This window comes from Trachurus japonicus, chromosome 20 (genome assembly GCF_045865225.1).
Source record: "Trachurus japonicus isolate A0001 chromosome 20, Traja_1.0".
Classification (NCBI taxonomy): Eukaryota; Metazoa; Chordata; class Actinopteri; order Carangiformes; family Carangidae; genus Trachurus; species Trachurus japonicus.
In genome coordinates this window covers 2483022-2554525 of record NC_140926.1, presented here as the reverse complement: position 1 = coordinate 2554525, position 71504 = coordinate 2483022, and the positions used below count along the sequence as shown (strand labels likewise).

General features: G+C 42.5%; 1 protein-coding gene and 6 non-coding genes across 10 annotated transcripts; 4 read left to right on the top strand and 3 right to left on the bottom strand.

Annotated features, from left to right (window-relative positions):
- The first annotated feature begins 22692 nt into the window (after nucleotides 1-22692).
- On the top strand, nucleotides 22693-35804 carry LOC146966177 (holocytochrome c-type synthase-like). 4 transcript variants are annotated; one of them, XM_085763457.1, is made up of 8 exons: nucleotides 22693-22801; nucleotides 24682-24804; nucleotides 25404-25451; nucleotides 26390-26517; nucleotides 27583-27734; nucleotides 29966-30085; nucleotides 30837-30923; nucleotides 34348-35804. In XM_085763457.1, exons 2-8 carry the CDS (start codon nucleotides 24696-24698, stop codon nucleotides 34544-34546), a joined length of 843 nt encoding a protein of 280 aa, XP_085619583.1. In that variant the 5' UTR covers nucleotides 22693-22801; nucleotides 24682-24695; the 3' UTR covers nucleotides 34547-35804. The 4 variants fall into 4 exon arrangements, with proteins under 4 accessions (XP_085619583.1, XP_085619586.1, XP_085619585.1 ...); XM_085763460.1 differs by having other exon boundaries at nucleotides 22696-22807; nucleotides 24686-24804; XM_085763459.1 differs by having other exon boundaries at nucleotides 22697-22811; nucleotides 24686-24804.
- A 12810-nt stretch (nucleotides 35805-48614) lies between these two features.
- Nucleotides 48615-48686, bottom strand: trnaa-cgc (transfer RNA alanine (anticodon CGC)). The gene has a single exon. It is a non-coding gene; the product is annotated as a tRNA-Ala (tRNA).
- A 2204-nt stretch (nucleotides 48687-50890) lies between these two features.
- On the top strand, nucleotides 50891-50972 carry trnas-aga (transfer RNA serine (anticodon AGA)). The gene has a single exon. It is a non-coding gene; the product is annotated as a tRNA-Ser (tRNA).
- A 128-nt stretch (nucleotides 50973-51100) lies between these two features.
- Nucleotides 51101-51172, top strand: trnaa-ugc (transfer RNA alanine (anticodon UGC)). Its single transcript has one exon. It is a non-coding gene; the product is annotated as a tRNA-Ala (tRNA).
- Nucleotides 51173-51647: 475 nt separating this feature from the next.
- Nucleotides 51648-51729, bottom strand: trnas-aga (transfer RNA serine (anticodon AGA)). The gene has a single exon. It is a non-coding gene; the product is annotated as a tRNA-Ser (tRNA).
- Nucleotides 51730-53968: 2239 nt separating this feature from the next.
- On the bottom strand, nucleotides 53969-54040 carry trnag-ucc (transfer RNA glycine (anticodon UCC)). Its single transcript has one exon. It is a non-coding gene; the product is annotated as a tRNA-Gly (tRNA).
- A 91-nt stretch (nucleotides 54041-54131) lies between these two features.
- trnaa-cgc (transfer RNA alanine (anticodon CGC)) lies at nucleotides 54132-54203 on the top strand. Its single transcript has one exon. It is a non-coding gene; the product is annotated as a tRNA-Ala (tRNA).
- Nucleotides 54204-71504: the final 17301 nt, after the last annotated feature.

Below are 71504 nucleotides of genomic sequence, written 5' to 3'. Positions count from 1 at the left end.
GAAAGAAAGAAAGAAAGAGGGTGGAAAACGACCTGTTTGGACAACTGGTTTGAACAACTTGCATAAAGACACTAGAGCTGCAACAGTTAATCGATGAATCAAACAATAATCGATTATTAAATTAATCGTCAACTATTTTGATAATCTAATAACCAGTTTCAGTAGTTTTTAAAGAAAAAAAAAGTCCAGATTCTCTGATTCCAGCTTCTTCAATGTGAATATTTCTGGTTTCTTTGTTCCTTTATGACAATAAACTGAGTCTCTCTTTGGTTTGTGGACAAAACAAGACATTTGAGGACGATGTCGTCTGGTGGTTTGAGAAACACTGGTTGATGTTTTTCAACTTTTTAAAAACATTTTATTGACCAAACAACTAATTGATGATGAAAATAATCGTCAGTTGCAGCCCTAAAAGACACAAATACACAATAAGACAGATAAGGTAGAATAAATAAATAGAATGCCAAGGAATACAGTGGAATCAAGGATCAATAATCAATAAATAGAATGAATAAATAGATGCATTACAATGTTTATCACTTGTTATTAGATTTAATAAAGAAATAATGAATACACTGCAAAAACTCAAAATCTTTCCAAGAATATTTGTCTCATAGTCAAAACTAATCTCTTTCCACTTAAAATGAGACTCTTTACCTAAAAATGAACTTGTTTTCAGATCATTTTCACTTGTTTCAAACTAATTTTCACTTGAAATAAGTAGAAAAATCTGCCAGTTTTTCTTTCTTATTACAAGCACAAACAACTTACTTTCACTGGCAGATTTTTCTACTTATTTCAAGTGAAAATGTGTTTGAAACAAGTGAAAATGATCTAAAAACAAGTTCATTTTTAGGTGATGAGTCTTATTTAAAGTGGAAAGAGTTTAGTTTTGACTAGAAATGAGACATTTTGACAAGAAATAAGACAAATATTCTTGGTAAGATTTAGAGTTTTTGCAGTGTAATATAAGTTAATTTACTGTTTTCTGAATGTTGGATGTTTTCTGAATGAAATAAAAACCTGTAATGTGATGGTTTTGTGTGTTTGAGTGGGTCAGATGTTTCTAACTCAGCATGAAGACATGACTCATCCATTCATCCCTTCACCGTCGACAGACAGCGTGATGGAGCTGCACACACGGGGCCAAAGTGCTGACGCCGCCGGCCCCCCACATCCTCCACCCCCCCCCCCCCCCCTGACCTCTGACCCCTCTCTAAAGGGGGCGTGTCCCTGAACACAGATCTCCTGCTGTTCGCCGGCCGGCCGCACAAAAAGCCGCCCGGGCCTGTTGACACGGGAATTAACGGGGACAAAGAGGGACAAAGAGGGACAGACTGGAGCAGCACTTCCTGTCAGAGGGACGGCTTCATTGGAGAAAAAAAAAAAAACGCTATCTGTCTTTTCTGGACAGTTTTTGACTCGTGGTGAAACAGCGGTTCTACTTGTTGTTATTTAAAGTGACGGTTCTGACTCTCCTCTGAAATAAAACTATATCTGAAGGTCACAGCTACGGTGGCCCAGAGGGCTCACCTCATTGCACACAGACACACAACCAGCTACAGATTCAGAAACAGCTTCAACATCAGATTGATAAAAACCATAGATAGCCTATATAGGGTGACATCAGGTAAATTGGGCCATCAGGTAAAATGAGCCAGTTAAGGTTTGAGCCTCCTAGCTTTTTAAGTTTTAACAGGCAATGGCTGTAAATGATTTCAAATTGTTGCTACAACTGTACTTGAAAAAAAACAATAGATTTGAGTCTCTGGTTGCTGTTGTGAGTGGGACAATGCTTTATATCCAGCCTGCTGAGGAGACGTGTGCGAAAAGTGGCCTGGCAAACAAATTTCACTTGAAACTGATAAGGTTGATAACTCCGTAAAAAAACAGATCTACAATAAAAAATGTGATTTATAATACACATTGTGATTCCCCCCATTGGATAGAATGCAAAATTCTTGCTAAGCTTAGGCCTACTTATTTTTAATTTAAATGCATTTTTTGTGGGTGGCTCAATTTACCTTAATGCATCATGGTAAATTGAGCCATGCATTTCAGCTAAAATGGGCCACATACAAAACACAGTCTTACACTGAAGTTACACAGAAATTGAAGGTGCAAAACATGTTCAAAGTTAGATATATATCCAAGGTTGGTCAGTGCCACTCATGGTGCCATTAGCACTGTGGGGGAAAAAATGGCATCTATAATGCCACACACACACATACACACACAGTAAAAGAGCCTATAACATAGTCAGCTAACAAAGAGCATAGCAACAACATGATCATGTAATTTTAAAATGCATTTTAAGATTAAAAAATGTCTTCAACCTCTTATGTATTCACTGTTAATGTTAAGTTTAGTGTTGTAGTTTAGTAGTAGTGTCAATTAATTATTAAAATTTAAATGATTTCTGCTAAAATGACTGTGTTGTTCTCTCTTGGCCCAATTTAACTGAACGGCTGGCCCATTTTACCTGAACCTTCATCGTACCTCGAGAGGGAATATCCCGATACTTTAACTCTCATAATTCCAAAATAATTATACTTTTTAATTTTTTTTTCACACAGAAACATTTAAGAGACCTATATCGATTTTTAAAAATATCAGTGGATTTCATGCATAGCGTTTTTGATGGTCTTATTAATCGTTTACTAAAAAGTGGCCCATTTTACCTGACTTCACCCTACACGTAGATGCCGCATTCGGGCTTGTCAGGCCCGTCGTCGCGGCTGCCATCTTGGGAGGGAGTTCCTTGTATATATCTATGGTAAAAACGCAGATGACATCATGCATGTCACGAACAGCAGTATGAGGTAAAACAAAACATAACAAAACACACACTTCCACCCCCTCAAGATGGCGGTGGCGGCGACGTTCCGTTCCAATGGGCAGCAGCGTCAGAGGCGCCATCTACGTGTATATATCTATGTATAAAAACTCTAACAGCAACAGGAGGTGTTTCTTGAGGACACAGTAGTAGTCCAGTAATTTTAGGCCAAAAAAGGGGTCAACGTTAAACAAATTGCAACAGAAGAAAACTCAACTGATTTTGTATCCTCAACATCTCCTGAGTGAGGGAAAAAAAGCCCCGAAGAATCCCATTAGGGGAAAGTTTAGAAAAACACCCAAACATATCCCATTTATACGCATATAAAAAAAATTTTTCACGTGAATAGGGTAACATTTGTAACCTTTAGATATCTCCATGAAAATTACTGAGTTGATTACTTACATTAAGACAAACAAAAAATGTAGTTTTTTTTGAAGTTTTTTGAAATTCTTTGTTAACATGAGCAAATTTGCATAAATCTGCATAAATTTGCATAAATTCCACCGTTTTGATGGCACATGTATATATGAAGTTGCTGTGGTGGTACCGGCATGAAAATTGGAATGAGTTGACTCCATCGGTCAACCGACAAGTTGACCACTTTAAATTTCAAGATGACTGCAATTTTTCAAGACAGCCACATCCTTAGTAGAGCAGGTATGACATGCTCCGTCTCTATTAATGCTCATGGGTAGCCTTTGGTTCCATTCCTTTTTTAACTGTAATATGTTAACAAGATTGAACAAGACATTTTCACCTGCTCTACCCAATGTTTAGATCAGGTGTTGTGTGTATGCAAATTAGCCATACGTAATGTCATACCTGCTCTACTAAGGATGTGGCTGTCTTGAAAAATCAACCAAAACCCGGCCATAGCAGCGTATTTCAGTTTGTGCGAATCAGGGGATTTTACAGTCATCTTGAAATTTAAAGTGGTCAACTTGTCGGTTGACCGATGGAGTCAACTCATTCCAGTTTTCATGCCGGTACCACCACAGCACCTTCATATATACATGTGCCGTCAAAACGGTGCAATTTATGCACATTTATACACATTTATGCACATTTGCTCACGTTAACAAAGAATTTCAAAAAACTTGTAATACATTTTTTGTTTGTCTTAATGCAAGTAATCAACTCAGTAATTTTCATGGAGATATCTAAAGGTTAGAAATTTTACCCTATTCATGTGAAAAAAATGTTTTATATGCGTATAAATGGGATACGTTTGGGTGTTTTTCTAAACTTTCCCCTAATGGGATTCTTCGGGGCTTTTTTTCCCTCATTCAGGACATGTTGAGGATACAAAATCAGTTGAGTTTGCTTCTGTTGCAATTTGTTTAACCTTTTCTCATAAAATGACTGGACTATAGGTGAGGGACCGGTCCATCTCTTTATCCTGTCCCTGGACCGGTCCCTCAATTTATTGACCGGTCCCTCACTTAAATCAGAAGTCAGGTGAATGTTTGTGTTAATCTAAGTCTTAAATAGTTGTATCTTCCGACAGCAATCACTTCTATAGAGTGTTTGGTCTGAAACACGGGTCTGTCAGTCACTCTGCTCTGCTCTGAGCCCAGGAGAAAACTTTCCTTGTATCCTACAACCTTTATCCAATGAGGAGAGAGAACGGCATAAAGGGGCAGTCCTCTCTGTGTGTGCAGCCAAGGGATGCGCCTGAATGTGGTGACGTAGGGACGAGGGCGGGGACTGCTAACTCCATCTGCTGACAGGAAGTTAGACAAAACCACCGGATCGCTCACTGATAGCTTTAACTGTGTCCCCAGACCAGTCTGCCACAAGTCAGTGTGATGTCACAATACACTTTTTTTAGCAGTAACTTATGAGAATTACGACAAAATTTCCCACAGATATTTAATTTGAGATAAACAGGAAGTGACTGGAACTAGTTTCAGCGGCGGAGGGATACGTTACAGAGAGACACCAGACAGATCACAGCACCGTGAGCAGCAGCTGGTGACAGGAAGAGGCCGACAGTGGAACCAGACTCACAATGTGTGTGTGTGTGTGTGTGTCACTAGAAACAGTAGTAGTAAGCACACACACACACACACACACACACACACATGTCCAGAGCAGTGTGTGTGTGTGTGTGTGTAGAAGACAGAGGCTGTTGTTCGGTCGACGCCCCGAGGCTCCTCGCTCTCTGACAGATGTAACTGTGATGAATTCACTGTTGTTGTTTTCTATTAGTGCCGTCGCTGCTGCAGCAGATGTTACACAACTCACTTATTACTACACAGGCTCACAGCTGTGTGTGTGTGTCTGTGTGTGTGTGTGTGTGTGTGTGTGTCTGTGTGTGTGTGTGTGTGTGTGTGTGTGTGTGTGTGTGGGCCGCCCTGTCAGTGTTAATGTTATGAACTGTTGTGTATACGTTGGACAATAGGATTTTTTGGGGTTCAGATAAGTTCTTCCTCTTCCTCCTCCTCGTTGGACTCATCTCCGTTGTCATGGTAACGACACAACAACAGCAGCACGGTTTCACACGATGGGAATCGAACACTAACCAACCAACTCCGTCCACCGCCATCTGCTCCCGTCGCCATCACTACGACCACTAGGTGTCGCCTGAAAACTAAATCTGACTACAAGCCAGAACAACACAGAGGAAGTAGTGAAACTTTTACTTAATAATTTCATATTTTAACGTTAGAATTAAAAATAAAAGATGTTAAAAGAATTAATTAATAATAAAAATCAACTGTTAAAGGACAATTACATGCTTTTCCACAGTTGAATTTCCTTTGTTCATAAAACAAAGGATGATCGAGAGTAGACTTTGTATTCCAGCTCCGTTTACCAACATGTCGTCTTTCTAGATGTGAACAAACCCCTCAGTGTCTGTTTGAAGACATCTGACGTTGTCTGTTTTATGGGATGTAAGCAGCCTAAACAGCCTAAACAGCCTAAGATCTGTCTGCTCCCATTCATCGCTGCCGTGGCGATACAGCGACAGACAGAAGTACTGCAGGACAGGAGAAAATCTAAACATTCATTCTGTTAGAGCTGAAATATTAGTAACCAGAGCCCAAGTTGAATTTGAGAGGAATTGTCCTTTAACTTATAAAAGGTGATTAACAAAAACGTTTTGAATCTCATTAAATTAACATTAAATGGAGCTTCCTTTGCTCTTGTCATCATGACTATGACCTTTAGATGTTGAAACCAGAGCTCAAATAAAAGACAAATGTTTCTTTTCTTTTCTTTACTTTTCTTTACTTTTCTTTACTTTTTCTTTCTTTTCCTTTCTTACAGTTTGATAATTAGTGATAATTAGAGGTTTTTGAACTCTGGAAAATTATTCATAATTCATAATTTTGGATGTTGACTGGATGTGGAAACCAGAGCTTAAATAAAAGACAAATGTTTCTTTTCTTTCTTTTCTTTTCTTTTCTTTCTGTTATTTTCTTTCTTTTCTTTACTTTTCTTTTCTTTTCCTTTCTTTTCTTTTCTTACAGTTTGATAATTAGTGATAATTAGAGGTTTTTGAACTGTGGATAATTCATAATTTTGGTGTAAAGACTGAATTCATTGAAGCTGAGGTTAAAAAGAACAAGTTTAAACTCAACACACACACACACACACACACACACACCCACCCACACACACACACACACACACACACACACACACACACACACACACACACACACACACACACACACACACACACACACACACACACAGCGTCCCTTCATGAAACAGTCAGTCTTGTGATTTGGTTCATCAGGCTTTTAATTTGGCGGGACTCGTCCTCCTTCATGTGACACGTTGGGGGGGCGGAGCTTCAACTCCAGGTGACAGAGAGCACAGCTGTGTGTGTGTGTGTGTGTGTGTGTGTGTGTCAGTGTCGTTTCAGGCAGCGCATGGCTTTTCACCACCTGTCAGTTAAACACACACACACAGACACACACACCGTAAAGGTGTGAATGGAAACCCAAAGCAAACAACATCTGTCAAGTTCACACTGGCTGCTGAGGTAGATGTTTGTATTGTAAAGCTCCTTCAGAATAAAGGTAGATGTTTGTATTAAAGCTCCTTCAAAATAAAGGTAGATGTTTGCGTTACAGCTCCTTCAGAATAAAGGTAGATGTTTGTGTTAAAGCTCCTTCAAAATAAAGGTAGACTTTGCATTAAAGCTCCTTCAAAATAAAGGTAGATGTTTGTATTAAAGCTCCTTCAAAATAAAGGTAGATGTTTGTATTAAAGCTCCTTCAAAATAAAGGTAGACTTTGCATTAAAGCTCCTTCAAAATAAAGGTAGATGTTTGTATTAAAGCTCCTTCAAAATAAAGGTAGATGTTTGTATTAAAGCTCCTTCAAAATAAAGGTAGACTTTGCATTAAAGCTCCTTCAAAATAAAGGTAGATGTTTGTATTAAAGCTCCTTCAGAATAAAGGTAGATGTTTGTGTTAATGCTCCTTTAAAATAAAGGTAGATGTTTGTATTAAAGCTCCTTCAGAATAAAGGTAGACGTTTGTGTTAAAGCTCCTTCAGAATAAAGGTAGATGTTTGTGTTAAAGCTCCTTCAAAATAAAGGTAGATGTCTGTGTTAAAGCTCCTTCAGAATAAAGGTAGATGTTTGTGTTAAAGCTCCTTCAGAATAAAGGTAGATGTTTGTGTTAAAACTCCTTCAGAATAAAGGTAGATGTTTGTATTAAAGCTCCTTCAAAATAAAGGTAGACTTTGCATTAAAGCTCCTTCAAAATAAAGGTAGATGTTTGCGTTAAAGCTCCTTTAAAATAAAGGTAGATGTTTGTGTTAATGCTCCTTCAGAATAAAGGTAGATGTTTGTGTTAAAGCTCCTTCAAAATAAAGGTAGATGTTTGTATTGTAAAGCTCCTTCAAAATAAAGGTAGATGTTTGTGTTAATGCTCCTTTAAAATAAAGGTAGATGTTTGTGTTAAAGCTCCTTCAAAATAAAGGTAGATGTTTGCGTTAAAGCTCCTTCAGAATAAAGGCAGATGTTTGCGTTAAAGCTCCTTCAGAATAAAGGTAGATGTTTGCGTTGAAGCTCCTTCAGAATAAAGGTAGATGTTTGTGTTAAAGCTCCTTCAGAATAAAGGGAGATGTTTGTGTTAAAGCTCCTTCAGAATAAAGGTAGATGTTTGTATTAAAGCTCCTTCAGAATAAAGGTAGATGTTTGTATTAAAGCTCCTTCAAAATAAAGGTAGACTTTGCATTAAAGCTCCTTCAAAATAAAGGTAGATGTTTGCGTTAAAGCTCCTTTAAAATAAAGGTAGATGTTTGCGTTAAAGCTCCTTCAGAATAAAGGTAGATGTTTGTGTTAAAGCTCCTTCAAAATAAAGGTAGACGTTTGTTTTAAAGCTCCTTCAAAATAAAGGTAGCCATTTGTATTACATAAAGCTCCTTCAAAATAAAGGTAGACATTTGTATTACATAAAGCTCCTTCAGAATAAAGGTAGATGTTTGTATTACATAAAGCTCCTTCAAAATAAAGGTAGATGTTTGTATTAAGCCCCTTCAAAATAAATGTAGATGTTTGTGTTAAAGCTCCATATGGTATATAGTAAATGTTCCAGGAAGCGTCTCGGCTCTGAACATGATGTCGACTCTTGTGAAGTCCACATCTGCTCGCATGTGTGTGTGCGTGATGTGTGTATGCGTGTGTGTGTATGCGTGTGTGTGTGTGTGTGTGTGTGTATGCGTGTGTGTGTGTGTGTGTGTGGTATGCATGTTTAATAAATACCTTCTTATATGTGTGTGTGCAGCACAGATGTATATACACATGGCTTCATTTGGGATCACAGAGAGAAAACTGTGTTTGATTCTCAGCTGTTACACAACAACAGAACTGAGGCTGCAGCTCCATAGTAGGATATTATATATATGTTACATGTGTGTGATGTATGGATTTATTTCCCATATATGACTTCTACACCAACTCAAACCAAACTCCAAACCAGACTGGACCTGGACCAGGCGGACCACTAACCACCGAGCCGCCGAGCCGCTGGTGCAACACACAGTCTGAAATACACAGTCACAAATAAACAACAGTAAAAATAAAATCATGTTAAAATAGAAAATGTTTTTCATATGTGGTGCACAGAGCGGTGGAGTCGGTCTACGGTGGCCCCGAGGGCTCAACATCTAGTTTTATGGTCGTACAGTCATGTAAAGGTCTCAGATAAAGACTTTATGTTACAATCAGTCCCAGAACAGAGAGTTGGAGGGAGATGAAGATAAAATAAAGATGAATAAAGAGAAATAACAACATGGATATTCACATAAATAGAATGAATGAACCCGTTACTACAGGAACTGGTTGTGTGAATGAATGTTTGAGTTTTTAAATTTGAGCTTTAAGACTGAAACACAAGTTTAAGGTGTTGCAATCTTATAAAAGGTATTTGGCAGCTCCAGGCTCCCGTAGTTCGGTCACAGCCAAAACTAACAGGACAGTGAGAACTGGTCTGGTCCAAAACCTGGTCCAGTATCTAGTCCATTATCTACTCCACTATCTAGTCCATTATCTACTCCATTATCTAGTCTATTAGTCCATTATCTAGCCCATTATCTGGTCCAGTATCTAGTCCACTATCTGGTCCAGTATCTAGTCCAATATCTAGTCCAGTATCTGATCCATTATCTGGTCCAGTATCTAGTCCATTATCTAGTCCACTATCGAGTCCACTATCTGGTCCAGTATCTGGTCCAGTATCTAGTCCATTATCTAGTATATTATGTAGTCCCTTGTCCGGTCCAATATCCATTATCTGGTCCATTGTCTAGTCCACTATCTAGTCCATTATCTGGTCCATTATCTGGTCCAGTATCTAGTCCATTATCTGGTCCATTGTCTAGTCCATTATCTGGTCCATTATCTAGTCCATTATCTAGTCCATTATCTGGTCCAGTATCTAGTCCATTATCTAGTCCACTATCTAGTCCACTATCTGGTCCAGTATCTGGTCCAGTATCTAGTCCAGTATCTAGTCCATTATCTAGTCCATTATCTAGTATATTATGTAGTCCCTTGTCCGGTCCAATATCCATTATCTGGTCCATTTTCTAGTCCAGTATCTAGTCCATTATCTGGTCCATTGTCTAGTCCACTATCTAGTCCATTATCTGGTCCATTGTCTAGTCCATTATCTGGTCCAGTATCTGGTCCAATATCCATTATCTAGTCCACTATCTAGCCCATTATCTGGTCCATTGTCTAGTCCACTATCTAGCCCATTATCTGGTCCATTGTCTAGTCCACTATCTAGCCCATTATCTGGTCCAGTATCTGGTCCACTATCTAGTCCATTATCTGGTCCATTATCTGGTCCAGTATCTAGTCCATTATCTAGTCCAGTATCTAGTCCATTATCTAGTCCATTATCTAGTCCATTATCTAGTCCAGTATCTAGTCCATTATCTAGTCCATTATCTAGTCCATTATCTAGTCCATTATCTGGTCCATTATCTAGTCCAGTATCTAGTCCAGTATCTAGTCCATTATCTGGTCCATTATCTAGTCCAGTATCTAGTCCATTGTCTAGTCCATTATCTGGTCCATTATCTAGTCCAGTATCTAGTCCAGTATCTAGTCCATTATCTGGTCCATTATCTAGTCCAGTATCTAGTCCATTATCTAGTCCATTATCTGGTCCATTATCTAGTCCAGTATCTGGTCCAGTATCTGGTCAATTATCTGGTCCAGTATCTGGTCCATTATCTAGTCCAGTATCTAGTCCATTATCTAGTCCATTATCTAGTCCAATATCTAGTCCATTATCTAGTCCAATATCTAGTCCAGTATCTAGTCCATTATCTAGTCCATTATCTAGTCCAATATCAAGTCCATTATCTAGTCCATTATCTGGTCCAGTATCTAGTCCATTATCTAGTCCATTATCTGGTCCATTATCTAGTCCAGTATCTAGTCCAGTCCCCCTGCTGGGTGTGTGTACCTGTCTGCCAACACCTTTACAGTGTGTCTGTGCTCTGCTGCCCCCCAGTGGAATAGATAACATAAATAGACCTATATAATCTATAATCTATACATTACATTACAACACTATGTAAATCAGTCTTATTGATTTGAGTCGAGGTTCGATTCCTCAGAGTGAAGCAGCTGTATCGTCCAGATGTTTCCACCTCTGTCTCTGCTGTATGTAACTACCTACTGTATCTGCTGCTGCTGCTGCTGCTCTGTTTGGAAAACATCTATAAAAAGAGACTTAAAGCCACAATTACCAGTTCTCTCTCTCTCTCTCTCTGTGTGTGTGTGTGTGTGTGTGTGTGTGTGTCTATATTTAACCCACTGCTGTATAAATATGGTGGATCCAGCTGCTGCTGGGAAACATCCAGACTCAATGAGTGTGTGTTTATCTGCTGCTGCTGCTGCTGCTGTGATGACAAACTGTTGTTATTTACCAACACACACACACACACACACACACACACACACACACACACACACACACACACACACACACACACACACACACACACACACACAAACCAGCTACAAAACTATCGCCACAGAGCTGTTTAAACTTTTTGTTTTATTGAAAATGAATCATTTACAGAATATGAAGGCATACAAACGTCTCTCAGCACAGCACATTTAAGGGTTAAAACTAAAATTATGTAACCAATATATATAAATAATATAATAAAATAACATAAATAATGAAGAAAAAATAGATTAATAAAAAAAGAAAGATAAAATAGAGAAGAAATAATACTGACTCCGCCCACTAACTCCCTGCTAATCCAAATATGGTCAAAGAGGAAACTGATAGTTTTAGCTGCAGACACCCAGCTGTCAGTCAAAGAGGCTCCGCCCCCTCAGTCCTCCTGTGTGTGTGTGTGTGTCTGTGTGTGTGGTTTGAGGGCGTCTCGTTGTGTTTTCTTCTGTATCAACAGTAATAAACGTCGGCGTGGTGTCGTTGTTGGAACGTGACGCTGCAGCGGCGGCTCAGGCTGTAATTACCTGCTGCTAAAACTGTTCAACCTCAGAGGAGAACAGTGTGTGTGTGTGTGTGTGTGTGTGTGTGTGTGTGTGTGTGTGTGTGTGGTGTGGTCCAGACCTCAGACCAGAAATAACCAGAGACTCCATTTATACAAATGGGTTTGTTTCCTGCTTTGTTTTGTGTGTTGGGGTATATATACAGTACAGTATATATATATAAAGGGACATCTATACTATGTTACCTCTCTTATTATATTTCCCAACATGTCTTAATAGTAAATAGTTCAGTTTAATTCTGTTGTTGCTTCTTTCTTTTCTGTTTCTGTTTCTGCTTGTTTTTTTTGTTTTTTTTTACCTTTGTTCATATTCTGACTTCCTGTTTACTATTTTGAACCAAACACAAAAACCACAATTCCTCATTCTGTGAAAATCTCCACAGTAGGCTAATTATATCAAATCTGATTCTGAAAACTACTTCCTGTTTGTTTTCTCAGAGGTTTTGTGTGAAGAAGCTGCAACAGTGAAGCTCAGTCACATCAGATAGACACGTTAAGTCCCACAGTTATTCATTAAAAAAACACTTTATGTATAATAATATATAAGTTTATTCCTTATCAGAAGAGACACTCAGAGCATCCTCTGTTTTGTTTGGCTGACACCGACCTGAGAAAGGAGATGGAAAACTACACTGAGATGTTTTTTTGTTTTGTTTTTTGGATCAACCCTTCAAAATAAAAGCACGGGAGAAGAAGAATCCAATCCAACTGTAAGTCAGAGTCAGAGATAACAGCTCACGACATAAGGCATCAAATAAATTACATATACAACACAAATACAATAAATTAAAAGACAAGACAAGAAAAACGATGAAATAAGATAAAAATAAAAATAAAGAATAAGGAACATGGAGGTTTAAATGGTGAAGCAGCTGAAGGAGTTCATCGGGAGGAAGAACTGAGAAGAGAAAGTACAACTTAACTTTGTCTTTACAGCGTGAGGCCGGACGCTGCTGAGAAGAGTCAAGACATCCAGACGCCTCGGAGCAAAACACAGGAGGAGGAAGGAAATTAGAAATGAAGATATAATGAAAAACCCCTCGAGAGAAATTAACGTGTTAATTAAAAGTTGTAAAAATCTCATTATGACTTGAAATAGGCTACTTACAAAGAAGAGAAAAGAATCTATTTGAGTTCAGATAAAGCAAATAACTTTATAATGATACATATAATAAAGATGAAAACTGATATTTAAAACTTGGTATAGAATAATGTTCATGTGTCCCAGGTCGCTATGACACTGATGACATCCCATAATGGAGGCTTGACTTCAGGCAGCGAGTCTGAATCATTGAGTGGACGAGATGAATCCCTTTAATTTAACATCCTGGTAATAAATAATTTACGTTCTCACTGTTTAATGAGGGAACAGAGCTGGAAATGTCAGATAACAGTGGAATTAGTCCTTTAGGCAGAGCCGTTAAAGGGATAGTTCAACATTTTGGCAGACTGGCCCATTGCCATAATCCCTATAGTCATAGCAGCAGGTTCGTTACCTTTATTTGTCGGTGCAAGCTGTTTTTAGAACGGTGGAGCAGAGCCGTGAGCTGCTCAGAGCTACGCTACGGAGGCTCATTATGGGATTTCTTGGTTTCCCTCATCAAACTCATCAAATACACAATCCAACAACTCCACAACGCTCTGGTGGACAAGTTGTGAGCTGCACATTCACCACGCTATGAGATAATAACACAACGTTACCACACAGAGTTGTTTTAGAGGGAAATACAGAGACTGTTGATGAAAAACTGTCCCTGAAGGCAACGCACATCAGCTGTTTTGCATGAATTTATCTCTAAAACAACTCTGTGTGGTAACGTTGTGTTATTATCTCATAGTGTGGTGAATGTGCAGCTCACAACTTGTCCACCAGAGCGTTGTGGAGTTGTTGGATTGTGTATTTGATGAGTTTGATGCATGAGGGAAACCAAGAAATCCCATAATGAGCCTCCGTAGCGTAGCTCTGAGCAGCTCACGGCTCTGCTCCGCCGTTCTAAAAATAGCTTGCACCGACAATTAAAGGTAACGAACCTACTGCTACGACTATAGGGATTATGGCAATGGACCAATTTGACAAAATGTTGAACTATCCCTTCAAACCCTGCAGGTGGTGCTCCCTCTACAGGCCTGGAAGTACAGCCTCCCCCTCCTCCTCTTCCTCCTCCTCCTGGTTCCTGTCGCCTCATGTGTCGGATCAAAGAGAGAAAAGAGAGAGAAACAAAAACAGATAAAAAGACGAAGGGAACGAGGGATTCGTCTCCAAAAAGCAGCGGGATGAAAATAACTTGTTCATCATCGTCTGAGTCTCCAGCTGTGAACGAAACTGGAATCAATCAGCAGAACAAAGACATGAAGAAACATGAAGAGAGAGAGAGAGAGAGAGTGTGTGTGTGTGTGTGTGTGTGTGTGCTGCAGGCTGCTGCTCCTCACACACATCCAACTGTGTTTGTGTTTACAGGACGGTGTCACACACTGAGGCTCCGCCCACTTTCACCTGCACAGGCTGAAACTCAGAGGCTCCGCCCACAAACCTCAACTCTTCTGTGTTTAAAGCCCTGATCGAGAATCTGGATCAAAGAGCAGCAGATGTTTGTAAATGTTTACCTGATGAGAGATTCTTCTTTCTTTCTCTCCTATTGAACCAAATTTTTTGTTTCAATGTGTTTCTCCAGTATGTTTCAAGACCTACAAGACGAGTCTCTGATCAAAATCTATTGATTTTCTATTGATAATAATCATTCTGCTTCGGCATTCGGGTCCATTTTTATCTCAACTAGCCGGAGCTTTAGTGAGTCCAGGTTGAGGAGAGGAAGCCTGAGGAAGCTGAACTTCATCCAGCTGCTCATTTGGTTCTGACAAGTCGGAAACACGCAGAAACAAACCGTAGCATTAGCGGTAGCAACAAGCCACACCGCGTGGCGCTCAGAGATGACATCATCCAGGTCAGAGGTCAGTAGGTCAACCTACAGACCCCGGATGTTGATAACAGCTAACCCCGGACTCAGAGGGGAATAGCACTAGCCTATCAGAACTAAATATTGGTGAAATGAAGGAGTTTTGCGGCGGATAATGTGTTATTTAGAGGCTGCATTGCGCTGCCCCGTGTTCTCGCATTATATGGATATACGCGCCGCTCCACTGGGGCTAATTTCGTCAAAACAACTCCAAATGACACCAAAGTTACCTGGGTGAGGAAAATGATCGTATTTTATACTAGAAATAAGGTCCAGGTTGTAAAAAACGAAAATTATCCTTTAAAGCTCCATACAGTATAAAGGTAGATGTTTGTGTTAAAGGATAATTTCCGTTTTTTACAACCTGGACCTTATTTCTAGCATAAAATACGATCATTTTACTCATCCAGACAAATTTGGTGTCATTTGGAAATTAGCCCCAGTGGAGCGGCGCGTATATCCATATAATGCGAGAACACGGGGCAGTGCAATGTAGCCTCTAAATAACACATTATCCGCCGCAAAACTCGTTCATTTCACCAATATTTAGTTCTGATAGGCTAGTGCTATTCCCCTCCGAGCCCGTGGTGGCATGTTATCAACATCCGGGGTCTGTAGGTTGACCTACTGACCTCTGACCTGGATGATGTCATCTCTGAGCGCAGCGCGGCTCATTCTGATAATAATGATTCCACTTCGGCATTCGGGTCCATTTTTATCTCAACTAGCCGGAGCTTTAGTGAGTCCAGGTTGAGGAGAGGAAGCCTGTGGAAGCTGAACTTCATCCAGCTGCTCATTTTGTTCTGACAAGTCGGAAACACGCAGAAACAAACCATAGCATTAGCGCTAGCAACAAGCTCAGAGATGACATCATCCAGGTCAGAGGTCAGTAGGTCAACCTACAGACCCCGGATGTTGATAACAGCTAACCCCGGACTCAGAGGGGAATAGCACTAGCCTATCGGCCGGTGCATATTCTCATTTGCCCAGGTCATAGTATTTCAAAGGAGGTTAAATCGAAAGCAACTGGACTTAGTTATTTGTCTAGGAAGACGTTTCACCTTCATCCAAGAGGCTTCATCAGTTCATGTAGCATCTGACCAGGCTGGGACTGGTCCAACTAATAACTATTAGACAAATAACTAAGTCCAGTTGCTTTCGATTTAACCTCCTTTGAAACACTAGCCTATCAGAACTAAATATTGGTGAAATGAATGAGTTTCTCTGCAGATTATGGCTGTTTTCGAAACTGCATACTACCGTACTGCCTATGTACTGTATACTGCATACTGAATGTGGGATTCAGTCTGCTACTTCAGCAGACCGACGCCGTTATCATCGCAGTATGTAGTAGACGAGTTTCCCAGAATGCATTTCACGGCAACCGGTAGCAGTAGCTGTAAACAGGCTAAAAGCTGTTTTATTTCCCGCTCTAGCGCTGTAATTATGTAACTTTATTAAGTTTTAATATGTTTTCATGTGAGAAAGTAACTGTTTAGATCCCAAATATACGGCCAGTTGATCCAAACGACGGCTGTTTAGAAGTTTGCTCCGATGTTTTTCGGAGAAGTGAAGCTCCAGCAGCCGGTCTGCAGAGCTGCTCGGCCGGCCAACCTCCGTCCTCATCCCGGGGGAGAAAACCATCGCTAATTAACTTACCCGCAGGTTTTTAGAGGTTTACCACCGGCTGGTTAAGTTATTTCTAGGAGATAAATGTTGGTCTCAGTGATGAAATCTAACAGCTGTATCAGTAGCATTAGTTAGTCTGAATGTAAAGTGAAGCTTCTTGTGTGTATTGGACAGAAGAGCAGCGCTGCCTTGGGGCTCTGGAGCCTAACGTTACGGACACAAACCACCACATTTACAAAAAATAAATCAATATTTTACAATGAACCGATCAGTCTGCATTAAGTTTTATTTTATTAAACTATAGTTATGGTACACGGCTACACTACCGTCTTTGGTTACGGTTAGACATCAGGGGAGCATTGCATTGTGGGATCAGTACGCGATGTAGACTGGTCAGATGCTGGAAATATTTTCCGAATCAATACGACATCCGGGAACCTTTCGCATACTGCAGATTTTGCTTTTGTTTGCATACCGCAACATACTACATTTTGGCCAAATCAGTACGTACTAGCAGTATAGTATGCGGTTTTGAATACAGCCAATGTGTTATTTAGAGGCTGCATTCTGCTGCCCTGTAGACTCCATTATACGGATATACGCGCCTCTCGGCTGGAGCTCATTTCATCACAACCACTTGTAATGACACCATAGTTATCTGGGGGAGGAAATGATCGGATTTTATGATAGAAATAAGGTCCAGATTGTACAAAAAAAAAAAACGGCAATTCCCCTTTAAGGCGAGACACCCCAGGCAAAAACACTGTTTTTTCATGCACTGATCAATTTTGAGATTTTTGGCTATTTTTCTTCCTTAACATGTATTTTTTCATAAAAGTCAAAAGAAATGGTAGAAAATCCACATTAAGGTGGTTATTTTACTTCATTTTGCCTCTTTTGTCGGTAGATTTCTCCTAAATTCGCCAAAAGTTAACATGCTTCTTTGACATACTGTGCTGTGCTTGTTGTCTGACCCATGTCATGTCAGGTATTATTGTAAAGCTCTCTCTCTCCTCAACAATGATCTAGGCTTCAAAAATTGTCATCTCCTCCGTATCCGCAACCAATCGTAAAAGTATGATTTACATGAACAATCCATGGAATTTTACAGTAAAGTCTTTAAAGGCCGTTTTCTCAAAATTAGTTTTTCCTCAGACTCTGAACCTGAAATCTCAACTTCAGCAGCACTTACAGACACCAAACCTTCCAGTTTTATTCCTGTCTATATTCTGAAGGTTTTTACCGAGGGGATTGTTGATATATCATTCAGAGCCTCATTTATACAACATTTTATTACTAAAAACATGGCGAAATTGGATTTTTTTATGGCTGGTGACAGTATTTTCTCATTTACTGAGTGATAAAAAGAGATATCCAAAAGTAAAAACTTCTGACTCTAATATGTCAACAAAATGAAACAAGAATTTTGAAAGTAGCTTTATCCATTTTTCAGATTTCGGGTCTGGAAATGTATGTAGCCTAAATGAGCGCATATTTCATCAGATATTGCCTCATTTACATATTTAAACATACGATTTGACAAAACTTGTAATACAAAAAACATTTGTCTTAATGTCAGTGATAAACTTGGGAAGTTTCATGGTGAAATCTGTTATTTAATATTTTTTCCCTATATGTGGAGACCAACATGTGAACATGGTCTTCAACATCTTTTCTCCTCTGGACGGATGTTGTTGTCGTGGTGGTGGTTGTAGTTGTTGTTGTGGGTCCATGTGGTTCAGATTTGTGTGTAAAAAATCTGGTTGTGAGTCTGTGCAGCAACACATGAGCAGCTGTTTGTTGTCTGTGTGAGTGAACATTTATTATTAATTATAAAACTTTTTATAACGGCATTATCACAGCTAATATGAATCAGCTGCAGGGGAATCACAACAAAACAGTCATGCAACGAAAACACACACACACACAGACACACAAATACATTTAATGAGCTCTTCTACCTCCACCTCAGATCTTTTAGAGTGTATGTGTGTGTGTGTGTGTGTGTGTGTGTGTGTGTGTGTGTGTGTGTGTGTGTGTGTGTAAATGTGTAAGTGTGTGTGTGTGTGTGTCTGGAAGACATTAGGAACTCCTCTGTCTCAATATGTTTTACCATGAGTGAACCTGTGTTGAGCCGCCAGGTTTTAATTAGTGAGCGACGTGGTGGTGTCGGGTTTCAGGGATTTGGCCCCAAAACCGAGGCCGAGGTTCAGTTGAGCTGCAGCTTTTTATCAAATACGTTCAAATATTTAAAAAAAAAAGGAAAAAAAAAGAAAGAAAAAACAGTTTTAAAAGCCTTTTATCTTTGGGGGGGAAGAAGAAACTGAAACCCTGTGACTTTGCTGGTGTGAGAGATTTTCAGAGCGTTTGTTCTCAATCCAGACTCTCTTCTCTCTTTCTCTTTCCCATTAATTAATTAACCCTCTATGGTACCATGTTGCCACCACTTTCTGGCCTGTCACATCTTCACAATTCATCCCATTTAATGCTGTAATACTTTAAAAAAGAGAGGAGACCTTAGAGAACCAATAACAATGCTTTAATTTATCACATGACTTTCAAGAAGCCACTGAAACCCTTTTTTGCAGACTTTTTCAAAGGAAACAGGTTTGCCATTTTGCTCCACTAAAACGGTCTGAAAACATACAGTAACTTCCTGGCCCTTTTTCATCTGGAAAAAAATATATTTACACTAATAGATTAGTAAAGTTTAATTTTTAATAGTTCCATGCAATTTAGTTACTTATTAAATAATGGAAACTTGTTAAAATGCACCTGTTGCCCCAAAGCAACAACGTACCATTATAGAAAATTGCAATGTTGCCTTGAGGCGACAGTGGACCATTATGGAATCAAAATTGCATTATGAGACTATGATAGTGTGTGTTTAGGTGTAAATATAATGTTCAAAAACATATAATTCGTCATAATTTTGTTTTTTATCCTTAATAAATGTGATTTTGGATGCAGTAAAGTAAACATCAGGCTATTATGATGATGATGAGAATGAGAATGTGGATGAGGATGAGGCCAGTGAAGGTGAAAGTCTACAGAGACTGCCTGGTGTTTCTAATACAGTAGATGATGAACCGTAATGGTACAATGTTGCCTACAGGTAACAAATCCCAAAAACTTCCAAAAATAAATAATTTTAAAAAATGTCTTTAGATGATGTTTATTTAGTCTATTTTGAGACATAAAAACACTCCAAACATTTTTTCCCCCACTGGCATCATAATGCAGCGTAGCTACCATAGAGGGTTAATTAACTCCACATAAAAACAGCTGATGGAGCCAAACCCAGAGCGTTAAATCTGCCGTCAGCCAGCGAGTGGTGGGCGTCGTCGTCGCCGTGGACACCAGAGCAGAGGAGGAGGAAGAGGAGGAGGAGATGAAGAGTTGTTGGCCAAAAACATTTGGACCAAAACAACGGTGGAATGTGTCGACTGATCCGTTCACTCTGTGATCCCTGTGGTCGCCTCGTTCTGTTCAAATATCTGTGTGTGAACAATATCCAGTAATAATAATAATAATAAGAGACTTTTTTTTTTAACTCTTTAATGGGCTCATGACAACAGAAAAATAATGTCAGCAGCTTTAGTTTAGATTTACTGACTGTAATTTAAGTTTATATAGGATACGTATACGACTTTATTATCATTTATCAGTGGGAAAACAAATGTACATGAGTCGAAAAAGAGAAAATGATAAACTACAGGGAAAAACATGTGTCTATTTAAAAAACAAAATAAAGAAAACTGTTGAGTTTATATCCACAAATCTTAAACAATATACTAGTAAGGTATTTTATGTTATTTTTCTTTACACTTTACAGACTCAAGTCCGTATACAAGACACACAATACCAAAACAGACAACACAATATATAATAAACCCTAACCCTAATATGATGAAAGCTAAAAGTTCATATTTAATAACATTCATAAAATAAAAGTTACTAAAATTACTAGTCACTGCAGTGAGAAAAAGTAGGCTAAATATAAGTATATTTAAAGCTCATATCCTGACATATTTCTTATATTATAAATATAAGGACACGTTTATTTATGTTTATCTTGAATGTTATTACATGTATATTCTCTGTTCTTTGTTGAGGGAGCAGCTGTAACTCAACCTCATTTCCCTCTGGAGCTGAAAAAAATATCTGTTTCTGATAATGATATTAGTAATCTTAAAGGGATAGTTCAACATTTTGGCAAATTGGCCCATTGCCATAATCCCTATAGTCATAGCAGTAGGTTTGTTACCTTGTAATTGTCGGTGCAAGCGTTACCAAACAGAGTTGTTTTAGAGGTAAATTCATGCAAAACCACTGACAGTTTTTCATCAACAGTCTCTGTATTTCCCTCTAAAACAACTCTGTCTGGTAACGCTGTGTTATTATCTCATAGCGTGGTGAATGTGCAGCTCACAACTTGTCCACCAGAGCGTTGTGGAGTTGTTGGATTGTGTATTTGATGAGTTTGATGATGAGGGAAACCAAGAAATCCCATGAGCCTCCGTAGCGTAGCTCTGAGCAGCTCACGGCTCTGCTCCGCCGTTCTAAAAACAGCTTGCACCGACAATTAAAGGTAACGAACCTACTGCTATGACTATAGGGATTATGGAAATGGGGCCAATTTGCCAAAATGTTGAACTATCCCTTTAACCAATATAATATTAAACTTTACCAACTGACTTCAGTTCATGGTAACATTCAGTTTTAGTTGGAGAAAAAAAGCACACACAGAAAACGTAAACAACTGGACGGAGAGTTGAAGGAAGTCGAGGTCGGTGAGGGTCTCGGCTCATTTACACCCCGGGGGCCGTTGGCATGGTAATCCAGTCAGAGCTGCCTGCGTGTCAGATTAAATGGTTTTAAAGTTTAATTAATAAAATAAAATAAAATAAAATAAAATAAAATCAGACTTTTAAAAATCTGTAGGATGAGACAAACAGAAACAAATATAAAGTGACTCTTCGTTCAATAAATATCAGTAAATCTGAATTGTTCAACATCATGAACACAGAAATAACTCATTTAAGTTATTATTAGTATCACAGTTATAAGTTATATAGGTTATATAAGTTATATGAGTTCATAGTTTATAAGGTTTGACTCTGACTGAGATTTGACCTGGATCTTGTTTCAGGAATGTCAGGGTCAAAGGTCACAGCGGAGACAAAACACAGCAGCAGAACGTCAGACACAGACTCAGAGATACAGGTTTATGTGTTTATTATGCTCTTTAAAATCTAAACTCACCTCAGTTTTCTGCAGCGTTTCTTTGTTTTTGTTTTGTGTTATAAAAATTTTATTATTTTACATGACAAACTCAACACAAGGATAAGACAGTGTTTTAGCGCCACCCAGTGGTCAGACTCAACCACTACAGGATGAATTGGGTTTTGTAATAATTTTACTGTAGACTGCACTGCAGCTGCAGCACTGGGAAATTTCTACGTAACAGGGTTACACAAGCACATTTAAAAAATATATATAACTGCAAGATTTTACAGTTTAGAGAGAAAAATGTAATAAAATCACAGTTACTCATCAAAATGGTGGTGACTGTTGAGAGTTACATCAGAATATATATTTTTTATATGGGTGGGATAGGGTACTTGACTTTTATTTGACTTTATTTCACAGGATTATGGAAGTGCTTATGGAAAAGGCACTTTGTGTTGCATTTTAACTGTATGAAAAGTGCTATGGAAATAAAGTTTGTTTGATTGATTGATATTATGAACTGCTGTTTGTAGCTGAACAGAAAAGTCAGTGGATGAGATAACAGAGACAACGACTGATGTCATTCTGCATTATTTTCTGTAAATATAGATTAGGAGAGATGACGAGGTTGTGAAACTCAAATTACATCACTTGAAATTGTGATTCTATTATATTATATTATATTTTAAGATTATATTTACATCTCTTCTTACATTTTTAACAAGGTAATTAGTAATATGTAACTAATAATATTAAAATAAAGACTTTTCCTTCCCATCACCGGTCACAGATGAGATGATACCAAGTAATATTTTTAAAAAGTAGGAAATTAAAACGTTAATTAAAACCACAATGTACATTTAATTACACGTTTGAGTCCACAGAAATATTAATAAAGTCATGCTAATCTAACAATCAGAGCCCTTTTTATGATAAATTACTAAACAGTGTTTTCCGCCCGACGTGATGACGTATGTGTCTTACGTACGGCACATGTAACCCACGTTGCGCAACTGCTTGTGGGTAATAACTGCACGTTGACATTGGGTTTGTAACCGGACAGGAGAGAGGAACAGGTCGGTGGTTCTGGTCCGCTGCTGGTCCCGCTGCTGGTTCTGGACTTTATTACAACAGACAGAGACGTAGTGGTGAGTTTATTAAATCATTATTAATAATATTAACGCGTTGTGATGGAATGACGTGAGAATTAAAGATGGAAGAAGACAGTTTTAACGTGCTGGCTAACGTTAGCGGCTAGTTAGCACGCTAGCCTGGTTTAGCGTTAAAATGAATGCAGAACAGTGCTAATTGGTGTTAGCTCCATCTCCATCAGACTAAACCATGGTTTCTGTTTGACTTTATTCTGTTTACTCTGTTTTAATCTGAGGATTTAATGACGATATATCATGATTAACAGGTCTGGGTCCATGTTGTAGTAGCTTAACGAGGCTAACTGTAGTTAAATGTAGTTCTGGATGCTAACTGCTAATGTTAGCCTCGAGGTTAACCAAGGATAACCGGACAGTCTGACGAATAACCTTCATATTTTAGGTTATTTGACCCTTAAAATGTCACGATACAGATGGACATATATGTATTTATATGTAGTGTAACTTGGATCAGACTGTCAGCCACCGCCCTGCTCTGTTCCTCTTGTTTCTGAGGTCATTATTGGATGTTCTGGTGGTTTCCTTCGCTGTGTTTAACAGCTGTAATCTCTAACCTGCACACACACTTGACTGTAGTCGCCTTGTAAACGTGTGAAACGTGCAAACAGCTGAAGTGATAAACCAGGTTAGTAAATATTAGTGTTAGTTATCTCTCATAGGTCTGTAAGGTGGAGAATTACTCCTTTAAATTGATGTAATTACCAGGAGCTGCTGTAAAGACAGTGTAGATATTGATTTTAGTTTAGTTTATCTGCACACTACATTAAAATAATGAAATTAAACATTGTGCAGGAGAGGTGGAAGCCAAAAAAAAGGCTGATGAAAACACTTCTCTATGTAAAAACAACGGTGATGGTCTTCAAAGAAAAAAAAGAAAGGGAAAAAAGATGATTCATGACATTTAAGAGATTTTTTAAAAAGCAATTTACCTACAAAATGAAAGATAAAGATTGACAGATCCAGAAGTGCTACAAATCTTTGCTAAAGAGTGTTTTTTTCCAGTTGTTTTTAGATATTAATTTTAGTGATGCAGGTACATTGCTCCATAGAGAAGCTCCTCTGTGTTTTGAAGTGCGTTGATTCAGAGAACTGGGAAGATGAAAGTCCTTTGAACGTCTTGTATGATGTGAGTGGATGTCTGAGGAAAACTTAAAAAAAGACTGGAAACAAGATGGCAAATCACGAGATAGATAGACATACTTATACAGAATCCACAGGTTTCATATGTTCACATTTATAAACTGATGACAGATTACATTTTCTAAAAAGAGGAACAGAGGATTCATGTTTTTTTGTTTTTTTAGCAAAACTAATCATTCTCAAAAATGTCTTTTGGATCAGCAGAATCTTGTTGAGAAAGATATCAAAAAGATGCCAAAATAGTGTTTGTTAGAATAAATGTATTATTGTACAGGATAGGGCTGCAACTAACTATTATTTAAACAAATAATCGATTAGTTGTTTGGTCAATAAAATGTTAAAAAATATTGATTTGTCCACAAACCAAAGAGAGACTCAGTTTATTGTCATGAAGGAACAAAGAAACCAGAAATATTCACATTTAAGAAGCTGCAATCAGAGAATTTTGACTTTTTTTTCTTAAAAATACAACTCAAACTGATTATTAGATTATTAAAAAAGTTGACGATTCATTTAATAATCAATTATTTTTTTTGATTAACTGTTGCAGCTCTAGTGCAGGATGTCAGACTGACCTTCAGCACGCTGCTCAGTGATGGAGGAAATAAAACCAGAACATATAATATAGTAACATAAAATATAGTAAAAATAAAAATCTTAATGAAGTTTATCAGTTTATAGAGTTGTGTATCTCTGTGTCTCCATCAGATCAGATAGAAGGGACAGGATGGGAGCGTCCATGTCTACTCCGGCTGCTCCGACAGTGAGGGCCGAGGCCATGATGGCCGCCCCCCCCCAGGGCTGCCCCATGCACCAGGAGCCCAAACCTGTGGCAGGTGAGGAATTACATGATCTTATGTAATTATTAAAGGGATAGTTCACCCAAAATTCAAATTTCACTCATTATCTCCTCCCCCTCATGTGGACTAAGGGCTGGGAGAAGTTTCAGAGTCCTCCGTGGCTTCTCTGAGTTACAGGGGGTCTCGGCGTAGCAGTGCATGTCCATATGACGGTTGCTAATGGATACCAACTGTCTTCGTAATAAAAAGACACACCAAAAAACATCCAGATACCTCCATGCTGCTCGTATGTAATGTCCGTCTTGTATTGAAGCCCCGAAATGCGAAATTGTCCCGAAAAAAATTAAATAAGTCTATATTTCAAGCTTGTTTGTAGCGGAAGCTCCTCTTCCCGATTCGTCAAATTTGGACGAACTGGGAAGAGGACAGACCCTGGTTCGTCCAAATTTGACGAACCGGGAAGAGGAGTTTCCGCTACAAACAAGCTTGAAATATAGACTTATTTAATTTTGTTCGGGACAATTTCGCATTTCGCATGAGTAATGAGAAATTTCAATTTTGGGTGATCTATCCCTTTAATGATCATGTTTGAGTTGTTCTATCAGGTTCTAACTGGTTTCTGTCTGTGTCTCCAGTGTCTCCTCCTGCAGAGTGTCCCATGCACCAAGCTCAGCCTGCAGCCGGTAGGTGAACCGGACCGCCGTCACATGATCCCTGCCTGGAAGTGATCAATTATTCAGAACCAGATAGAATAGATAGGATGCCTTTATTGTCACTATACACATGCACAATGAGATTAAGATTCTCCTTCAGTGCAAGAACTCCAACCTAAACAATCCAAAATGACTTGCTGCTATTGTGCTTTTTATTTTTTGTAAATGTTTTTATTGCCTTGCTGTGTTTTATTGAGTGTATGTAAAATGATGAGCCCTGTCAAAGACAAATTTCTGCTACCCTTTGGGGCAGACAATAACATCTATCTATCTATCTATCTATCTATCTATCTATCTATCTATCTATCTATCTATCTATCTATCTATCTATCTATCTATCAAACATATGCATAGAATAAAACAAAACACTATAACTAATACATTTACACTGACTTATGGACCGTCTGAGGGGTTTCCTCTGCTACGGCTGATCGAGGGCCGAGTGTCGCTACTGATTAATGAATGGATTTGATTCTGAGTCGATATTGATTCATTTAGGCAAGGCAATTTTATCTGTATTGCCCGTTTTTACAAACACTTTGTCTCAAAGGGCTTTACATGGCATTTAGAAATATTTAAGTTTTAACACCAATTCACTTGGTTATGAAAGAGATTTTGACAAAACTAATGTTGCAAATTGTACAAAGGTGAAACTCACTAACCTGGTGTTTTATTAAAAATATTAATGTTTATATTAAATTGACTGAAAAGCAGCTACATTAATGCACATTTATATTTAACATGACTCATTCCAGAAGTAAACGGTGCAACAGTGCGATGCATTAGAGAATGAAGATCGATATAAATTGGAAAATTGATTTTTTTAAGTGGTTGTTGAGTTGTTTTTGCTCTTCGGTGGTCGTTGTCGTGGTGATTCACGTGTCTCATGTGTCTCGTGTTTCCTGCAGCGTCTCCTCCCTCCGAGTGTCCGATGCACAAAGCAGAACCAGGTCCGGCTCACCAGGACCGAGCCTACGAGTTCGTGGAGTGTCCCATGAAGGCCGGCGCCAAGAGCGACATCGACCCTGCCAACATGGTGCGTTCACTGTCACGGTGTCACAGTCGGACTTTACATCTTTATTTTAACAATAATCAACCAACATCGAGTCTCTAGGAGGTTTTTAAACCAACAAACACTTTGATTGTTGAGATTAGGGATGTCACAATTACTTGTTTTCACAATTAATCGGTCTATTAAACGCCACAATTATTTAATCGTAAAGATTCCTAAATACCGTCACTTCCCAAAAAAGATTATGTCAGAACCGTATCGGCAGATGTGCACAAAATAAAGGTAAATGCTCAGATACTAGTCCATTTAACTAATGTAACGTTGAATTGGTAGGAAATTAAATGTTAGAGTGTCATTTGTATTTAAAGAAAAAACAAAACAAAACAAAAAACGATTAAAATAAATGTAAACATTTGGTATAGACGACAATTTAGGACCTGAATATTTCAAACACTTCTCCTGGGGGGGTTAATACTTGGTCATATATTAATAGATACTTAAAATATTTTGTGTAAACAATGAGTATTATATAATATATAAATACATTTTGACAATATTTGATTTGACACATTCATAGTGTTGTGAAATTAATTAATGCATAATAATCGTTAGGGGTGGGAGAAAAAATCGATTCACATAAATATCGAACGATTTTTAAATCGATTTTTTTTTTTGAATTTCTGTTTTTTTTTTGAATTTTTTTTATATTGTGCAATGTGCATTTGTTCGCCTTTTTTACATACAGAGAGTCCAGGTTTTGAAAAGGGTTTAAGTTCACTTTATAATGGAGTATGTTAATTTATAGGCTCCTACAGTATTTGTGTGCAGATAAATGTTAAAAATGCTAAAGACTAAAAATCGAGAGAATCGGCAATATCGTAGAATCGCAATTTAAATCGAATCGCCATCCAAAAAATCATAGAAGAATCAAATCGGGAGAAAAGCATATCGTCCCAGTCCTAATAATCGTGATGATTGTAACACTGATTATTTCTCTGACAATAATGGTACCAAGAACATTTATAATCGTGACATCTCTAGTTGAGTTTTTATTCTTATTATTTCTGTATTTAACTCTGTGTTGTCCAGATGCCCCCTCCCAACCAGACGCCGGCCCCAGACCAGCCCTTCGACCTGTCCATCAACAGGGAGGAGTCCACCATCCCTCGCCACGGCCCCGAGAACAAGAACTGGGTCTACCCGTCGGAGCAGATGTTCTGGAACGCCATGCTGAGGAAGGGGTGCGTCGTCCACTCACCGCCGCCACACGGACAGAGACAACAACAACAACAACAACAAAATTTCATGCGACAAGCGCAAACTCAATGGGCCTCATTCACCAATATCTTCTTAAGAATCTTCTTAGATTCTTTCTTAAGTTGTTCTTAAGAGGTTCCTTAAGAAAACCCTACGTCAGATTCATCAACGCGTTCGTAAGCCTCAGAATTGTTCGCAGCTGTGTTCCTACTTGATGAATGCCATCTCCTCGTAAGTTGAGGGCGTGTGCCAGGTGAGTCTAATTAACATATGATTAGCATAGGTAACGGCCCCATCAATGCCCGTAAAAGGGCATGAGACTGCAGGGCCGTGTGCACACAGCACCCACAGGCACTGAGCAGAGAAGGTGAAGTGAGAAAGAAAGTTGAAATGCTCAAATGAAAATCTGGGAGGGAGCACCAGACTCCAAACGTAAAAAGAACTTAAGTAGTGAAGTGGCGCTACTGCGGCAGGAATTAAACAAAGAAACAAACAAAAGGCTTATATTTAGTTTATATTTTATATTTATATTTAGTAGCGTCAGCAGTGGATGCAGCTCTTCGGTTGTTATCAGAGAGACCACACTCTCACGTGTGCCATCATAAATATCATCATATTATCACATATGAAAAAAAAAACAGTTGTGTGTAGTGTGAACACTTACAGTAAGTGCACTGTTGCAGCCCGCAATTAGGAAAAAAAAAATCATATCGGCAGCTGTATGCCCCCCCCCCCGCCCCCAAAGAAAAGGGGGGAAAAAACTGATATGAATTAAGGGTCTATAATGTTTTTTAAGAGACTGAAATGATTCGTCAATTATTATTATTAATATATATGATTATTAAAAACATCATAAAAGATAAGAAAATAATTCTTATTCAAATCATATAATATCATACAACTGCAGAACAAAAGAAAACACTATAATCGGTTATTTTTGCAGAAGTCTCAGCACCTAAAAGTGCGTAAGTATACTCCTGACTGTTCTTAGATTTTGTTCTTAGTTAAGAACAAATTCTGGATAAGAAAACATTCATGAATGCCACAATCTTCGTAAAAACTTCGTAAGTAGGACTTAAGAACAAATTTGTTCTTAAGAACGGTTCGTGAATGAGGCCCAATGTGCTTTCACAAAAACAAAACAAAGCACAACATTACATAAGGAATACATGTAAAATACACAAGCCGTTTTTGAAATTTCCGGGTTTGATTCTCATGTCGGACGTAGCGCTCGCGACTCTTCCAGTGACGACGCTCTGTCCAATCAGTGGAAGGCAGTCGGCTGACGTCACGTTATAGTATCGCTTCGGCTGCTTGGAACCAGGGCCGAGGAGGAACTAAAAATAGTACGCCGTGCCGTGCCGTGCCGTGCCGAGAATTGTTTCATCACACGGTGACATCAGCGACCAGAGCTCGATTTGACTTTTCCAGACCCTGCTAAGGATTTATTTTCCAAAGATGTGCCCAGCGAGAAAAGAGAGCTGTTTTAGGTGCGGTTTAAATAAAAAACAACATGTTTTTGTGTTGTTCTATGATAAATTTGTCGTAATTTCTAAGCACGTAAGATATTATTTCATAGATAAGTTAGAGCCATAGACTGCACACCGTTAAATCAAACTTCTGGCGGTGAGAGAAAAGAATGAATATAGAAACAAATTGGTTGAATGTACAAAATAAAGTACAACTGTCGAACTACAACTTCTGCAAAGCATAAATGGGACGGGGCGATGACAAATCTGTCAGACTGTAGCAGCTGGAAAAGTCCTGGAAAAGTATTTCAAGAAAAGAGTGGGAACCCTGATGATAATAATAACACATATAAGAAATAACACATTACACAGTTTTACATTGAACCACAGTGTGTGTGTCTGCAGTTTTGGCTCCTCCAGACTGAGGCTTGTTCAGTCATGTGACCTCCACCTGTCTCCATCTTCATCTGCCTGTAGGAAACGTGCCGTGCCGAGCCGAGCTGTGCCGAGCCGCGCTAGTGGAAAAGCGTCATAAGATGGTAGAAAGCTTAGCGATGAAAGAGACATGCTTATGAAAATTGAGATCAGCATCGAGAATCACACATAAGTTTCTTACTCACTAGGTTTCACAGGACATGGACTTAATAAGGAACAGATTTGGTGCCTCAGAGTCTTCGGACCTACTACAAGAATTTGAGTCTCAACGTGTTGTTTTTTCTTTTTGTTTTCCACTGACTCGTCTGCAGGTGGCGCTGGCGAGAGGACGACCTCGCCGCCCCGGACATGACCAACATCATCAAGATCCACAACACGAACAACGAGCAGGCCTGGCAAGAGATCCTCAAGTGGGAGGCCATGCACGCAACGTGAGTCATCATTATGTCAAGCCATTTTAACATTTAAAAACCAGACTGGATGTGTGTTGTAGATATCTGTAATTCAGTTTTGCCGAGTCAAAAAGAATATTTCAGATCCACAACTATGTTCTTCCTAGGATAAATGACGTCACTTTAACCATTCATGTGTATTACGACATTACGACTGAATTACCACTAGTACTAATTCCAGTTTGAGATATCTACAATTTGATTCTGACTAGTCATAATCCCAGTTCTAGATATCTTTAATTCACCGTAATTAAAGATATCTACATGTCCCTTTTCGGATATCTTATATTAAGTTTTGACTAGTCAGAATCAAATTGTAGATATCTCAAACTGGAATTAGTACTAGTGGTAATTCAGTTACAGATATCTGTAATTCACATAGTGGATATCTGTAACTGAACTGTAGATATCTGTAATGACAAACCCCATACACATGAATGGTTAAAGTGACGTCATCTGTCCTAGGAAGAATGTAGTTGTGGATCTGAAATGTTTTTTTTGACAAGAGGCAAAACTGAATTACAGATATCTTGAATAAAAAATCCAACTATTCAAAATGTAGTTAGGACCAGTCAGAAAGACGTTGTTGATATCTACAATGTTAATTCCGGAGAGTCAAACTTGGCTTTTAAATGTTAAATCCACTTGCCATATCCTCATTGCCGTGACATCACTGTGGTTACTGTATGTGAACGTGTGTGTGTGTGTGTGTGTGTGTGTGTCTCCATAGCGAGTGTCCGTGTGGACCGACCCTGAAGCGCTTCGGCGGTAAAGCCAAGGAGTTCTCGCCCCGAGCTCGGGTCCGCCACTGGATGGGGTGAGTTTGTTTTTTATGTTTTACACTTTTAGTAACGATCCTACGTACAGTTTTATAAATGAGACCCCAGAACTTTTTAGTGGGATCAGGAAAACTTTGATCCAGAACATCAGGATGTTTTGTGGATTCAGGAACAAAACGTGATTTAGATTCAATTCAAACTGGTCAATTAAACTAGCCTAGAAATGTATCTGCCCCCTAGCGGCAGCAAATCTCTTTGCTCCGTAGGTGGGTCTAGAAACGAGCCATAGGAACTTTTTGAGTCTGGAACACCATTTGTGTTGACCAATCACAGCGCTCTATCTGTTTAGAGAGTCGTTGGGCGGCTTAACGCCATGACGACATACTAGCGACGGTGAAAAACATGACAAGAAGATAGATGGCTTTGGCAAAGGAATGGTTTGAATCAGTGTTGGCATCAACTTTGAAAGAATTAAACTTGTCATTTTCTTTAAAAGTTGAGCAAGAAACTGCACTGAAGTCGTTCATTTAGAAGAAGGATGTATTTGGTGTTTTGTCGACGGGATACGGGAAAAGTTTAATCTACCGACGTCATCCTGCTCTTTGCTCTGATTGGTCGTAGCGCTACCCTATTGGTGCAGAGGCAGTTTGAAAGACAGCCTTCATCCCGCCCCCTGGATTGAGACGAGGTCTACCGCTCGTTGACACACTAGACATGTTAATGATGTAGTCTGGCTTATCAGGCTACAATTAAACATTTATAATATAGTACCGTAAAACTTCAAATAATGGCCGAGTCCCAAATTGCCGCCGGTCCCAATTAAAGGGATAGTTCACCCTAGAATGATATTTCGCTCATTATCTACTCACCCTCATGTTGACTAAGGGCTGGAAGAAGTTTCAGAGTCCTCCGTCCCTTCTCTGAGTTACAGGGGGTCTTAGCGTAGCAGTGCATTTCAAAGCAACGGTTGTAAAGGGACACCAGAGCTCTTCGTAAAAAAACACACACAAAAAAACATCCAAATACCTCCATGCTGCTCGTATGTAATGTCCGTCTTGTGCTGAAGCCCCAAATTGCGTAATTGTCCCGAAAAAAATGAAATAAGTCCACATTCCAAGCATGTTTGTAGCATTAGCTCTGTGTCTGTTGTCCGGTCTTCCGCTGCCAGCGCGCATGCGCAACCAGACTGAGACTCGAGTCGGTCTCAGTGCGAACTTTGCGCATGCGCGCTGGCAGCGGAACCGGACAACAGACACAGAGCTAATGCTACAAACATGCTTGGAATGTGGACTTATTTCATTTTTTTCGGGACAATTACGCAATTTGGGGCTTCAGCACAAGACGGACATTACATACGAGCATCATGGAGGTATTTGGATGTTTTTTTGTGTGTGTTTTTTTACGAAGAGCTCTGGTGTCCCTTTACAACCGTTGCTTTGAAATGCACTGCTACGCTAAGACCCCCTGTAACTCAGAGAAGGGACGGAGGACTCTGGAACTTCTTCCAGCCCTTAGTCAACATGAGGGTGAGTAGATAATGAGCGAAATATCATTCTAGGGTGAACTATCCCTTTAACCGCCGGGTGTAGCAAAATATTTTTTATATTAAACGCCCATCCCAAATAAACGCCGGGTCAAACATTGTTTTTCTGGTTGCCAAAAAATATTCTATGCAAATATAGTGGCTGTCTCTAGCCGTTAAAGACGGCCGAGGACCGACGAGACGCTCTGGGCTGGTGGCTCCTGCCCGGTCTGTCCACTCCTCTCATCCGCACTCCAGCACCTGTCCTGGGCATCGGCTCGGCTCGGCTCGGTCCTCGTTTTAAATGACTCCCTTTAAAAGTAGCGTAAACAGCCAACTGTTCTCTGATTACTCATACGCGTATTTAGTTAGGCTATAGGCTACATTATTATTAGTTATAGGCCTACTTCATTAATTCAATCAAAAAAAAAAGGACGGTGGTGCGAGCCAACAGGTGCTGAAGTGTGGGAGAGGGGTGGAGAGACTGGGCGTCCGCAGGGTTTTTGCAACTTGCGGCGGATCAAGAAGGGCAGAGGACCGACATGACGGGGGTCTCGGTCTCCTGGTACCTGTGCGGTCCAGGACGGCGGAGGTCAGCGAGACAGAGAACGAGTCCGCTACTCCGCCCTGGCCGTATTTACAGTAATGCCTTGAGAAACGCACGTATCGTTCCACCGCCACCGCCTGCCGCCACAGAGTGAAGCCTCTTTCCCCAGAAGGAGGTCCAGGTTGAACACTATTAATAAACGCAGGTCCCAAATAAACACCTGTTGATTTGAGCGATTTAAGCAAATAAACGCCCGGGCCCTTATTTGGTGTTTTACGGTATATAAAGATTTATTAATTTATATTTTGCACCTGATTTTTAAACCATAACAGTGATAAAGTAAATTAAATTAACTTGAGATTATTACACAATTGAAGACCTTCCCACAACTACTGGATAATTTAAAGCAGAACTATGCAGGTCGGCCGGAAATAGCTCGCTCCTTCGTTGGTTTCTCTTTTTTTCCCTCTCCGGAGCTCCCCCACAGTTCTGGTAGGCACATGTCACTGTCGTAAAAAAAAAAAAAAAAAAAAAAAACTCGCCGCTGCCACTTCCTCCACCCCCCCTACACGTGCTTGTGTTTACTGCTGTTTGCTAAGCCCTGCTAACACCGAGCTAACGTTAACACGGAGCTAATGCTAACACGGAGCTAACGCTAACACCGAGCTAACGCTATGCTAACACGGAGCTAACGCTAATACAGCCACACACAGGCACAAAGACACAGACATACACACACAGGAATAAAGGTTCCAAAACGCGAAGGTGTGTGTGTGTGTGTCATGATGTATTACATTATCTTATAAAGACCCATGGTGTGTGTATCTGTGTTAGCATTAGCTCCCTGTTAGCCACAAGCTGAACTTCATCAGTAAACATTTCATGTTTCCATGGTTTCCTCCGACTTTCCGAACTCAAACCAATCACGATTCGTGACATGCATGACGTCATATGCGTTCTTATCTCGTACTGCCGTAAGGCAGTTTCTCGCGATACTTCTATCCATTGACGAGATTTGTAACACCGAGACGGACGACTGATCTTGCAAGTGCGGTTTTCAGCCAGTGGGGGGGGTGAGCGCATTGGCCTAGACCCCATTCACTTCATAACAGGTCACTCAACCATCACAGTGACTCTGAGCCACAATAATTACAGCCCAAATCCTGCATAGTTCTGCTTTAATCAAATTTTAAGTTTGAATTTGAAACATATGGGAAAATATTCACAATGTATTTGACTAATGTCCTGTAGATTTTCTAGTTTAATATATTTATTTAAACAGTCAGATCAGATCAGTCTAAAAGACACTGAATAAACAACAAACAGACAGCTCATAAAACAACTCAAACATCCCTTTTCAAAATCTGTGTTTGGCTCCGCCCCCCCCTCTCAGGTACGAGCTGCCGTTCGACCGCCACGACTGGATCATCGACCGCTGTGGGAAGGAAGTCCGCTACGTCATCGACTACTACGACGGAGAGATCGACCAGAGCACCTACAAGTTCTCCATCCTGGACGTGCGCCCGGCCTTCGACTCGCTGGACGCCGTGTGGGACCGGATGAAGGTGGCCTGGTGGCGCTGGACGTCCTAGAGAGGGGCTCGCTCTGATTGGTCGGATTGATTGGTCGCCGTGTCAACACATCACACACACACAGACACACACACACACATTAAGACTGTGGATGCGGCGTTTCCTCTTCTTTCTTTTCATCGTGTGACGACTGGACGACGACGACGGTAGAGTTTTTTAGTTCTTCAGCTTCGTCTTCAACGGTTTTAATCTCGCATCTCGTGCATCAGAGCAGGTGGAGGTCAAAGGTCACAGGTCACAGGGGGATTCTGGGAAACCGATCGGCCCTCGGTCCCTCAGCTATGACAACAAGCCATTTTAACATTTAAAAACCAGACTGGATGTGTGTTGTAGATATCTGTAATTCAGTTTTGCCGAGTCAAAAAGAATATTTCAGATATCCGCAACTACATTCTTCCTAGGACAAATGGCGTCACTGTAACCATTCATGTGTATGGGGTTTGTCATTACAGATATCTACAATTCAGTTGCACATATCCACTATTATTATTATTATTACAGATATCTGTAACTGAATTACGACTAGTACTAATTCCAGTTTGAGATATCTACAATTTGATTCTGACTAGTCATAATTCCAGTTCTAGATATCTTTAATTCACATCAATTAAAGATATCTAGGCTACATGTCCCTTTTCAGATATCTTAAATTAAGTTTTGACTAGGCGAAATGAAGTTGTAGATATCTGTAACTGGAATTCGTACTAGTCATAATTCAGTTACAGATATCTGTAATTCACATAGTGGATATCTGCAACTGAATTATAGATATCTGTAATGACAAACCCCATACACATGAATGGTTAAAGAGGAAGAACGAAGTTGTGGATCTGAAATGTTCTTTTTGACAAGAGGCAAAACTGAATTACAGATATCTTGAATAAAACCAATCCAACTATTCAAAATGTAGTAACGACGAGTCAGAAAGACGTTGTTGATATCTACAATGTTAATTCCAGAGAGTCAAACTTGGCTTTTAAATGTTAAATCCGCTTGCCCATACTCAGCAGGTGGGCTGATGTCGGCCAGGTGCATTATGGGAGTTGTAGTCTGTAATGGACTCGCTGCAGTTTGGGTTAAAAGTTCCTACGTAGAAACGTTTCAATCGGCTGAGACGTCGCGGTTCATTTCATTCATGTTCAGATTATGACGATGTTGTAGAAATATATAAAAAAGTCTAGAGGCTCAACTTTATTTTTTTCTAATGTAAATGATGTATAAAGAATGTGATTTGATTTTGTTTCTGAGCCTCACGAGTCTCAGCCTCGACGACTTTACAGACACAGAGATCAATAACTTCATAACTAATTATAGTAATAACATATACAGTTCTGGAAAAAAATAAGAGAGCACTTTCACAAATGTTTCTTAAAAGCATCTCTACATGTATGACAGTCGTTCTTTTCTTTTCTTTTTTAAACACAAACACAACTCATTCTACTTAATGAGACATGATGAGGTCATAGGAAGATTATAAAAACCACTGCTGGGATTAAACATCGACATTATCCCACTAAAACTGATTTATAAACTCTTCCTGAGTTAAAATATTCTTGCTGTGTTCTTTAGGAATAAATGTGAACATGTTTTCTTTGCATTATTATTATTCAAGGTCTGAAAAGACTTAAGATTTTTGTTATTTTGACTAGTTTAGTCATTTTCAGCCAATAAAAGCTCTAAAAGACAATATTTTTATTTCAATTTTGGGAGAAATGTTGTCAGTAGTTAATAGAATAAAACAAAATTTCTAAACACAACCTATAAATAGTAAAACCAGAGAAACTGATCATTCTGGGAGTGGTCCCCTTACTTTTTTCCAGAGCTGTATAATAAAACATTACACAGTTTTACATTGAACCACAGTGTGCGTGTCGAAAAAAAGAAATAAAATCACCAATAACTGATCAATAAGCTGCAGTATTGGCTGCTCCAGACTGAGGCTTGTTCAGTCATGTGACCTCCACCTGTCTCCATCTTCATCTGCCTGTAGGGAACTGTAAATATGAGTGAGACAGGTGATTGATTATTGATTGATAGTTGATTGATAGGTGATTGACAGGTGATTGACAGGTGAGCTGGTTGTGGTTGTGGACATAAAGTCATATTTTTCTAAAGGACTCATTCACCTTCTGACATCGTGGATCTCTCTTCTCTCTTTATCTTCATTGGATTTCTCAGCCCAGATGTTTTTTTGTGCTGTTGCCACGGTTACGGGCCGGCGGTCTCAGCTCTCCGGTCAGCGACTGTGTGTTTGCACCGACGGTACCGTAGTTTGTGTTTTTATTTATTGAAGGAACGGATGTCGGTTTCTCTCTGTGTCTCTTTGTCTCCGACTCAAAACGTTCTTGTGTCTTTTAAAAAAAAAACAAACAAAAAAAACTTTGATTTTCTGACTCTGCAATAAAAAGCTGCTGCTGCTTCTTCCTCTGTCTCCAACGGCAACGTCTGTTTGTGTCCTGAGACTGTAGATCTAGACAATGTTAATTAACAAAAACAATAATTACATAAATTAACACACAGAGAAGACAGTGATTCATTCTCTACAGAGGAAAATAAAGCTCACACATGAACTGTTAACTTGATAACTGCTGCACTATTAAACATTTAAAAGGTAAAATAGTTAAACTGGATCAAGAATCTCATCTGTAATCTGTTAAATGTTTATATTTTCATGATTTATCAAGTATATCAGTCACAAAGCAGTTATTGATGACACGTCAGTGGTTCATGATGTCGTTTATAAAGTCAAGTTGTTCAGATTTACTGTCGTTGAATCTAGAGAGAAGTTAATTTGATGAGTTTTCAGCTCCATCTGCTGGACACGATGCTCAACTGCTCCTAGTTCCTTCTCAGTTTTTCATGGAGAAAAAAGAAGTAACTGATACAATTGTAAATGAAAAACAATAACACTGTTTTATCCTTCACTTACATCTTACCACCTGTACATTAATGTGTATTTGAAGTGATAAAATAATGAATTTGAAACCTCAACTTAACAAATGGGTTTTAGAAGCATCTTCAATATACAGAAATAAAATAAAATACAGAAAAACTGAAGATAAAAGTTTTTAAAAGAGATGAGGATGTGTAAATTATGTTTTTAAAAATAAAGTCCTTGCAGCAGATTTTTTATTTTTTATTTTTTTTTAACAGTGCAGCGTTAAAGCTGAACAGCAGAGGGCGAAGTTTCACTGATTCACAGGAAGTGAACAAGAATCATCATCAATGATTTCTCTGTGATGTTCACACTAGGTACTAAGGTTTGGAATCTAAATATAGATATATAATAGTAATATCATAAAGTCACATATAATCTGATGTATCCTTTTTATGTTATAGGTTTCTTTTTTAGTTGGCCTATAAAATAACATGGTGTGGGCCATCAAACTCATCACATACACAATCCAACAACTGTTTTAGAGGTAAATTCATGCAAAACCACTGATGCACGTTGCCTTCAGGGACAGTTTTTCATCATCAGTCTCTGTATTTCCCTCTAAAACAACTCTGTGTGGTAACGTTGTGTTATTATCTCATAGCGTGGTGAATGTGCAGCTCACAACTTGTCCACCAGAGCGTTGTGGAGTTGTTGGATTGTGTATTTGATGAGTTTGATGAGGGAAACCAACCGAGAAATCCCATAATGAGCCTCCTCTGTAGTGTAGCTCTGAGCAGCTCACGGCTCTGCTCCGCCGTTCTAAAAACAGCTTGCACCGACAATTAAAGGTAACGAACCTACTGCTATGACTATAGGGATTATGGCGATGGGACAATTTGACAAAATGTTGAACCATCCCTTTAACATTTCCTTTTTTGCATGTTTATTTCAGCCTGTTCTGAGCCGTTTTATTTATCGTGTATCTGTGACGCCTCGTCGATGGAGAAGTTTCTTCCCACTGTAAAAACTTTTTGCCTAAAAAACTTTAATCTCCGAACCTTTAGACGACTTCAGATGAACACACACACACACACACACACACACAGACACACACACGCTGTGGGTTGATCATGTAGGTGGAGGGAGATAGAGAGCCGCGGCGAAACACCACACGTCTGTTGGCTGCTGCAATGCATTCTGGTCCGTTGGCTGCACGTGATTGGCCGGTGATCCGTAAGGAAGAGGGGAACGGGTCGCCGCCGCTCTTTTCTTTTTTGTTTTGTTTTGCGTTTCTCCTTTAAACACACCAGTGAGTGAGTGTGTGTGTGTGTGGGTCGAGCGTCTATGTTGCCTGGAATAATGTGCATGTTGATTTCCCGTGTGTCCGGCTGAGGCCAGATCGCCGCGGCGACGCACACAGCAGATGTCCAAACAGCCGCCGGCGCTCCGAGGGAAAAGGAGGAGAGAGTTTATCATCTCTGCTCTACGCTACTGCACATCTCCATACCAAAGAAGAGGAAGAGAAGGGCATTTCTCTCTCTCTTTCTCTCTCTTTCTCTCTCTCTGTCTCTGTCAGGATGACGGTGTGTTCACTGACCGGTCAGATAATCAGTCATTCATGTGTCTGAGGCCTCGTCCACATGGAAACAAGCTTCAAATTGTTTCCACACTGCAAAAACTCAAAATCTTTCCAAGAATATTTGTCTTATTTCTTGTCAAAATGTCTCATTTCTAGTCAAAACTAATCTCTTTCCACTTGAAATAAGACTCATCACCTAAAAATGAACTTGTTTTGAGATCATTTTCACTTATTTCAAACTAATTTTCACTTGAAATAAGTAGAAAAATCTGCCAGTGAAAGCAAGTTTTTTTTGTGCTTGTAATAAGAAAGAAAAACTTGCTCCACTATCAGATTTTTCTACTTATTTCAAGTGAAAATCTGCTTGAAAGAAGTAAAAAGTGTCTAAAAACAAGCTGCTTTTTAATGTGATGAGTCTCATTTTAAGTTTAATGAGATTTGTTTTGACTAGAAATAAGACAAACAGTCTTGGTAAGATATTTGAGTTTTTGCAGTGTGTGTCTCGTCCACATGGAAACAAGCTTCACCCAAAACGTGAAAACACCCAAAAAAATCTCCATGAACACGTCATCGTTTCCACACTGCAAAAACTCAAAATCTTTCCAAGAATATTTGTCTTATTTCTTGTCAAAATGTCTCATTTCTAGTCAAAACTAATCTCTGTCCACTTAAAATACGACTAATGAACTTGTTTTTAGACAGTTTTCGCTGGTTTCAAACAAATGTTCACTTGAAATAAGTAGAAAAATCTGCCAACTTGCTTTGGCAGATTTTTCTACTTATTTCAAGTGAAAAAGTGTCTAAAAACAAGCTGCTTTTAATGTGATGAGTCTTATTTTAGGTAGAATGAGATTTGTTTTGACTAGAAATAAGACAAATATTCTTGGTAAGATTTTGAGTTTTTGCAGTGCAGAAATATCTGCGTCCACACAGATCCAAAATGAAAACACAAGGCTCTAAACGCTGCAGTTCGTCCTCCAGGCCTGTGTGTGGCGCTGTAACGCTGCCACACATCAACACCAGACACAGAGAAGAAGACAGAAAGCTTCCCCGCGGGATTCAAACTCCAAACATTAGAAATATGATGATGATGATGATGATGATGATTTAACAGATACAGGAAACTGACTCGTAATCAGTGTTGAGCTAGTTACTGAAAAATACTAACTAGTTACAGTTACTAGTTACTTAAACCAAAAAGTAATGCGTTCCTGAGAAAGTAACTTTTTCGTTACTTTAAAACGTTATTTCTCCCAATGCTCCCATTAAATAAAGGTTGATTGAATTCCCCTCTAGCCGTCATTTCAGTTCTGTACTGATGCTGATGAAGAAACACGTGTTTTTACCATAGACTGTAAAAAGAATGGACGTAGCGTCCGTGACGTCACCCATTGGTTTGGGGGAGTCTGTTTTGTGCCGCTACTACGGGGGTTTGAGCCGCGCCATGTTGGATTCTACTTGCCATATTTGGAGCGGTGCGGCCGTTGGCCGGCCGAGAGCCCGCCCACCGGCCTCGTAGCAGCGGTCTCCGGACCTGTCACTCAACGGTTCTGCTCCCTAATTGGCCAGAACTTTAAACCTAATAACAGTAAAACCGTAGAGTTTAAAAAAAATTCACCCCCCTCAGAGTGTGTGCGGGGGTAGAAACTATCGGTTGAGACCAAAAAAATGAAATGTACCAGGCTGTAAATATGTTTTTTTAAGCTGTAAAATCGGCTATTTTAACATGGGGCTCAATTGGAGTTGATCCCTTCTGGAGCCAGCCCCCAGCGACAGCCGGGGGGATTGCAGCTTTTTGAATGCGGAAGTGAGCTTCACTTCTCAGACCGACAACTGCCCCCTTGGTTTTTATCTGTAAAATTTGACCATCATCATCATCATCATCATCACGCTGCATGATGTCAGCAGCAGCTTGACCTAACAGAACGAGGATACGTCTTACTTTGACCGAGTTACGTTCAAGAACCTGTTTTCAATGACGGAAAGTAGCTAAATTCACTCGTTTCAGGCGTCATAATTCTATTCATTCATTCATTCTATTCATTGTTGATCGCTAAAACGCTATGGGAACCGTGTGCCGTGACGGAAACGGAGTTACTGAATTTAAAAAAAAACAATGGTAAATGGTCTTGTATTTATATAGCGCTTTTACTATACCTGAACGATACCCAAAGCACTTTACAGTACATTGCATTCACCCATTCACACACTGACAGCGGAAGCTGCCATGCAAGGCGCGAACCACGACCCATCAGGAGCAAGGTGGCTAGGCCAAGGACACTACGGCAGCAACCGGGACAGAGCGGGATTCGAACCTCCAACCCTCTGATCATTGGACGACCCGCTCTACCACCTGAGCCACTGCCGCCCCAATGTGTAACATTATTAGCTAGTTACTGAATAAAGTAACGGCATTACTAATAACGGCAACGCTGCTCATAATGGAGCGCCTTGGTTTTTAAACCATGTGTTGCACTTCGCGTCGGGCCGAACAACGCCCGTTAGCCGTGGTATAATGAGCATAGACCACGGCCTGTCGTGATATATTGCTTTTATAAAACAGTTACCAATAATGACAATATGAAAGAGGGATACGCAATCAATTTCATGTAGTTTTATTCAACCAGAAATACATATTATTCAATAAAATAGCCTCACTTTGAAAAAAACTAGTCCCACCTCTCCAGACGTTAGCTCCAAGTAGCTCTGTCACTGCTCAGTCCCCTCTAACATTGTTAACCCTCTGGAGGTCAAAGTTCACCTTCAACATGTCAATTACACTACTTTACTACATTTTTTAACATCGTAAAAACATCAACTGTCTGTTGCTACGGACTGCAACAGTCCGTTGTCATGGATACATGACAACAACTTCCATTCATAGCAGTCATACGTGCCTGAGGCGGAGTGATAGCCTACGCTGTGATAAGGCTTTAGAATAGTAGCCGTGGTATATGCTCATTATACCACGGTTAACAGCCAATCAGATCGCCGGATTTCACCTTTCTGTTTTATAAAACCATGTAGAGCACATGTGTCAAACATGTTACCACATGTGGAAAATGGGTTCACATGGGAATTCACATGTGATTTACATAAAATTGGGCCAAAACCACATCTTTCCCATGTGAAAGTAACATGTATATATCATGACATATACGGTTTATTCCCACAACATCTGTAAAATTAATCATATGGAATTTTTAATGAACAAATGTTATGTTTATTTTATAGATGTTATATATTCTATATCCAGAGGATGTAAACACTGTACGTCTCATTAACAGGTGTCATCTTCACAACATTGTGTATCATATCTGTGTGTGTGTGTGTGTGTGTGTGTGCAGCTCGGTGCCCGGCGGCCATGTTTTGTGATGAAGGTGAACAACACGTGTGAGTTAAAGCTCAGATACAAAAAGCCATGAGACTCTTCTTCTTGTTTAATTGATTCTCTCACCTGAAGAGCCCGGGGCGACACACACACACACACACACACACACACACACACACACACACACACACACACACACACACACACAGCTGTTTGACAGGGGAGGGGCTGGTACACTTTTGTGTTAAAGCTCCTTCAGAATAAAGGTAGATGTTTGTGTTAAAGCTCCTTCAGAATAAAGGTAGACGTTTGTGTTAAAGCTCCTTCAAAATAAAGGTAGATGTTTGTATTAAAGCCCCTTCAAAATAAAGGTAGATGTTTGTATTAAAGCTCCTTCAAAATAAAGGTAGATGTTTGCGTTAAAGCTCCTTCAAAATAAAGGTAGACGTTTGTGTTAAAGCTCCTTCAAAATAAAGGGAGATGTTTGTATTAAAGCTCCTTCAAAATAAAGGGAGATGTTTACGTTAAAGCTCCTTCAAAATAAAGGTAGATGTTTGCGTTAAAGCTCCTTCAGAATAAATGTAGATGTTTGCGTTAAAGTTCCTTCAAAATAAAGGTAGATGTCTGTGTTAAAGCTCCTTCAAAGTAAAGGTAGATGTTTGTATTAAAGCTCCTTCAAAATAAAGGTAGATGTTTGTGTTAAAGCTCCTTCAAAATAAAGGTAGATGTTTGTATTAAAGCTCCTTCAGAATAAAGGTAGACGTTTGTGTTAAAGCTCCTTCAAAATAAAGGTAGATGTTTGTATTAAAGCCCCTTCAAAATAAAGGTAGATGTTTGCGTTAAAGCTCCTTCAAAATAAAGGTAGATGTTTGTATTAAAGCTCCTTCAGAATAAAGGTAGATGTTTGTGTTAAAGCTCCTTCAGAATAAAGGTAGACGTTTGTGTTAAAGCTCCTTCAAAATAAAGGTAGATGTTTGTATTAAAGCCCCTTCAAAATAAAGGTAGATGTTTGCGTTAAAGCCCCTTCAAAATAAAGGTAGATGTTTGTATTAAAGCTCCTTCAGAATAAAGGTAGACGTTTGTGTTAAAGCTCCTTCAGAATAAAGGTAGACGTTTGTGTTAAAGCTCCTTCAAAATAAAGGTAGATGTTTGTATTAAAGCTCCTTCAGAATAAAGGTAGATGTTTGTGTTAAAGCTCCTTCAGAATAAAGGTAGATGTTTGTGTTAAAGCTCCTTCAGAATAAAGGTAGATGTTTGCATTAAAGCTCCTTCAAAATAAAGGTAGATGTTTGCGTTAAAGCTCCTTCAAAATAAAGGTAGATGTTTGCGTTAAAGCTCCTTCAGAATAAAGGTAGATGTTTGCGTTAAAGCTCCTTCAAAATAAAGGTAGATGTTTGTATTAAAGCTCCTTCAGAATAAAGGTAGATGTTTGTATTAAAGCTCCATTCCTGCCAGGCCAGCTGCTTACTGTACTGGATTTGGTTTCTCTACAGGTGTTTTATTGTGAAAATCTGCTCTGTTTTCATTGGATCTGAGCTCAGCAGCTGCACTACAAGACTGAAAAAATAAAAAAATAAAAAAATAAAAAATAAAACCCCCCCAAAGCAAATGGAAAAAGAAAAAACATTCGCAGCCAGCGACTGTTTGCTCTGCGCCTCGTTCCAAAATGACTAAAGTAGAAAAGCATTACTGACAATTACGGCTGCAACTCGGCTGTTTGTCAGCTTCTAGCGTGTTGTGTGTGTGTGTGTCTCTCTCTGCACTTAGACACACACACAATAACACACACACACACACACACAGAAAGGATTAAATGGGGGAAGTTGGCCACCTGGATGAATGCAGCGACTGAACAATTAAAAATCAATTTACCGTCAAAAAGCTTTGCCTTCTAATTAGGACCGCCTGCAGGCCAGAGGGGCTTTTCTGTTGAAGGGCACCGACGCTTTTTTTGTTTTTTGTGTGTTTTTTTTTTCCCTCTCTCTGCTCGCTCGCACATTTTTTCATATTTGTGTTAATGCCCCCCCCCTCCTCCCCTTCCTCCCCCTCCTCCTCTAACCATCTCATTGTTTTTCCTCCTCTGCTTACAGCCCCTACATAATGATAATGCTGCAGTAAATGGAGAATTATTCAGACAATGACGGCTGTGAATGTTTCTGCTGCCAGAGAGAGAAACAGACAGACAGACGTGTGTTTGATTCCCAGCAGGTGTCCCACGCTGCTGCGTTTTTGGACCGGCCTTTTAATTCTGATGGAGATGACAATGTCCCACAGAGAAATGAAGCTCTGAAGCTCACACACACACACACACACTCGCATACACACACACACGTAGCTATACACACACATGTATAAATGCTGCAGGAAACAAATGGAGGCACTCTGAGGAAACCTGATCCAGCTCTGAGGAAGCAGCGTTACAATCTCCATCTTTATACGATGATGATGATGCTTATATTTGAAATCTTTATTTCATGGAAAAAAGAAAAAGAAAAGTATATATATATAAAAAAAAAACACACCCTTATTATATTTTGATTTCCCTTTTTGACGTTTTATGTTCAGTTGGTAAAACTAAAGTTTAAGGGATTAGGGAGAGTTCAACATTTTGTCAAATTGGCCCATTGCCATAATGATCCCTATAGTCATAGCAGTAGGTTCGTTACCTTTAATTGTCGGTGCAAGCTGTTTTTAGAACGGCGGAGCAGAGCCGTGAGCTGCTCAGAGCTACGCTACTAATGGAGGCTCATTATGGGATTTCTCGGTTGGTTTCCCTCATCATCAAACTCATCAAATACACAATCCAACAACTCCACAACGCTCTGGTGGACAAGTTGTGAGCTGCACATTCACCACGCTATGAGATAATAACACAACGTTACCACACAGAGTTGTTTTAGAGGGAAATACAGAGACTGTTGATGAAAAACTGTCCCTGAAGGCAACGTGCATCAGCAGTTTTGCATGAATTTCCCTCTAAAACAACTCTGTGTGGTAACGTTGTGTTATTGCTCTGCTCCACCGTTCTAAAAACAGCTTGCACCGACAATTAAAGGTAACGAACCTACTGCTATGACTATAGGGATTATGGCAATGGGCCAATTTGACAAAATGTTGATCTATCCCTTTACTCCCCTTACTTATGAAACGGAAAGGTGAAATCCGGCAATCTGATTGGTTGTTAACCGTGGTATAATGAGCATATACCACACAGCCTCGAGTGATATATTGCTTAAATAACAGATTTGGTTGGAATGCCCACATTAAACATTTGAATATAATTTGAATATTTAACACAAGAAGCTTTAAATTAGAAATAAATCTGATTTTGGGGAAGATTGACAGCCCTATTTCTGATGTTGCCGCCATTTTGGCTCTAATCCAGACGGCGTGTGACAGTCGCTGTCATCACAACTTCCTGTTTTGGTGTCAAAAGTCTTTCGGCCAAAAACCGAAAATGCTTTTTTTCAGGGATGAACCAGGTTGACCTTTGCCCTGCAGCGTGTGCAGCTCTTTTCCCTGACGGAGCTCAGCGATTGGTCGGTTGTTTTCCTTCATGTGCGGCGGCGGCGGCGCTGAGACGAGCAACGGCGTTCACTCCGTCGCTCCGAGCCGCCCACGAGCTGCATGTTGGAGAGCAGCGCGGCCGCCGAATAGATTAACACAAATTGAAATAATTTTCCCAACCAGAGATCTGTGTGTGTGTGTGTGTGTGTGTGTGTGTGTGTGTGTGTGTGTGTGTGTTATCAGGGGACAGTTTATTCAGTTTTAATGATAATTTCTCTCATTAGAATGAACATCGTGTCCCTGAGTTTAGATCTGAGTCCTGGTCTGAAGCCGAGGTCTTGATCCTCCGGTCTGACAGAGACAGAGAGACAGAAACGATGCAGATTCAGAAACAACTAAATAATCACAACGTGCAGCAGGAAACACAAACACAAACACACAAAGATCAGATGTCGACCTGTAACAGGCGACACTTTCTACACACAATGCTGCTGCAGTGATGACGTCAACAATAAGTAATCAAGTACTTGTACCAGAGATGGACACGAGTATCTGATCTGGAGTCTCAAGTCTCTGCTTCATTTTCCCTCATCCCTATTTTATCAAATACATGAACTTTAATTGAAGATGAAATAACACAATGAAAGCTTTGACTTGTATTTATGTTGAGATACTTTACATCCAACAAAACGGCGCCTAAAAGACAACACCTGCAAACCGCAGCATTGAAATCAGAGCTGCAACAATTTATCGATTACTAATCGTTTAAGTCCAGATTCTCTGATTCCAGCTTCTTCAATGTGAATATTTCTGGTTTCTTTGTTCCTTTATGACAATAAACTGAGTCTCTCTTTGGTTTGTGGACAAAACAAGACATTTGAGGACGATGTCGTCTGGTGGTTTGAGAAACACTGGTTGATGTTTTTCAGCATTTCCTGCTCCTCCTCTCCAAGGCGCTAAATGGACAGAGTTGTTTTGCTCCAGGGCCGGAGCTTCAGGCCTCAGACTGGTTTGGTTTGATCGTTATTTTCAAAATTCTAGTGTTTTATTTCATTTTGAAAACGCCAGAGTTGAGTCTTTTCTTGAGAAATGGGCTCATGTCTTATTTTGAAAATGCCACAGATGGGTTTTATTTTGAAAAGTCTTGGTTGTTTTCTGGTGTTTTCTAGTGCTTTTTCTTGTGACAGCTCATTACAGAATGTAGCAAAGTGTATAACATATTGCAGAGGTCTTCAATAGGGGGTCCGTGAACCCTAGGGTGCTGCAGGGGGGGTCGTGGAATTTTTGGTTGATTAGACAATTTTTTATTATATCTTTTAGTTTCCACTTAATAATAAATAAAAACGTCATTTTGAATAGCTTGTCTGCATGATTACCATGCAGTTGACAGACATTGTTGATATTGGCATTGGTATCAGTGAACTAGGTCTGTTTATAAATGGCAGAGGGTCACTCAGCCCCCTGCTCACTGTAGCCTAGATTGTACACGTTTAGAAAAAACGTGTGTCTTATTATTACCCCACAATATCATAGGCCATTGTCTGTCTGTCTGTATATCTGTTTATTTAATTATTTTGATGTCTGTGTCCACTTTTTCTTATATGTATGTGGTAAACATGTTGAATGTTAATTTGCACATTTGGAGTTATGGGGAAACGCAATTTCGATCCCCTGTGTAATTGACTGTTATATAGTGGAATTGACAATACAGTTCACTAAACTAAACTAAACTAAACTAAACATGAATATATCAACCTGTGTGTTATTTCAAAAGCTTAGTATTGAATGCACAATATCAAGCTACGTTTATACATGGTACTGGGCCTAGTCCAATTTTTTAATATAGTAGGGGTCCCTCCCTGCTCCATGTCTCTGTCAGTTCAGGGGTCTCTGGCCTGAAAAACGTTGAAGACCCCTGACATTTTGCATTTAAGAATTTTACTACAAAATGAGGCAGATTATTACAAAAATCAAGCGGAAATTCAGCGTTCAGTTCACGTCCGCCCAAAATATGAATGAGTTCATGAACGACGGGTTGAGGCTGAACACTGGCGATGTGAGACGTCTTCAGACCGAATCGAGATTTCTGAGCTTCTCCAGTTTTACCTCACCCCCCCCTCCCCCCCCCCCCCCTTAGTGTGGGAGTGGAGGGGAGAGGAGGGGGGGGAGCCACCTGGCCGAGCTGCAGCATCCACATTAACCTCCTGCTGAGCGACGCTCCGGCTCCAACACACCGCTCTAATTGTCATGGAAATCAGCTGCATGTGTGTAAGTGTGTAAATGTGTGTGTGTGTGTGTGTGTGTGTGTGTGTGTGTGTGTGTGTGTGTGTGTGCACCTGTCTAGTGGGGCTGTGGGCTGTTTACATTGAGCATATGTTATGTTGATTTTTCACAATAATGAAGTGTTTGGTGACTCGCATGTTTTACTGTGGTTATGCTGCTTACAAGTGTGTGTGTGTGATTGTTTGTGTGTGTGTGTGTGTGTGTGTGTGTGTGTGTGTGAAGCTGTTTATAGAAGCTGGAAGTCAGAGACAAACAGGAAGTGTGTGAGATCAGAGGTTCAGAGGAGACGATGGTTCGTAAACAGAAACATGATGAAAAAAGAAAAGAAATAGTAAAAGAAGAGAAAAGTGCAGCGTCGTCCTCACTCCATCCACAGCTGCTGACGCTGACCATCGTTCCTATGTTTCAATTTCTTCTGCTAATTCAGCCTGGTCCAGGTCACAAACAGCAGGTTTAACTGACTCTCACCTTCATTATATCGTCTAAATACTGGAGATGCTGGGGATTGAACCCAGGACCTCATACATGCGAAGCATGCGCTCTACCACTGAGCTACATCCCCTTCCACAAGCAAATGGTCCTGGTCACTAGTCCGCTGATCACTAAGGGCGTATTCACACCAGGCTCGTTTGGTCCGCTTGAAACTGACTTTTCCTCTGGTGCGGACTTTTTGGGGAGGTGTGAATACAAACCAGCGGACTCTGGTGCGGATCAAACCAGTGGACCGAGACCACCTCACTTGTTTGATCCGCACCAGAGTCCCAAACGAACCCTGGTGCGATTCGCGTCCGGTGTGAATGCAAACCGAACCTTCCCCGAACCAAATGCAAAATCCAAGCGCCTTTTTGGATTCAACAGGCTTCCGTTGTTGTCAGAAAATGTGGAAATGATCAACACTGAGCCGTGGGTCGACATGGAGCACAGATAGACACATAGATATATATAAGAACTAGATGACTCACCCGCAGCTGTTTCCCAATGACAAAGCGTAGCCAGTACGGCGGCCATCTTGGTAAGGTCAACTCTCTCCCTCAGAGCATTAAAGCAGATATCAGTGGAATGTTTTTGTTAATATAAGTCCTAAATAGTCCTATTTTCCGTCAGCAATCACTTACATGAAGTATTTCAGCCTAAACACGAGTCTCTCCGTCACTCTGCTCTGCTGTAACCCGAGGAGAAAATTTTCCTTGTGGGATACAAGTGTTATCCAATGAGGGGAGAGAACGGCATGAAGGGCTGTGTGTGCAGCCAAGGGATGCGCGTGAATGTGGTGACGTAGCACGAGGACCAATTGATGCCTGACAAGGGCGGGGGCTGCTAACTCATGGTGCGTTCAAGGAAACTCGTACTTTGTGTTTTTCCTTCCTGTGAAGTCATACCAGTTCGATCTGGTACGAGTTCACGGGTCGGAAGTTACGAGTGGCCGTTATAGGGAACTTTCACAGACAACAGGACGGTAAAAACACGAGCTACGGGTTACCTGGAACGCTACCAAGTCGTAGTTGTGACTTGAAGCTGTAACTTACGGTTTCAAAAGCCTGCCTTGAACACAGCATTAGCCGAAACGGCTGTGCCGATGATATCTGCTTTAAGCCTCTGCTGCATGTTCTGCTATAATGACCACAACTTGCTCAGTTTTTGTCCGATTTCAAAACGGTTTGATTTTTATGAACGTTTATGCAGTTATGATGCAGCATATTTAGAATCACGGATAATTTTAATAATGTATTTTTTTTTGTAAAAGTAACATTATAGTGACATTATGCAAATAGTTAAAGGAATAGCTACATACTGATTTATTTTTCACAGAGTTATGAATCGTTTTTTTAGTGCAGATGACTGGATCACCATCTACTGCACTGGAACTGCAGCCAGAGTCAGAGACAGTTGTCCGTCCTCATATGGCCGACTGTGAGCTACGCCTGCGTGTAGTCCGATCCACCCCCTTGGATAGACACGCTGCCTCCTTGATATCTGGTCAGTGGAAAACATTTATCAGATGCTGGAGAGGACGCACCCGTCGCCGTTAACGATGCACATTCTGAATATTGTTTTTAACTGATAACAGAAAGTCGTTATCGGATTAATAACCATTAACAGAAATAAATGTGACAAGGCTTATGCCGATCGGCAACGCAGCATCCTGAGAGAATGATTATGTTGTTTTTTTTTGCTATGCCGTCCTTTTTTTCTTTTGTTTTAGCGCAGCATCCTTCAGACGCACATGCAGACGTGTGTGTGTTTGTTGTCTGACCGTCCTTCACGGGGACGGCTGCATAACGGCCACATAGCCTCCAAGTGGTGAATAAGCACAGGGCAGGTGCAACTGGAACAACTACCAAATTGAAAAGGCAGCAAGAAACGCATTCATCTCCATTGTGTAGCTACTTTTCGTGGAAGATCCCGCTGATAATTTTTATCCAGTGACTGAGCGACTGTGGGACACACATGCTTTTGTTTACAAAGTTGATCCGCTTGTGAAAAAATGCAATGTGAATACAAACCGCACCAAGTAAAAAGAAATTTAGTCCACACCAAAGCAAGTGAACTATCGGACTTTCCTGGTGTGAATACGCCCTAAGTCAGGATGAGAGGGTCCTGATACCCAGCTGACCTCCCCTCGTCAAGGCGATGGTGGTATAGTGGTGAGCATAGCTGCCTTCCAAGCAGTTGACCCGGGTTTGATTCCCGGCCATCGCAGATCTTCTTTTCTATCTAACTTATAGAGTTCTTTTCACATGGACTCACCAACAGGACCCATGTACAGTTGTTGTGGCCGAGTGGTTAAGGCGATGGACTAGAAATCCATTGGGGTCTCCCCGCGCAGGTTCGAATCCTGCCAACAACGAGCGCTAGTTTTCATCAACTCTGCTGTACTTTGGTGGACAGATGTTCAAATCCTCAACCTGTCATTCAATGTGTTCAACCCAAACACCTCCTGGACGTCTGAAGACCCAATGGTCCAGTGGACAAGGAGGGGATGTAGCTCAGTGGTAGAGCGCATGCTTTGCATGTATGAGGTCCTGGGTTCAATCCCCAGCATCTCCAGTGTTTAAACAATATAATGAAGGTGAGAGTCAGTTAAACCTGCTGTTTGTGACCTGGACCAGGACTCAGTCAATGGCTGCACTTCCAGAAACCAATGCACGATAGCTGAATGACTGTAATAGGATGTTAAGACGATGAGCTTAGCTGCCTTCCAAACACTTGTGACCTGGGTTCACCTCCCGGCCATCGTGAGTGTGTTTCTTTATCTAGCTCTTGCATTTCCTTTCAGCTCCATGTTCCTCTCTATAGAGAGAGGAATAAACGCCTGCATTATATCGTCTAAATACTGGAGATGCTGGGGATTGAACCCAGGACCTCATACATGCAAAGCACTGAGCTACATCCCCTCCTTGTCCTCTGGACCATTGGGTCTTCAGACGCCCAGGAGGTGTTTGGGTTGAACACATTGAATGACAGGTTGAGGATTTGAACATCTGTCCACCAAAGTACAGCAGAGTTGATGAAAACTAGCACTCGTTGTTGGCAGGATTCGAACCTGCGCGGGGAGACCCCAATGGATTTCTAGTCCATCGCCTTAACCACTCGGCCACAACAACTGTACATGGGTCCTGTTGGTGAGTCCATGCACTGTTAAAACGAATTTGTTGGCTCAACTTAAAAAACGAGTTACCTTGTTGCCTTAAAATTTTGAGTTAAGAGAGCTAAGAATTTCTAGTTCTTTGCACTCCCATGTAAGTTCTTACCACTTAGAATAATATGTTGAAATGACTAATCCCAAAGTGACAGACAGTTGGATCAACTTGATATTTTAAGTTCAGTTGATAACATTTTAAGTACAACTAACAAAGAAATTTAAGTTGTATGAACTAAATGCCTAGTTGAGGTGACATTAAATTATAAGTTTAACCAACTTAAAATTTTAAGGCAGCAAGGTAACTTTTTCCAGTATAAGTTGGCCTCACTCAAAAACTTAAGTATGTTCCAACTAAGACCCTTTAGTTAAATCAACATAAAATTTTAAGGCAGCAAGGTAACTTTTTCCAGTTTTAGTTTACCTCACTCAAAAACTTAAGTATGATCAACAGCATTATTTGTCAAGATAAGTAAATCACTTATTTTCTAAAATGACTGAGTGGAATACATAAAGAAATTCCTTTTTTTTTTTTTTAAACAGTATTTATTTTACCACAAACATCTTTCAACAAAATCAGTTCAGGCATAGTAGGCTATACTTTTGAACATGAAAAATGACAAATATTCAAATAATTCAAATTTAGGTGCATAACAGAAATACTACTTCAACACATGATATACAATTAAGGCATATAATTTACTTAAATTACATACAGTACATAAATCACACTGTGAGACAGTCCATCAGATTGACATTCCTTAGCAATAAAACCAGTGTGAGATCCATGTTTAAAAAAAAAAAGATTGCTGAGAGCAACTTGTGTCTTGAAGCGGCAAGATCCACTGTAATGTTCATGTTTTAGTTTGTAATGCCGTAAAATGTGGTGCTGGTTTGCTGAGGAAAATGTATAGTACTTGCATATCCAAGTCATCCAACAGGTCAGCATGACGTCCGACTGCGCCTTAACTTAAACATGCGGGGCCCTGTGGTCGTCCGCTGGTGCTGGTACGGGGGGGGGGGGGGCAGCAGAACGATAGGAGCTGTCCATCCAAAAGTCTCTTGAACTATCAAACGAACAGAACTGGACTGTGGAAGTTTGAATAGTCAAAATACAGAAGTTATCATGACGTGAATCCTATGTTGCGGTGAAAAAAAGGCCGTTGATTCGGTGGAAACCTGGCTTTACGGGCAGGAGCGGGGCCCCCCACGGCATGTGGGGGTATACTTTTCGGCCCAGCGTCCGGACCTGTAAAGGAAACACATCTATGTCAGATTGATCTATATTTTGTGTTATATAATTAACTTGCAGATAATACAAAATGAGCTAATGAAGCTAGCTCATAGCTCATTGCTAACTGCATAGCCTACACTAATTCATAATTTCCAACATAAACACCACAGTACATTAAATGAATTACAGACATTTCGTTAAGTTACTCCACAAACTGTGGTTCCAGCCGTATGCTTTTCTCTCAGTGCCAAACACTCTCCGTAGAAGAAAGAGCAGTTAGCATAGTTAGCTCATTCATCATCGCACATTTAACTTCATAACTTCAAAATATTCAGACATTTCGTCAAACAAATACTTCCCAGAGCAGTTGTGCACATTCATGTAACACAATGTACATTGCATATCTGATTTACAGACAAAGCCCTTGCTGAATTTGATAGTAAACTTAGGCTACAGGGAGCTAACAAGTTGTTGTTTTTTCTTTTTTAGATTTGAGGGCTCTTTGATATACTATAGCTTCAAGAAACCTGGTTTGCCAACCATTTTAACAGTAAAATGGCACTGACTGCACTATATAGCTTACAAAAATAATTATTTACCTGGAATTACTTGCTCTTTTTGTCCACTCATGATGACATCTTGTTGCTGTTCATCTTGGTTGAAATGGCGTCCTTTCCAACTGACACATGTCGACATGTGGCCTTGTACGGGTTGTCCAGGGCAGTTTTGCAGGGGCTACTGATGTTTAGTTGAGTCAACTCAGCAAACTAAGTTACCTGGACTGTTCTGATTTAACTGAGGAGTTGAGAATATTAAAACTTAATATTTCAAGTTGGTCCAACAATTTAGATACTTTTAGTTGGATTGACTAAGAAAAATAAGTTGAGGTAACAAAAAACCCAAATTCCTTTTTACAGTGTGTGAATATGTAGCTGAAAAGAACTCTATAAGTTAGATAGAAAAGAAGATCTGCGATGGCCGGGAATCGAACCCGGGTCAACTGCTTGGAAGGCAGCTATGCTCACCACTATACCACCATCGCCTTGACGAGGGGAGGTCAGCTAGGTAGCAGGACCCTCTCATCCTGACTTAGTGATGAGCGCACAAGTGACCACGAGCATTTGCTGGTGGAAGGGGATGTAGCTCAGTGGTAGAGCGCATGCTTCGCATGTATGAGGTCCTGGGTTCAATCCCCAGCATCTCCAGTGTTTAAACAATATAATGAAGGCGTTTATTTGAGTCTCTATAGTTCACATGGTTTGTGTTCTATAGGAGGTGTTGGGATCGAACACACAAAGCATCCAACTACAAAATTACATCATTGGCAGGATCAGAGGAGCTGACGGGATGAGATTCAGAAATGGGCTCATGTCTTATTTTGAAAATGCCACAGATGGGTTTCATTTTGAAAAATTACCTTGAGAACTTGGGTTATGTTTTTTTGTGTTTTATTTTGAAAAGTCTCGGTTTGATCTTCATTTTCAAAACTCTAGTGTTGTCTAGAGTTTTATTTTGAAAACGCCGTGCAGAGTTGAGTCGTATCTTTAGAGAAATGGGCTCGTGTCTTAACTTTAGAAATGTCACAGATGGGTTTTATTTTGAAAAATGGTTAGCCTATGTCTTTCCTTGAGGACTTGGGTTGTGTTTTATTTTGAAAATTGCTCAATTGCTGGGTTTATTTTGAAAGCTGAATTGTGTCTTATTTTTTTTCCATATCTTTGGTCTGTGTGACGACACTACCACACACACACACACACACACACACACACACACACACACGCTGCCCTTTGTGGATCTGACATTCACCACTTGGACTTAATTAGCAGCCGCGTCGACGTCTTGTTCCTAAACACAACTCTTCCGCCTTTAAACGCCTTTCTGGAGGCTCTTTAAAGGGACAATGTGTAACTTATTTGGCTTTTTTTACTATCAAAAATGAAAGCAATATTTGATTTTTGCTAATAAAAAGCCAAAAAAGCAAAACAAAACAAAAAAAAAACTGACCTGTAATCTTCTTTTCACGAATAAAACATGAGCTTGGTCGTTCTTCCCCTGCCTACGTTATTCCGTTTCATTTAAAAAATACCACAACCCAACTAAATAAAGACTTAAGGCTAATGTTTTGTTTTTAAGCTGACAAAAACAGTGAGACCATGAGTTATTCATTTAAAATGTTTTATTTTTTTAAATTTAAAACTAGTCTTTACCGACTGCAATGTCGCATTATCCCCATCACCGACATCCCACCATTTAGACATACCGCTATTCCGACATGTGAACGTCCCACCATTCCAACAAGGCTTTCCATATAAGGAAATGTGCGCTACTCAACAGGTGACTCCTTTCTTTAAGACATGCTGATAGAGGAATACCCACATGGTTGTGTGTAATTACGCAGCAAAATACGCTGTTAAAGGGATTGTCGGAAAGGCAGGATGTTTAAAAAAAGAAAAAAATACTGTCATTCCGACCATAGGAGGAATGACGGGACGTTTGATAGAAAATGAAGTGTTGCCATTTAGACAATTAGAGGCCTCTGTCCTCCCTCCCTCCTCTCCTCTCCTCTCCTGTTCCTATTACTGTATTACCACTGAATTATTTTGCTCGTGTGGACGGACAGACCCTGAACGCATCGGAGGCTCGATCGATTGTTCGCGCTCACCAGCTGGAATTTTTCAATTTGCACGGAAAACGGAGCAGCAACAACAACAACACTGCACACTGCAAAAACTCAAATATCTTACTGAGAATATTTGTCTTACAGTATTTCTAGTCAAAATTTAATTTCTAGTCAAAACAAATCTCATTCTACCTAAAATAAGACTCATCACATTAAAAAGTAGCTTGTTTTTAGACACTTTTTACTTCTTTCAAGCATATTTTCACTTGAAATAAGTAGAACAATCTGATAGTGGAGCAAGTTTTTCTTTCTTATTACAAACACAAAAAACCTGCTTTCACTGGCAGATTTTTCTACTTATTTCAAGTGAAAATTAGTTTGAAACAAGTGAAAATGATAAAAACAAGTTCATTTTTAGGTGATGAGTCTTGTTTTAAGTGGAAAGAGATTAGTTTTGACTAGAAATGAGACATTTGGACAAGAAATAAGACAAATATTCTTGGAAAGATGTTGAGTTTTTGCAGTGCAGCAGCGTTGTTGTTGTTGTTGTTGCTGCTCTTTGTGTGTTTCCTCTCTCGCAGGTTGACAGGACACTGGCCAACGATGAGTGTGTGTGTTTAAGTGTGTGTGTGTGTGTGTGTGTGTGTGTGCAGTGGAGGATTAATTGCCGGCTGAGAGCAGCAGAGCTCTCTGGATAATGTCCTGCACATGGCGCCTGTTGACGAGAGCTCGTGTATCACTAATATCCGGTCTGGATTTAATTTGGCCTCTAATAATCGGCCGAACCATTAGGGAGAGAGACGGATGCTGCTGAGGAAGAGGAGGAGGAGGAGGACGAGGAGGAGGAGGAGGAGGACGAGGAGGAGGAAGAGGAGGAGGAGGAAGAAGGAGGAGGAGGAAGAGGAGGAGGAAGGAGGAGGAGTAGGAGGAGGAGGAAGAGGAGGAGGAGGAGGAAGAAAAAGAGGAGGTGGAAGAGGAGGAGGAGGAAGTAGGAGGAGGAGGAAGAGGAGGAGGAAGGAGGAGGAGTAGGAGGAGGAGGAAGAGGAGGAGGAGGAGGAAGAAAAAGAGGAGGTGGAAGGAGGAAAGGAAGAAGAGGAGGGAAGAGGAGGAAGAAGAAGAGGTGGAAGGAGAAGAGGGAGGAGGGGGAGGAAGAAGAGGAGGAGGTGGAAGGAGGTAGAGGAGGAGGAGGAGGAAGAGGAGGAGGAGGAGGAAGAAGGAGGAGGAGGAAGAGGAGGAGGAAGAGGAGGAGGAGGAGGAGGAGAGGGAGAAGAGGAAGGAGGGGGAGGAAGAGAGGAAGAAGAGGAAGGAGGAAGAAGAGGAGGAGGAAGTAGGAAGAAGAGGAGGAAAGAGGAAAAAGAGGAGGGAGGGGGAGGAAGAAGAGGAGGAGGAAGAGGAAGAAGAGGAAGGAAGGGGAGGAAGAAGAGGAAGGAGGGGGAGGAGGAAGAAGAAGAGGAGGAAAAAGAGGAGGAGGAAGGAGGAAGAAGAGGAGGAAAAAGAGGAGGAGGAGGAGGAAGAAGAAGAGGAAAAAGAGGAGGAGGAGGAAGAAGGAAGAAGAAGAGGAGGAAAAAAAGAGGAGGGAGGAGGAAAGAGGAAAAGGAAGAAGAGGAGGCCAAAGAAGAGGAGGAGGAGGAAGAAGAAGAGCAGGAAAAAGAGGAAGGAGGAAGAAGAGGAGGAGGAGGAAGAAGAAGAGCAGGAAAAAGAGGAAGGAGGAAGAAGAGGAGGAGGAAGAGGAAGGAGGGGGAGGAAAAAGAGGAGGAGGAAGGAGGAAGAAGAGGAGGAAAAAGAGGAAGGAGGAAGATGAAGAGGAGGAAAAAGAGGAAGGAGGAAGAAGAGGAGGAGCAAGGAGGAAGAAGAGGAAGGAGGAGGAAAGAAGAGGAGGAAGGATGAGGAAGGAGAAGAGGAGGAAAAAGAGGAGGAGGAAGGAAGAAAAAGAGGAGGAAGGAAGAAGAAGAGGAGGAAGAGGAGGAGGAAGAGGAGGAGGAAGAAGAGGTGGAAGGAGGAAGAAGAAGAGGAGGAAAAAGAGGAGGAGGTGGAAGGAGGTAGAGGAGGAGGAGGAGGAAGAGGAGGAGGAAGAGGAAGAAGAAGGAGGAAGGAGGAGGAGGAAGAGGAGGAGGAAGAGGAGGAAGAAGGAGGAAGAAGGAGGAGGAGGAGGCGGAGGAGGAGGAAGAAGGAGGAAGAAGAGGAGGAGGAGGAGGAAGAGAGGGAGAAGAGGAAGGAGGAAGAAGAGGAGGAGGAAGGAGGGGGAGGAAGAAGAGGAGGAGGAGTAGGAAGAAGAGGAAGGAGGAGGAGGAGGAGGAGGAGGAAGAAGAGGAGGAGGAGGAGGTGGAAGGAGGAAGAAGAAGAGGAGGAAGAAGAGGAAGGAGGAAGAAGAGGAAAGAGGAGGAAGGATGAGGAAGGAGAAGAGGAGGAAAAAGAGGAGGAGGAGGAGGTGGAAGGAGGAAGAAGAAGAGGAGGAAAAAGAGGAAGGAGGAAGAAGAGGAGGAAAAAGAGGAGGAGGAGGAGGAGGAGGAGGAAGGAGGAGGAAAGAAGAGGAGGAAGGAGGAGGAAAAGGAAGAAGAGGAGGCCAAAGAAGAGGAGGAGGTGGCAGGAGGAGGAAGAGGAGGAAGAAGGAGGAGGAAGAGGAGGAAGGAGGAGGTGGAAGGAGGAAGAAGGAGGAGGTGGAAGAGGAGGAGGAGGAAGGAGGAAGAGGAGGAGGAGGAGGAGGAGGAGGAGGAAGAAGAGGAGGAGGAGGAGGTGGAAGGAGGAAGAAGAAGAGGAGGAAGAAGAGGAAGGAGGAAGAAGAGGAGGAAAAAGAGGAGGAGGAGGAGGTGGAAGGAGGAAGAAGAGGAGGAGGAAAAAGAGGAAGGAGGAAGAAGAGGAGGAAAAAGAGGAGGAGGAGGAGGTGGAAGGAGGAAGAAGAGGAGGAGGAAAAAAAAGAGGAGGGAGGAGGAAAAGGAAGAAGAGGAGGCCAAAGAAGAGGAGGAGGTGGGAGGAGGAGGAAGAGGAGGAAGAAGGAGGAGGAAGAGGAGGAAGGAGGAGGTGGAAGGAGGAAGAAGAGGAGGAGCAAGGAGGAAGAAGAGGAAGGAGGAGGAAAGAAGAGGAGGAAGGAGGAGGAAAGAAGAGGAAGGAGAGGGAGGAAGAGGAGAAAGAAGAAGAAAGAGGAAAGAGGGGGCGGAAGAAGAGGAGGAGGAAGGAGAAGAGGGAAGAGGAGGAAGGAGGAAAAGGAAGAAGAGGAGGAGTAAGAGGAGGAGGAAGAAGGAAGAGGAGGAGGAAAGAAGAGGACGGAGGGGGAGGAAGAAGCGGAGAAAGGAGGAAAAAGAGGAGGTGGAAGGAGGAAGAAGAGGAGGAGGAAGAAGAGGAAGGAGGACGAAGAGGAGGAAAAAGAGGAGGAAGGAGTAAAAAGAGGAGGAGGAGGAGGAGGAGGAAGAAGAGGAGGTGGAAGGAGGAGGAGGAGGAGGAAGAAGAGGAAGGAGGAAAGAGGAAAAAGAGGAGGAAGAAGAGGAGGTGGAAGGAGGAAGAAGAAGAGGAGGAGGAAGGAGGAAGAAGAGGAGGAAGAAGAGGAGGTGGAAGGAGGAAGAAGAGGAGGAAGAAGAGGAAGAAGAGGAAGGAGGAAAGAGGAAAAAGAGGAGGAAGAAGAGGAGGTGGAAGGAGGAAGAAGAGGAGGAGGAAGGAGGAAGAAGAGGAGGAAAAAGAGGAGGAGGAAGGGGGAAAAGGAAGAGAAGGAGGAGGAAGGAGAGGAAACAGGAAACATCCCAGCTCAGTGAGTTAACAGGTCCATTAAACCATCAAGGGGGCGGAGCCTAAATGAACTAAACTGACTCGGCCAATCACAGACCAGAATATGTCAGAGCAGTGATGCAGGAAGTGGGAGGAGCAGAGGCTGGATTTTCAAATTAAAACGCTTCCAATGACTCGATAACTACATCGTAAATCATAAATCGTCCTCGTCCAATCAGATGGATCAGATGTGACGTCATCAGGTCTGAGGGGGACGAGGTCCAGCTGTGACGAGACATCCCACATCTGGAAGACATGACACCACTTCCTGTTGAGACTTTCACAATAAAAGACCTGAGGATGTGGCATAGATATATAAACGTAGATGCCGCCTCTGACGCTGCTGCCCATTGGAACGGATTGTCGCCGCCGCCGCCATCTTGAGGAGGAGGTGTCTAACTTCTACTTCCTGTATCTACAGAGGCAGAGGTCTATTACTGAATTTTCAACCGATTTTCAAGCCGTTTGTTTTAATATAATCACTACAATTCAGCTATATAGCTCACGTTAGCAGTTAGGGTTAATGTAAGTGCCATGAAACTGATTTAATATGTCCTAGCACAAATTATATAGGTAGCCTACAGTGGTTTACACTCACTCGCCGGCCTCATCACCATGGCAACCACAAACTCACAGCCGGGGGAAACAGCTGATAAGCCTAGCCTACACATACAGGCAACAAAATAACAAACTATTAATATATTCTACCGGTATATGCACTAAATGTAACACATATCCACCCTATGATACGTTACCTTAGTTTCATTTATGTCAGATAACTTACCTACATCAAATTCAACAAGTTCATAATAGTTATATAATATGAAACAACCTATTACTTGAGAAAAGTTATTCCATGTCTCTTCGTTTTGGCGTTTCTTTCATGGGATGATCTGTACGCGGCACTAAAGTTTGGCATTTTGCCAGATTCACAGCTGTCAAACCCTCTGACTGTTGACTGCTGGTCAGGAGGAACTACTCCTCAAGATGGCGGCCGTGAGACATTCCAAACAAGCCCGAATGCGGCATCTACGTATATATATCTATGAGGATGTGGAATATGACACATCATTAATTCATATTCATCCTCTTCTCTTCCCTCAGACCTCCTCCTCCTCCTCCTCCTCCTCCTCGTTGCTGTTGTTGTTGTTGTTGTTGTGTCCACTTGTTGTTGTGTTACTCCCCCCCCCCCCCTCCCCCACCGACCACCTGCTGGTCTCTGATCGCCTGTCTGATTCCCTGACTCGGCTCGTTAGCGTCTCGTCTCTTCTCTTCCTCTCTCGCTGCTCACATGAGTCAGAGGGAGAATAATCAGCTGCTGTGATTCAGGCTGCAGCCGGCGGGATGGCCCGCGGTGTCACACACACACACACACACACACACACACACACACACACACACACACACACACACACACTGACCCACTGTGGAGCCGAGGTTCATGTGAGGAGAGAGAATAAGGACCTACGGCAGCTGGAGGGGGTCAATCTTCCTGGTCAATATATGGACAGTTTGGTCCCAGGACGACGTCCACCCACATGAAGCTGCTGCTCGTCCTGCAGCGGTGGAGAGGAGGAGAGGAGGAGGAAGAGGAGGAGAGGAGAGGAGGAGAGGAGGAGGAAGAGGAGGAGGAGGAGGAGGAGGGAGAAGAGGAGGAGGAGGAAGAGGAGGAGGAGGGAGAAGAGGAAGAGGAGGAGGAGGAGGAGGGAGAAGAGGAGGAGGAAGAGGAGGAGGAGGGAGAAGAGGAAGAGGAGGAGGAGGAGGAGGAGGAGGAGGAGGAGGAGGAGGGAGAAGAGGAGGAGGAGAGGAGAGGAGAGGAGGAGGAGGAGAGGAGGAGGAGGAGAGGAGGGAGGAGGAAGAGAGAGGAGGAGGAGGAGGGAAGAGAGGAGGAGGAGGAGGGAGATGAAGAGGAGGAGGAGGAGGGAGGAGGAGAGGCAGAAGGGAGGAGGAGAGGTGGAGGAAGAGGAGAGAGGAGGAGGAGGGAGAGGAGGAGAGAGGAGGGGAGAGAAGGAGGAGAGGAGGGGAGGAGGAGAGGAGGACGGGGAGGAGAGGAGGAGAGGAGGACGGGGAGGGGAAGGAGAGGAGGAGGAGGAAGGAGAGAGGAGGAGGAGAAAGAGGAGGAGGTGGAAGGAGAGGAGGAGGAGGAAGTGGAGGAGGGGAAGGAGGAGGAAGGGAGAATTGGAGAGAGGAGGAGGAGGGGAGGAGGAGAGGAGGGGGGGGAGGAGAGGAGGAGGAGAGGAGGAGAGGAGAGGAGGAGGGAGGAGGGAGGAGGAGAGGCGGAGAAGAGGAGAGGAGGGGAAGAGAGGAGGAGGAGGGAGGAGGAGGAGGGGAGGTGGGGAGGAGGAGGAGGAGGAGGAGGAGGGAGGAGAGGGAGGTAGGAGGAGGAAGAGGAAGGGAGGGAGGGAGGGAGGAGTGGAGAGGAGGAGGAGGAGGAGGAGAGGAGGAGGAGGAGGGAGAGGGGAGGAGGAGGAGAGAGGAGGGAGGAGGAAGAGGAGGAGAGGAGGAGGAAGGAGGGGAGGAGGAGGAGGTGGAGGAGGAGGAGGGAGGAGGTGGAGGAGGAGGAGGAGGAGGAGGAGAGCGAGGAGGAGGGGGAGAGCGAGGAGGAGAGCGAGGAGGAGAGAGGAGAGGAGGAAAGAGGAGAGAGGAGGAGAGGAAGGAGAGAGGAGGAGGAGGAGGAGAGGAGGAGAGGAGGAGGAGGAGGAGAGGAAGGAGGAGGAGGGAAGGAGGAGGGGGAGGAGGAGGAGAGGAGGGAGGAGGAGAGGAGGGAGGGAGGAGGAGAGGAGGGAGAAGCGGAGGAGGGAGGAGGAGAGGAGGGAGAAGCGGAGGAGGGAGGAGGAGAGGAGGGAGAAGCGGAGGAGGGAGGAGGAGAGGAGGGAAGGAGGAGGAGGAGGAGGAGGAGGAGGAGGAGTAGAGGAAGAGAGGAGGAAGAGGAGTAGAGGAAGAGAGGAGGAGAGGAGGAGGAGGAGAGGAGGAGGAGAGGAGGAGGAGGAGAGGAGGAGGAGGAGGAGGAGAGGAGGAGGAGGAGGAGAGGAGAGGAGGTGGAGGAGGAGAGGAGGAGGAGGAGGAGGAGGAGGAGGAGGAGGAGGAGGAGAGGAGAGGAGGAGGAGGAGAGGGGAGGAGAGGAGAGGAGGAGGGGAGGAGGAGAGATGGAGAGGAGGAGGAGGAGGAGGGAGGGGAGGAGAGGAGGAGAGGAGGAGGAGGAGAGGAGGACAAGGATACGAGGAGAGGAGGAGGAGAGGAGAAGGAGGAGGAGAGGAGGAGGGGGAGGAGGAGATGAGGAGGAGAGGAGGGAGAGGGGGAGGAGGCAGGAGAGGAGGAGGAGAGGAGGAAGAGGAGGGAGGAGGAGGAGGAGGAGGAGGAATGGAGAAAATGAGAGGAGGAGGGAGGACTAGGAGGAGAGAGGAGGAAGGAGGTGGAGTAGGAGGAGGAGGAGAGGAGGAGGAGGAGAGGGGAGGAGGAGGAGAGGAGGAGGAGGAGAGAGAGAGGAGGAGGAGAGGAGGATAGGAGGAGGGAGGAGGAGGAGAGAGGAGGAGGGGAGAGAGGAGGAGGAGAGAGGAGGAGAGAGAGGAGGAGGTGAGGAGAGGGAGGAGGAGAGGAGGAGGGGAGGGGAAGGAGGAGGAGGGAGGAGGGGAGGAGGAAGGGAGGAGGGAGAGGAGGAGGAGGAAGGAAGAGAGGAGGAGGAGAGGAGGAAGAGCGAGGAGGAGGAGAGTGAGAGAGGAGGAGAGGAGGAGAGGAGAGGAGGAGGAGGAGGAGGAGGAGGAGAGGAGGAGGAGAGGAGTAGGAGGAGGAGGAGAGGAGGAGGAGGAGGAGGGAGGAGGAGGAGGAGGAGAGAGGAGAGGGAAGAGGAGGAGGAGGAGGAGGAGGAGGAGGAGGAGGGGGAGGAGGTGGAGGAGGAGGAGGTGGAGGAGGGGAAGGAGGTGGAGGAGGTGGAGGTGGAGGGGGAGGAGGAGGAGGAGATGTGGAGGGGAGGAGGAGGAGGAGGAGGGGGAGGAGGAGAGGGGAGGAGTTGAGGAGGAGGGGAGTGAGGAGTGGTGGAGGAGGAGGAGAGGGGAGGAGGAGGGAGGAGGAGGAGAGGAGGGGAGGAGAGGAGGGAGAGGAGGAGGAGGAGAGGAGGAGAAGGAGAAGAGGAGGGAAGGAGGAGAGGAGAGAGGAGGAGGAGAGGAGGAGGAGGAGGAGGAGAGGGAGAGAGGAGGAGGAGGAGAGGAGGAGGAGGAGAGAGGGAGGGGAGGAGGAGAGGAGGAGGAGGAGGAGGAGGAGGAGGAGGAGAGGAGGAGGAGAGGAGGAGGGGAGGAGGAGGGGAGGAGGAGGAGAGGAGGAGGAGAGGAGGAGGGGAGGAGGAGGAGAGGAGGAGGGGAGGAGGAGGAGAGGAGGAGGAGGAGGAGGAGGAGGAGAGGAGGAGGAGGAGGAGGGGGAGGAGGAGGGGGAGGGGGAGGAGAGAGGAGGAGGAGGAGAGGAGAGGAGGAGGAGAGGAGGAGGAGAGGAGGAGGAGGAGAGAGGAGAGGAGAGGAGGAGGAGGGGGAGGAGGGAGGAGGAGAAGGAGGAGGGAGAGGAGGGAGAAAGAGGAGAGAGGAGGAGGAAGAGGAGGAGGGAGGGGGAGGAGAGAGAAGGAGGAGAGGAGGAGGAGGAGGGGGAGGAAGAGGAGGAGGGAGGAGGTGGAGGGAGATGGGAGGAGGAGGGAGAGGAGGAGGAGGGGAGGAGAGGAGGAGGAGGGAGGAGGAGAGGAGAGGAGAGGAGAGGAGGAGTAAGGAGGAGGAGAGGTAGGAGGGCAGGAGAGGAGGGAGGAGGAAGAGGAGGAGGTGAGAGGAGGAGGAGGGAGGGGAGGAGGAGGAGGGGAGGAGAGATGATGTGGGAGGGGAGGAGGAGGAGGAGGAGGAGAGGAGGAGAGGGAGGAGGAGGGAGGAGAGGAGGAGGAGGAGGAGGAGAGGAGGAGGAGGAGGAGGAGAGGGGAGGAGAGGAGGAGGAGGAGAGGGAGGAGGAGACGAGGAGGGAGGAAGAGAGGGAGGAGGAGAGGAGGAGGGAGGAGGATGGATGAGGAGGGAGGAGGAGAGGGAGGAGGAGAGGAGGAGGAGGAGGTGAGAGGAGAGAGGAGGAGGAGGAGAGGAGGAGGAGGAGAGGAGGAGGAGGAGGAGGAGGAGGAGGGAGGAGAGGAGAGGGGGAGGAGAGGAGGAGGAGAGGAGAGGAGGAGGAGAGGGGGAGGAGAGGAGGAGGAGGAGAGGAGGAGGAGAGGAGAGGAGAGGAGGAGAGGAGGAGGAGAGGAGAGGAGGAGGGGGAGGAGAGGAGGAGGAGGAGAGGAGGAGAGAGGAGGAGAGGAGGAGGAGAGGAGGAGGAGGAGAGGAGAGGAGGAGGAGGAGGAGGAGAGGAGAGGAGGAGGAGAGGAGGAGGAGGAGGGAGGAGGAGGAGGAGGAGGAGGGAGGAGGAGGAGGGAGGAGGAGGAGGAGAGAGGAGGAGAGGAGGGAGGAGGAGGAGGAGGAGGGAGAAGGAGGAGAGGAGGAGGAGGAGGAGGGAGGAGGAGGAGAGGGAGGGAGGAGGAAGGAGGGGAGGAGGAGGAGAGGAGGAGAGGAGGAGGAGAGGAGGAGGAGGGGGAGAGGAGGAGGAGAGGAGGAGGAGAGAAGGAGGAGAGGGAGGAGAGGAGAGGAGAGGAGGAGAGGAGGAGGAGAGGAGGAGGAGGAGAGGAGGAGGAGAGGAGGAAGAGGAGAGGAGGGGAAGAGGAGGAGAGGAGGTAGGGAGGAGGAGGAGAGGAGGAGGAGAGGAGGAGGAGAGGAGGAGAGGAGAGGAGAGGAGAGGAGAGGAGAGGAGGAGGAGGAGGAGGAGGAGGAGAGGAGGAGAGGAGGAGGAGGAGGAGAGGAGAGGAGAGAGGAGGAGGAGGAGGAGGAAGGAGGAGGAGGGAGGAGGAAAGGGAGGAGGAGAGGGGGGAGGAGGAGAGGAGGAGAGAGAGGAGGGAGGAGAGGGAGGAGAGGAGGAGGAGAGGAGGAGGAGGAGGAGGAGAGGAGGGGAGGAGGAGAGGATAAAAGAGGAGGAGGAGGAGAGGAGGAGGAGAGGAGAGGAGGAGAGGAGGGGAGGAGGAGAGGAGGGGAGGAGGAGGAGAGGAGGAGAAAGAGGAGGAGGAGGAGGAGGAGAGGAGGAGAGGAGGAGAGGAGGACAGGAGGAGAGGAGGAGAGGAGGAAGAGGAGGAGGAGGAGAGGAGGAGAGGAGGAGAGGTGGAGGAGGAAGAGGAGGATGAGGAGGTGAGGAGGAGGAGGAGGAGGAGAGGAGATGAGGAGAGGAGGAGGAGAGAGGAGGAGGAGGAGAGGAGGAGGAGAGGAGGAGAGAGGGAGGAGGAGGAGGAGTGGAGGAGGAGGAAGAGGAGAAGGAGAAGAGGAGGAGGAAGAGGAGGGAGGAGGAGGAGGGAGGAGGGTGAGGAGGAGGAGGAGGAGAGAGGAGGAGGTGGAGAGGAGGAGAGGAGGAGGAGAGGAGGAGGAGGAGGAGGAGGAGGAAGAGAGTGAGGAGGAGGAGGAGGAGGGAGAGGAGGAGAGGAGGAGAGGAGGAGGAGGTGGAGGAGGAGGTGAGGATGGAGGAGAGGAGGAGGAGAGGAGGATGGAGGGAGTGGAGGAGGAGGAGGAGGAGGCGGCGAGGAGGAAGAGAAGAGGAGGGAGAGGAGGAGGAGGAGAGGAGAGAAGAGGAGAGAGGAGGAGGAGAGGAGGGAGGAGGAGGAGGAGGAGGAGGAGGAGGAGGAGGAGGAGAGGAGAGGAGGGAAGGAGGAGGAGAGGAGGAAGAGGAGGAGGAGAGGAGGGGGAGGAGGAGAAGGAGAGGAGGAGAGGAGATGAGAAGGAAGAGGAGAGGAAGAGGGAGAGGAGGAGAGGAGGAGAGGAGGAGGAGAGGAGGAAGAGGAGGAGGAGAGGAGGAGTGGAGGAGGAGAGGAGGAGAGGAGGAGGAGGAGGAGAGGAGGAGAGGAGGAGGAGGAGGAGGAGAGGAGGAGAGGAGGAGGAGGAGTCTTCTGCTTCCTCTGCCTCTGTTGTTTCCTTTGCAGCTGAATTATCATCTGCATTTATTGTAAAGACGTCATGAAGACTTGTTTTTACTATTTAGCGCCGTATCTAAGAGCCTCTCCTTTACTCACTCAGCAAGATGTTAAAGATAATCAGAGGCAATGGCCCTGGATGAACCTGGCTGGAGCAAAAAAACGCGACTAAATTTGCTGCAGGCTAACCGGAGTTACCATGGCTACCCGGCGCTAGCGATAGCCACAACGCTAACCCATGGGGGCAATTCTTTCAACCACAACAAACACTCAGTAAACTACAGGATATCTCTGGGTCCATGAACTGGAATCCTTAGAGACACCACTGAACTCATTATTCCACCCACTTTCCGGTCGGAAGAACGACGCTGGGTTGTCGCCATGACACTCCCATTCATTTACATTTTAGATTAACCATAGCTGGGCTAACCTGTTAGCTGTTAGCCATTAGCAGTGTCTCTGTAAATTAACTCATATAAACGGCCCATGAAAAAAATATTTTTTCCAGCGGATATCCTAGTTCCAACATGACTGAGCTAACTGGAGGAGTTTCATGTCGTGTCCCACAACGGGAGGGTTTTAACAGCTGACGTCCTGGTGTTAGCTTAGCTGCTGCTGTTAGCTGTCAGCAGCAGCAAAGCTAACAACTATAATTACAAAAATGTGGACACAGAAATGGTAATGTTTGTTCAATAATTCGTTTTATAGACTTAACAAACATCAGATTTAGTCAAAACGGTTTTGGCAGCCCAGAGCCCCCACATTTGGTGCCTACACCGGCGGCTAACGCTACCAGTTAGCCGCTAGCTAGAATGCTACTAAAACCGACTTCTGTTGTGGTGTGACGCAATGGATCATGGGAAAATAAAGTGGTGGATAGTGTAGAGTAGAAACAGTAGAAACTTTGTGTTTTTGCATGTAGCCACTCACCTCAGATAGCCCAACTCTGAAACATCCCAGAAAGACATCACTATCCCATCACAGAGAGAAACTAACACTTTGTCCTTGTTGTGATGATTTCTTTACTAAAATAAACAGCCAGAGATATTTTGGACATTACCACTGCACTGCTCGACTGTTTATTTTTGAGTGTTTGTTGTGGTTGAAAGAATTGGCCCCATAGGTTAGCGTTGTGGCTATCCCTAGCACCGGGTAGCCATGGTAACTCTGGTTTGCCTGCAGCAATTTTAGTCACGTTTTTTGCTCCAACCAACACTGGGTGACCATCAGGACAACGGGTCAAAAATGACCGGAATTCTCCTTTAATGCTGGTGATGAGACTTGGCCACTTCAACACCAGTCAAACCTGGTTTTCATTTTCAAGCCCGTTGAGAAACTCAAAACCCTGAAGTTCATCACGTTCTGGTTCCAGTAAAGAAAGTGAATGTGGTTTCTGCTTTGTGTTCTGGATGAAGTCAGAGAATCAGCTCTGTGACTAAAACACCAGTTTCTGATCCTCTGTTCAGTGAGATAATCTCCACATATGAACTCCTTTTCTACCGTATCTGAAGCTTAATGCGACGTACAGAAGTAAAAAGCTAATGTTAGGCTTTAAAGGGATAGTTCAACATTTTGTCAAATTGGCCCATTGCCCATAATCCCTATAGTCTAGGGATGTAGCAGGCCTATAACTCCACCACTGAGGCCGATTCGATACGCATCTCGATACGCTGCCACCGATACGATACATTAACGATACACTGCAGCTCCCGTCGATACGATGTGATACGATTCACTCCTGTTCACGATACGATGCGATTCAAAAATGATTTGATAACGATATGACTTAATTACAAAGAGATTTGGTTCGATACAGGAGACTTTCGTAGCCCACATCAGGCAATACCACTATTCTGCCTTACTCTCTGTATCAATTTGAGGGATGTATTTAATATTTTGTTAATTTTTATGGGGCAAACAACTCATATTTTAAAGGTATAGGGTGAATTCAGGTATATTGGGACAATTTTTGTAAATTCATTTTCTGAGCCATTTTTTGTCATCAAGATTAATAAATAACCCAACAAATGAGATATGTCTGGATTCCTCTAGGTGTCTGCATTCTTTATGTGAAACAATTATGTGAATAAAAGTTCTTTTGTGAGAGCACAGCACTCTATTTTAAAGGGTTTTGCCCCCCCACAAAACTATTTTTTTTGCAACGTGATTGGTAAATTGGTGACAGGTAGGTTTGGTAATTTGAGGACACAGGCTTGTGCAATAGGATATTGCATGGGGAGCTGCATATTACATTAAAACAAAGGACATGAATAGATGGTTTATTTATGTATATTAGGCTCTTATAGCCTATTATTTTTATGTTTGTGTATTGTTTATAATATCGTGATTTGTAAACCAATATCAACCAAATATACAAATTTATTTCAACATACAGCAGACTTTTAATAGCCTAAAAAACATTATTGTGGAGCAAGAATATTGACCTCAGGAGAAGCAAGCATGTTTTTAAAAATACATTTATTTTTATATTTTGTTAAATAGAAATGATAAAATAAAGATAAACTCATGACATAATAAGAGATAATACAATCTGACCTGTTTTTGAACCTCACTTCACATATTCAACATTAACCGCTGATTTGATATTCTGAAATGTACAAAGGTACTTGTTTTCCCTATATGTGTAAGAATTTCTCACTTTTAAGCATGTAAGATATGACTACACTATTGAAATATTTCAATATAAACCCAGAAACACTGTCCCAAATAACCTGAACATGCTGTCCCAAATTACCATACCACTATTGGTAATTTGGGACAGCAAGAAAATGTCCAAATTAAGAAAATGTAAACATCCTCACAAACCAATGTTTGTTTATTTTAGTACACCAATGCATCACACATCTTAATATAACTTTCATACCTACAGTAAATTAGTCATACAAATGTAATAGCCTTACATTAAATTCCAACAAAAGCACATGCCGTTTTGCTTATTTGGGGTCAGCGTCCTGTTTGATGCTGACCACGCCCCCCTGTGTGATGTCACCCAAAATATTTAATGTGACTTTTAATGTAGACATCCAAAGGAATGTATCAGCACCTTTAACTTTGTCATAGCCCATTCAAGGCAAGTGGAAGCAGTGTTTTTCCTTATCTGTCCCAAATTACCTGATGTCCCAATATACCTGAATTCACCCTAGTAGAGGTTTTTGCTAAAAAATAAATGCTAGATTAAAGGAATAGTTCAACATTTTGGCTAATTGGCCCATTGCCATAATCCCTATAGTCATAGCAGTAGGTTCGTTACCTTTAATTGTCGGTGCAAGCTATTTTTTAAGAACGGCGGAGCAGAGCCGTGAGCTGCTCAGAGCTACGCTACGGAGGCTCATTATGGGATTTCTTGGTTTCCCTCATCAAACTCATCAAATACACAATCCAACAACTCCACAACGCTCTGGTGGACAAGTTGTGAGCTGCACATTCACCACACTATGAGATAATAACACAACGTTACCACACAGAGTTGTTTTAGAGGGAAATTCATGCAAAACCGCTGATGCACGTTGCCTTCAGGGACAGTTTTTCATCAAGCAGTCTCTGTATTTCCCTCTAAAACAACTCTGTGTGGTAACGTACTGACTTTTAGATGAGGGAACAGGAAGTGCCAAAAGCGCTAACGGAGTTCCGGGCTTACTGACAGACTTTATAGAGGTAACCATCTTCTTTTTTTCCATTTTTCGAGCAGGTCCCATGTGGACATTGATAGTTTACCAGAAAATGATGCAACTAGCTTGAGACCGTAATTTAGCAAGCTAAGCTATCACCATGTGAGTCGACGGCAAACTGGTGAACAAGATAATCAGCATCAAACTCATCAAATACACAATCCAACAACTCCACAACGCTCTGGTGGACAAGTTGTGACCTGCACATTCACCACGCTATGAGATAATAACACAACGTTACCACACAGAGTTGTTTTAGAGGGAAATACAGCCGGAACTACATTCCAGACATGGCTGCTGGGCGGAGGGATTTCAGAGGAGAAAGTAGTTCAGAGTATTTGCTTCATGTGTCGTAATGTTACATAATTATGCGTTATTATTTCATAGCGTGGTGAATGTGCAGGTCACAACTTGACCCTGACGGCCGATAGGAAGAAGAAGCTGTCTTAACATCGATGCTAAATGAAGCCGGCCTCACTTCAAACTGATCTTTATTGACAGCAGGTCGACAGGACGGTGGGAGCATCAGGTCGTAGCGGCTGCATGAACTCTGGACCTCAGGTAGTTTAACATTAATAAATACAGTTATTAATTCATCATATAACTCACATAATAAGTTATCCATTCCCTCAATACACGACAGAAACAGAAACAGCATCTGACATCTGGATCTGAGTGATTCAAGTGTCTCTTTAAATTTAAAAATGGACGTTTGATGAATATTTCAGATATTAACGATATTGATTAGAGGAAAGGCAGCAGCAGCTTTCATCCTCTTCCTCCTCCTCCTCCTCCTCCTCGGTGCTGACCTCTCGACCCGGCAGCAGCAGCAGCAGCAGGGTCTGAGGCCCGGGGAGAAGCAGAAGGAGAAGCCGTAGTTCTGCAGAGAGACGTGTGAACGAGGGGTCAGAGGTCAGCCATCAACGAGCTGCAGCTTGTTAGCGTAGCGTCGTAGCTCTTTAGTATTACAACACGCAGCGCTGGAGCTCGTTAACGCCGTCTGCAGAGGACACACACACACACACACACACACACACTCGCTCGTCTCGTCTTGTCTCCACGCAAACACAGAGGAGGACGTGTCTTCATCTCCGCTCTTCATCTCCACGGCAACACAACACAGAAACACTGAGCTGGAGGAGGGAGGAGCAGGGGGGCCTCGTGCCTACGACCCAATCACACCCGTGCTGATATACAGTACAACAGCACTCCCTCTCACTCCTCTCTCCCTATCACCTGATCTTCTCTGTCACTGACAATAGCTGACATGTTTTCCGGGCAAAGAACTTCACTCTCCCCTCCTCCCCCTTGAATTCACCAGGAGAGGAAAAAAGCGCGACTTCTGATTGGTCTTCAGCTGGCAGCGGTAGTGGTAGCTGTGAAACAGGCTAAAAGCTGTTTTATTTCCTGCTGTAGCGCTGTTATTACGTGACTTTATTAAAGG

Coding starts and splice junctions, on each gene's coding strand:
- LOC146966177 (XM_085763457.1), top strand. CDS start 24,696: ATGGGAGCGTCCATGTCTACTCCGGCTGCTCCGACAGTGAGGGCCGAG. Junction 25,452..26,389: donor CCAAGCTCAGCCTGCAGCCG/GTAGGTGAACCG, acceptor TGTTTCCTGCAG/CGTCTCCTCCCTCCGAGTGT. Junction 30,086..30,836: donor TGGGAGGCCATGCACGCAAC/GTGAGTCATCAT, acceptor GTGTCTCCATAG/CGAGTGTCCGTGTGGACCGA.